The 72,089-nt window shown below is 36.6% G+C and overlaps 2 protein-coding genes across 4 annotated transcripts in view; both read left to right on the top strand.

The window, feature by feature from the left end:
- The window catches only part of LRRIQ1 (leucine rich repeats and IQ motif containing 1), a 218,929-nt gene extending 218,368 nt beyond the window's left edge, over positions 1 to 561 (top strand). For all 3 annotated transcript variants that reach the window (XM_040491296.1, XM_040491295.1, XM_040491294.1), the window contains one exon: positions 116 to 561. In XM_040491296.1, coding sequence (XP_040347230.1) covers positions 116 to 258 — 143 coding nt within the window. In that variant the 3' untranslated portion in view covers positions 259 to 561. The remainder of the gene's footprint in view (positions 1 to 115) is intronic.
- A 19,273-nt stretch (positions 562 to 19,834) lies between these two features.
- On the top strand, positions 19,835 to 40,664 carry ALX1 (ALX homeobox 1). Its single transcript, XM_040491293.1, has 4 exons — positions 19,835 to 20,316; positions 23,167 to 23,471; positions 26,465 to 26,593; positions 40,030 to 40,664. The coding sequence occupies exons 1-4, from the start codon at positions 20,091 to 20,093 to the stop codon at positions 40,348 to 40,350; spliced, it is 981 nt and encodes a 326-aa protein (XP_040347227.1). The 5' UTR covers positions 19,835 to 20,090; the 3' UTR covers positions 40,351 to 40,664.
- Positions 40,665 to 72,089: the final 31,425 nt, after the last annotated feature.

Raw genomic sequence — 72,089 nt, 5'->3', positions numbered from 1 at the left:
ACCCAAAGATCATAATTCTAAAATGCACATTGTTGACAAATATATTTCTTACCTTAAAATATAATTTTGCTTGGATCAAGTTAAGTGAAATTGTACATTTAATATCACTGTCTAGGTTTTTCAGTTAAGGGAATACTTGCACCAATGATAACAAATTCGAGACCTTCTAAGAAAGAACGTATGTCATTTCGTGACTATCCCGTACAACTCAGTGGTGGATGGGGAAGTGGCAAAAAGAAGGAGAAAACTTCAAACTAATTCTTCAAGCTTCAGCATTCAAAACATATGGCGCACGGTTTTCTCAAGAGATCTACGGATATCTGGTCATGTTACCAATTGAATACAAGGTTTTAGAGCACTGTCTTTAATTTGTGTTACTATACATATTCCACAGTTTTGTTTTCTGATGGAGTTATCTGATTTCCCATCTATAAAAAACAGGTTAGCTATTGTTCCTATGTTTATGAGGAATGGCCTCCAGAATTAATTCTTAAAATATTGTAATGGAATTTGCATATCCAATTTCTTCTTTTGTTTAAAGATTTTATGACGTATGTATTAAAGATGGTTTTTGTTACCAGTAAGAAGTTGTAATACCATACACATATTGTAAGAGAATATAACTATAATTTATTGACATTGTTTATAGTATTAATGAATAAGTTATATATTAATAAATTTTATTTGACTAGATTATTTGGATATTTCAAAGATAAATTGATGTGTAAAATATTTAGAATAGATAATGAAAATGGCCTTTAATTTTATTTTACTTTAAGTCATCTCAAATAGATAAGTTATGTTAAGAAAATATACTTTATGTTTAAACTGAAATGAAACATAAATTTAAATATATCAGTTTAATAAATTGGATATTTTATATGTAATGTTTCATTCAAATGTATATTAGCCTTATAATTTTTAAAAGGTTGATGCTAATTCTGATTCATTCACATGATTCTACTGACTCAAAAATATTCTTTCATTTTAATTTTAGCTAAGGCGCCTCAGAATGATTTTAAAAATCTTTTTAAAGCTCAATTTCAAAATTTTGTAATATTAATATATTTTCTAAAATCACAGGCCAGTTTTATTAAATTCTTACTATTTTGTGGTTAATATTCTGTGATGTTTTAGTGAATACAGTGTGCAAATACTGTATTTACCTTTCACGCTCCTTGGGGTCCTTTACTTTCCTGAGTCTGGAGCTTCTTTCCCCAAGCTAAGTTCTCTCGTTGACTTCCCAGTGTGTGGCTTTTAATAGGATCCAGTGAACTTTAGATTCTTCCTCTTTGTTTTTTCCTACTCTTTATTGAAGTATTTCATCTAAAAATGACTAAGCAGATTTAGAGATGCATTTATCTAGTTTGTGCCCCCTATCTACATTTGGAGCTCCATTGCATTTCAGATCTATAAATCTCTTTCAACTTGATTGAGATAGAAATGGTAATGAACCTTGAGCTGTCAATCAAAGAAAACAGAGATTCATGTGTTGTGGCCTCGAAATTGAGCTTTGGAACATAAGCTCCATGTGCAGTTGCTTTATGAACATGCTGTTAGGTCATCCTTTTACTAAGAGCATCCACAAACCAACATAATGTAATGATGGAAAATATTTTATCTCGACTTATTGTGAACCCTGCAAGAGAAAACCACATTAGAGATGAAATTGATGGGGTTTTATGGTTCATATGTTCAAATCAATGATATGAAAAAGTACGAGAAGTGAGATGTTTATGATTAAACTGTTTTAGTGCCTAAAAATAATTCAGTCTGTAGTTTCTGTAGTCAGTGACTTGTGTGTTCCATAATATTACTTTTGAGGAAGATAATGGGTGCTGATGCTTCTTAAATTTGTAGCCGATGGTTGATGAAGATGTCAATAAAATAGTTTCCTGACTATGGTGTTAAATTGGAAGATCTTTGTAGTGTTGTTTATTATGTCTGGCCTTAAAATGATCATTTACAAAATCAAAGTTCAAACATTATTTTTAACACTAGTTTATCTGTGTTTGTGAAAATAAAAAAGGTAAATTTTAAAATTGAATAAATTTTTAAAAATAGTTTATTTTTTTTAATTTTAAAAGTTAAATAAAACCTAAAAGAAATCAAAGAGATATTCTTTCTCCTGTTGCCTTGGGAAGATATTAAGGCAAATATTTGTCTTTGAGATTTGGATGAGCCTGTATTTTCACTTAGTTGACTGAATTTTGGATTGATAGCTATGGACCCAGGTAATGTTGCTATTCAAATGTACAACCCTAAATGACCTTTTGTCTTTCCTTAACCCTTCCCAACCCAATGCTCTCCTTCCTACCTGCCCTCCTCCCCAGTGCTATCACAATCACCAGTCATTTCCAGTGAGAATGGTAAAATGAATCCCCAATCACAAAAAGGCTGGTGGAAGGCAGTGTTTGGAGATTCCAGAATGTCTTAATATGAGAGTTAACTATATTGGTTTATGGGGGTATCACCTTCCCAAGGTTCAGTCTGCCAACATCTTTGTGCACATAGTGCTTTATAAGAGAGCTTATTAGGTATTTTGAGAAGCATTCCAAATCCTAATTTCTTATTGTGCTCATGAGTTAGTTGTAGGTACAGCTACCACATTAAAAAACAGAAAAGCCAGAATAATAGAACAAAAGCCAAAGAACTGTTAAAGGCAATGCTGTGCCTTAAAGGCAAAAGGGAGAATACACCAGGATTCCTGGAAATTAGTTTTGAGTTTTTCTTTTTTGGAGAAAACAAGGGATGCTACATTTTAATTAGGAAGAATAAGTTGGAAGGCATAGACAGGGTTTAAAAGTTTTTTTTAATAAAAATTGTGAATGAACAATAAATACCAGTGGTTTAAGAGATCTCTGTCTAATTTTAAATCCTCACATCATCAGTATTAGCAGCTTTAGATGCTACATGCTTTGAGTATGCTGTTATTGAATTGGCTGTTTCCATGATCTTAGTTGCTCTTAATTTACTCATACTTTCTCATTTTTCTCAAAATCCAGGTTAACACTGAGCCAAAATTGAGAATAATAAACATGTAGGATATATTTTGACAATATTTTACTGGTAGTATGCTATAATTGAAGTAACTATAAGTTTCTTAGAAAAGAGAAACATTTTTGCTTATTCTTTTGAAAAGAAAAATAAACTGGTAAGGTCAGCCCTTATTTCCTTTATTATCATATTCCCTACTAAATGCAGTTTCTATCATCTCTGGAGCTCAAAAAATAATTCACCATCTGAATTTATGGTTTTCATGATTATACTGGGAGAAAGTGAGAATAAAGAATATTCTTTAATGTAGGGGAAGAAGTTCCCTATGCATTCTATGGAATAATGGTTTTCAGGGTTAATTTCTAGCTAATTAATTAATTTAATTAATTTCTCACTAATAGGAGAGGTAATTCTGTCTATTTCAATACAGAATAATATCCGTTATCTACCAGGATATTTTTGTTTGCATAGATGCAGTTTTGTCAATGATGATTGTGAGATTCAGAGAAAGCCTCTTTTCAGAAGCTAAAGAACTATTATCTAGACTTATGCTGTCAAAACCATTGGTCACTAGCCACCTGTAGCTACCTGGTACTTTTAATACAGTTAGTCTGAATTGAGAGATGATGTAAGCATAAAATACACAGCAGAGTTCAAATATTTAGCATGAAAAAAGAATTCAAAATTGCCCAATAATTTTATGTTGATGTGTTAAAATAATAGTATTTTGGGTTAAATAAAATGTATTATTAAAATAATTTCTTTTTATTTTTTAAGATGTAAGCACTTGAAAATTTTAATTGTAAAGTAATTTAATGACATGTATATTTAGCATTGTATTTCTATTGGATAGTACTGATTCAGAGGCTATTGTGTGACATAACTTAGGTAGGGTGTATCATTGCAGAAAATAATTGGGAAGATAGTAGACAAAAGATAGTGACCAGAGAAAACAGGGCACAAAAATTCTAGTTTACAAAAAAAGGAAACTTTGATTCTGCTAAACATAGTGAATATTATGATATAAGAAGGAAAAATAACCTCAGTTTTGGTTCTAGACTTTAAGATGGTGTAATTACATTTAACTCTGCGTTAAAATTAACATACATATATATATATATATATATATATATATATATATATATATATATGTATATATAAAGTTTGTTTTGTATTTGTTTTTAATAAGAGACCATCTCATAAAGTCCGGTCAAAGTCTTTTATGTTACCGGTGGTAAGAAATAGAATTAGCACCCACCTTGTAGTCTTTATGTTATCTCAGGCTTTACATATGTATAGCTGTTAATTTTCAAATGGCATGACTTGAACTGTGACATAAATAAGGTCTTTTAATGGGAACCATATTATATTTGGCATCTTACTGTATTATAAATCCAGTTTTAATCTACTACATAAAACACAAAAGCCAATAACAGTTGTGTAAATGAATACATTTGGAAACAGTAAATATAATGTTTATAACTTCTAAAAAGCATGTAGTCAAAAAATGCTTTATTTTTATTTTAAATGTGTGTGGGGGTGTTGTTTGTGTTTTGGGGTGGGAGAGCACAAGCGGGGGAAGGGCAGAGACAGACAGGGAGACACAATCTGAAGCAGGCTCCAGGTTCTGAGCTGTCAGTGCAGAGCCCAATGTGGTACCTAAACCCATGAACCTGTGAACCACGAGATCATGACCTGAGCGGAAGTCAGACGCTTAATCAACTAAACCACCTGGGTGCCCCAATCAACATATGCTTTAGGTGGTACTACCTGACCACCATCTTTCCTTCCCCTCCAAATAGTATGCAGTTCTTCTGCTGTTCCTAGGAGCTAGAATTTTACCTAAGTCAGAAATTGATATGAAACCTTCCATATGACTTTTCATTTATGGCATATCCCTGCCAGCACTTTAGAGCAAGAGCCCCCTCTAGTAGATCTGGAATGGCCACCTGCAGAAGGGATCATGAAGACTCTAGAGCTCTGTGAAGAAGAACTCGTGGAGCAGCATAAAAGAGGGCCACTACTAGGAAGGTCTGCTTTAGCATTAGGAGTTTAGAGTAAAGGCTTCTCTGGTACTTGTTTGTCATCTTTGTTTTCAAACAGTAACTAGCCAAGGAGCTACAGAAGATCCTTTATAGGAAGCTTTCGAGAAAAGTGAGCTAATTAATATCACTACAGGTAAAGTTTTCCTTTTTTTTTCTTTCTTTTTTTTATTATTAATTTTGAGAGACAGAGCCTGAGTGGGGGAGGTGCAGAGAGAGAGGGAGACACAGAATCTGAAGCAGGCTCCAGGCTCTGAGCTGTCAGCACAGAGCCCCATGAGGGGCTCAAACTCACAGACCTTGAGATTATGACCTGAGCAGAAGTTGGACGCTTAACCAACTGAGCCAGCCAGGCGCCGCTAAAGTTTTCCTTTTTGTTTTTATTTGTATTTAAATTTTTTTTTAATTTTTTTTTTCAACGTTTATTTATTTTTGGGACAGAGAGAGACAGAGCATGAACAGGGGAGGGGCAGAGAGAGAGAGGGAGACACAGAATCGGAAACAGGCTCCAGGCTCTGAGCCATCAGCCCAGAGCCCGACGCGGGGCTCGAACTCACGGACCGCGAGATCGTGACCTGGCTGAAGTCGGACGCTTAACCGACTGTGCCACCCAGGCGCCCCTTAAAAATTTTTTAACGTTAATTTATTATTGAGAAACAGAGAGACAGAGCATAAGCATGGGAGGGGCAGAGAGAAGGGGAGACACAGAATCCAAAGCAGGCTCCAGGCTCCCAGCTGTCAGCACAGAGCCCCACGTGGGGCACAAGCTCACAAACTGAGATCATGACCTGAGCAGAAGTTGGACACTCAACCGACTGCGCCACCCAGGCGCCCCAAGTTTTCCTTTTTATTTCAAGGTTTATTTTTACCATGACTGAGAGTAATCTTCACAACATCCTTACATTTTAGGTATTGGTATAACCACTTTTTCAATGCAGAAGACAAGATGAGAAACTACTTCAAGTCTATGATTTCTTTATGGAGAACTGAATGCATCTACCAGAGGTAACCAGGTGAGTAAATGTAAAGCTGTTTTTTAAATAAATAGGTCATTAGAATTTCCTAAAAATAATTTTCTCTTGTGAAAGCTATAATAGAAAAGTCAAACTTATTTTTGTGATACATAGAGAATTGTTATAGAATTGTTTTAGATCAGCATTCTACAGTACAAATATAATATGAACTACTTATATAATTTTAAATTTTCTGATAACCACATTACAAATGTAAAAAAAATGAACTGATAAAAATTAATATATTTTACTTAGCCCAATATCTCCAATACATTTCTTTTATCAAATGGAATTATGAAGACATTATCTTCCAGCAATAAAAAAAAAAAAACTTCAGCCATACTAGACCCTAAAATTACAATGTTTGAGAAAAATAAGATGATTTATCACTGATATATATCAAACATAGAAGTAAAGGTAAATCTGTTTCTTATCTCTTCTTGAATCATTCAAATTTTGTCTAGCCACGGACCTTCTGTTAACTTCGGAATGAATCTGATACTTAGAATAACTCAATATAATACATAGAACAAAATAAGAAATCAGCACAGCAGTTTTGTTCTGCTCAGTACATGTTTCAGAATGAGGCCTGTGGAAGAAAGTAAAGAGATCATATTTTTTGTAATCTGCCTTGTGTTCTGATCCTTACTCTGTTATGTCATTTCAAACAAGTAGCAAACTATGAGCCTGCTTGCTTACCATTAAATTAGGATCATAACTCCTAGGGTGCTGTGAGGTCAAGTGACAAAGTATATGAGAAGCCCCTGGCTCAGAACCTTGGGTATCATGAGGACTCATTAAATGATAGACTTGGCAAAGAAAATCTTTCCAGATCCATCTTCCAAAATTAAACCAACAACTGGATCAATTCCGCATACCTTATTTAGCAAGTATTTCTATGAAATGATGGAAAATATTTTTCTTTTTCTTTTTTCCTTTTTTTCTATTTTTTAATTTATTTTTTTCCTTTTTCTGTTTTTTTTTTTTTTTTAATTTGAATTCAAGTTAGTTAACATGCAGTGTTGTCATGGTTTCAGGAGTAGAACCCAGTGATTTATCTCTTACATATGACACCCAGTGCTCATCACAAGTGCCCTCCTTAATATCCATCATCCATTTAACCCATCCCCCTCGCACCTCCCCTCCAGCAACCCTCAGTTTATTCTCTGTATTTAAGAGTCTCTTATGGTTTGCTTCCCTCTGTGTTTTTATCTTATTTTTCCTTCCCTTCCTCTGTGTTCATCTGTTGTGTTTCTCAAATTCCACAGATGAGTGAAATCATGTATCTTTCTTTCTCTGACTGACTTATTTCACTTAGCATAATACCCCCAGCAATTGCACTACTGGGTATTTGTCCAAAGGATACAAAAATGCTGACTGGAGGGGCACATATACCCCAATGTGTCTAGCTGCGCTATCAACAACAGCCAAATTATCGAAAGAACCCAAATGTCCACTGACTGATGAATGGATAAAGATGTGGTGCATATATATACATATGTATATATATATATATATATATATATATATATATATATACACACACACACACACACACACACACACATATATATATACATACACACACACACATATATGTATATATATATATACATGCATACATACACAATGGAGTACTGGTGATGAAAAAGAAGGAAAACATTTTTAAAAGATCTTTAAAACTTGCTTCTCTAAATTTGCCTTGAAATGGCAACAGAATTCAATGCTTCAAATACATATATGTTGAGCACTCTCCACTGAAAGGATGTAGAATACTTAGGAAATGTAAAAGACCTACATTTCTAATAGCATGGTCATTTATTTTTTCACATGGATAAGTAAAACATGCATTTCTAGAAAATAGGTTAAAACGCCACCACCACAACTCTGTAGGCAGTGTTCTTTGCTCCAAAATAGACCCACAAAATGTTTCCACTTCAAACCAGGTCCCAAAGGGGATGCCAGGTAATTGGCTAGACTGGTGCACTTTTCCACTTGTCATCCCTTCCCCTTCAAAGGGAGATAACTAGCTCATTGTCTCTCTGGGGAGACAAAGAAAAGCATACCCATCCCTTGGTTTTTGTTTTTGTTTTTTTTTTTGATTAATCAGAAACTTGTGTTTTGGGGGCACGTGGGTGGCTCAGTCAGTTAAGCATCCGACTCTTGATTTTGGCTCAGGTCATGATCTCAGGATTCCTGGGTTCAAGCCTTGAATCGGTCTCAGTGCTGGCAGTGCAGGCCCTGCTTGGGATTCTCTCTCTCCCCCTCTCTCTGCCCCTCTCCCGCTCTCTCTCCAAATAAATAAATAAACTTTTAAATAAAGAAACTTGTTTTCTTATCTTCATAAATATAAACTAACTTTAAATATAAAAAGAAATGTTTGGGGCATGGGGAGTATTAGTTTCAAATGAGAATGGACAAGAAAAAGGTGTTTTCATATTCTATTTAACTGCCCTTAAAGGATGAATTGATATCAAGGAAAGCATTTTAGGCAAAGGATACAGCCTGAATAAATACCTGGAGATAGCCAACAGTGACATGTCTAGGGAGCGGAAGATAGGACAGTCCAGAGACTGGATTATTGGACAGAACTGAGAGCCTGGTGAAAGAGACAGGGAATTAGTAGGAAATGTGATTGGGAAGTAAAATTGGATAAAGTACCCTGAGATCTGTCCTGCCTATAGATTTTAGATGGAAAACTGCTATGTGATGGTTTTCAAAAATAGTAAGACAATGTTATTATTACTAATAATTACAGAGATAATCTCAAAATAAAAATAGACATGATCAGGGGGAAATTTTAATCTGATTCAAATATGAAATGATCACAGTAAAGTTACCCCCTCAAAAGTCCCTGATTAATGGATGCACTATTTTTTTTTTTATTATTAAGTTAAGGGGGAGAACACTTGAATGACCTACAAAGGTGTTAGCCTGTGGAAGTCTGTTGAGAGTTGGTTTTACATATGCTGATGTTCTTAAATCTAATTGGAGCCACTTCCCAGTATAGACATGGGCTGAACTCTGTAAATGCTTTCCTCACAAGGATATTGATACAGAGAGTGATATCCTAAATAACCTGCTCTATGCCAGGGAATGGGTTCGTTCCATAAAGGCTTAAGGAACACTATGCTGAGTCTTCTAAATTTAATAATTCCTAGAAAAAGCTAGAATTTCTATTATTTACTTGGAATATATTAAGATCAAAGAATTGTAAGGCCTCTGTCTCAGTTGGCTTGGGTTGCTGTAATAGAATACCATTTATTTCTCACAGTTCTGAAATCTTCAGTTCTGAGATCAGGCTGCCAATGTGGTCAGGCTCTTGGTGAGGGGCCTCTTGCTGGTTTACAGATGGCCATCCTCTTGCCATATTCTCACATGGCAGAGGACAAGACCTCACCTCTCTTCATCCCTTTATAAGAGTATTAATCTCATCATTAGGGCTCCACTCTCATGATCAAAAAACATAACTCTAATCACCAACCAAAGGCCCCACTTCTAAATACTATCACATTGGGCATCAAGGTTTCAACATATGAATTTTGAGGGGACACAAACATTCAGTCCATAGCAGCCTCCTAAAAACCATATAATTTATTTAAATGATAAGAATTGTATTTATAATAAATAAGTTCAATGTACTATTTTTTTCTTTTTTTTTTTTTGAAGCTTATTGATTATTTTGAAAGAGAGAAAATGAGTGGGGGAGGAGCAGAGAGAGAGAGAGAGAGAGAGAGAGAGAGAGAGAGAATCCTAAGCAGGCTCCACACTGTCAGCGCACAGCACCAAGAGGGGCTCCATCTCAAGAATGGAACCCTGAGATCATGACCTAAGCTGGGACCAAGGTGCTTAACCCACTGAGCCACCCAGGCGCCCCCAGTGTAGTCTTGTTTTCAATACATGGCTCATAATGGAAATATTTTATCAGGAGATGCTGAGATTTTAATAGTTAACTGTATTTGTTTTCGGTTCTACGGACTGATGGTTAGTGATAGAGCTGGGAACAGGACCCCAGTCTCCGGAGTCACAAAAATCCTGGAAAATTTGTTAGAGATGATACTTATGTTTACAACGCGACCGACTTGTAGTTTGCAGCAAATGCACTTACCTCAAACCAGTACACATGTCAGGACATAAGGTCCTCAAGGAGCTTTGTTTCACATATGTGATCCTCTCTCCTTCTCTTTCTTAAATGATAATAATTAGATGTATCATTTTCTTCATTTAAATAGTCAAGTTTTCTTTTTTAATATCACTTTTGATCCCATAGCACAACTTGTTTATTTCTACTATGTCCATAATCCTTACCAAGTGCCTTCCCATTCTGAATTTTAAAAATCGTAACAGTAAAAACAGTGCTTACGATATGGCCAAGCACTGTCTCCAAATGTTTGAGATACAATAACTCTTTTTATATTCACTCTCATCCTTTGAGGTAGGTATTATTCCTGGCCCCCCTTTACAGAAGATGATACTGAATCATAAATGGTTACATACCTTTCTTAGCATCACGCAACCAGCAGGTGGTAGAGGTGGACCCAAACCTAGTGAGTCTGAATCTAGCCTGTATTTTACTACACTTTTGATGTTATAAACAAAATGGATATGCACATATACATTATCACCGACATTGCGGGTAACCAGTTAGCCAAACTTGCCATCAGTAGGTAAAAGTTACCTAAATAACAACAGTACAGGCAGGCCAGAATGATATTATGGTAATTTGACAGAGAACATGTGCTTTCGAAGTGTAGTCTTTAATTTCAGCTCATAATTAAGGCAAAATATGAAAAAAAGCATTTTCCCCTTCGAGAAAATTAATCTTAATTTTGAAATTAATAGCACAGTAATTTGTTGTGAAGGAATCTTCACAGATGTAATGCTATGTTAAGCGTGAAGGACACCATTCGGAAGCTTTGATTTGGAAGAGGCTCCTACAGCACAGATTTACCTCTGTCACCTCTCTTGCCCAAGAGCATACAACTTTGAGAATCAGCTCACTTGAATCACAGAGAACTTTCTTGTTAAAACGCTTGCTTTTTACATTAAAAAACCTGTTTTCTAACTGAAGCCAATCCATCTGGGCCCACCACTGGGGCTAAACTGAAAACATGTAATCATTCTTTTGAGTATGTTCTCTTCACTAAAGATCACTAAGTGCTCTAACCATTCTCTGCATGACATCTTTTCCAAATGCCCTTTGACTCCACCCACTGTACACTAGAGAAGCTCAAAATGCTCAATTTCTCTTGGTAAAAATAATGTTAGGGCGCTTCTTAGTTCTCTAGACTTCTGCATAGTAAAGTATGTAGTGAGGATTGATCTTTCTTGATAGGGGGTGCTTTCTTTCTGCTAATGTAAGTGAAGTTTCTTTTACCTGCCTTAGCAACTAAATCATGCTGTTAGACTCAAAATATCCTCAGATCTTTAATGTATGGACCCTTATAAGCCTTGCTTCCCCTCTTCTGCATTTACTTTCTTAACCTTAATTTTAAACTTTGTATTCGTCTCCGTTGACTTAATTCCACTATTCCACCTTCTCCAGAATATCTGCCTCCCAATTTTTCTTGTATTCTCAATCTTCATTCCTCTTAAGAATACCTACTTTATCAAACTTTGTAAGTGCAATATCTATATTTGAGCTTTTGGAGAAAATATTGAATAAAGGACCATGTTTAATAGAAAATACTTGAGGGAATTTTTAAAAAATGATTTAAAGGATTCTAGTGTTCACTGATGGAACTAAAAAGTTGCATGAGATACTTAGAGAAGCCCTTCATTCTATTCCATCAGCCTCCACTCTGACTCAGCAGTTAGAGACACCCACAGAAGCTTATGTAGCTTAAGTGAGACATTCATTGCTTATAGACCTATTTTATTTCATGAAAAATAAAATTACACTGATAAAGATTCTTTTATTCATTTTCCCAAGATTCATATTACTTTTTAAACTTGGAGACAGTATTCAAAGTTGTATTAACATTAGAAATGCAGTTGTATTAACATGCAGAATTAAAGGATATTCTTTAAACAGAATAATCCATTATTGAGATTTTGCTTAATTCAAGTGTTGAACAATTCTTAATGTAGCAAAAGAATGACTGTAAGTCCCTCTACCCAAAAGTAGCACATGTGAATCGAATACAGTGCCAAAGAAATAATTTCTTAAATGTTAATCAGAAATGAACTTTATTTGAAATATTTGAATTCCCTAAAAATAGCTGCATTAAAGAGATTCCCCCCCAAAACCAGTTCCTTTTAAAATTAAAATCTTCCTTAAGAACACAGCTCATCCTACACACATATATATATTACATATATATAATATATATATTATGTATGTTATATATATAATATATATATATAATATATATATTGCACAAGTGGTCGAAATCTCACAAAAAGTCTAATGTAAATGAATTGTTTACAGCCATTATTTTCTTTTCGGTAACTTGAAAAAGAAACGCTCCCTTAAGTATTTGAAAGAATAGCAGTAAATTTTCATTGCTTGTTATACTTGAACTTTATTGATAAATTGTGCATTCATGAGGTTTTGTTATCTCAGAGCGCAAACTGTGAAGGTAGCAAAGTGTTTAATTGCTCTGACTTCATAACAAAGGAACATGTGATGTGGGAGCTGGAAAAATGACGTAATCCGCTGATGTCCTGGGGATTCCTTTTTAGCACAAGCCTTTGAATGTGTTGGGCTATCCCCTGCTCTAGGGGTAGTGCGTCAGCTCTGTTTAACAAAAAGGATATCAAAATTACAGTAAAGGTTAAGAAACGCTTACTGTAAAACAGGATCTTAAAAGGGACTAGACTATTGCCTGCTGTTTAACGTATTCACCAGGAACCTCTTGCAGTCAGGCTGAAACCTGGCTTTCCCCAACCAGGAGAGGGGCTCACTCGCTGTGGAAGGCAGGTAGAAAGAAGAGTGATGTGTGCGTTACTTTCCATACATGCATACACGCTGTCCAAAAGGGTTAGTTACAAGTCTTCTGCTTTATCCCCTAAATCTGCAGCAATTTGCGATATGGATTAATTCTGATCGCCAACTTGTGAAACAAAAAGGGCACTGTCCTTAGCAGGGGACGGTTGGATGATCTATTTGCCAATATCAATATTTGGATGGAAAGCTTAAAATATGTTGTTTTTCCAAGAGTTAGACTTTAAAGGAGGGAAAGCACCACTGGTGAAATATTAGCAGCAAATCGGTTAACCACTAACTTCTTTCTGTAGTCGTGGAGGCGCTTTTAAGTTTGCAGGAGAAGCGAAACTTCATTCTCTTTGCTCAGAATAGAGACTCCCCCACACATGCGCTCCTAACCGCAGCGTCGTCCCGGCCGTAGGTGACTTCGCACGCAGCCTGGAGGAGGTCAAAGCAGGCGCCGTTTGGAGACTCTGACTTCACCCCGCGGGGCAGGCCAGGGCAGTCCCCTGCGGCTCCCCCGGGCCAGCAGCCCGGACGGTCATCCTACGCGGAGGTGCGCACCAGGTGGCGGCCCACCGGTGTAGGGGGTCGCCCCGACTTGCCCCCGGGGAGTTTGCTCCGCTCACAGCCTGTGCACAACTTCCCGACAGGAGAGCTTTGGCGTGAGGCCGAACTGCGACAGCCACCGGGCTAGGTAGGGCACGGGATCCGGGGTGCCGTCTGAGGGGCAGGGACGCCGCGAGCGGCCACTGGTCGCGCCTGCATCCCAAGGAGGGGCGGCCCGCGGGCTCGGCTTTCCTTCTGCGAGCCGCAGAGTGCATTTGGTTCCCCAAATCTGCGTACGACACTTCGCGAATTAAAGCACACTTATCAAAATTCACATCAGGAATCCACGTTTGCCAGGGGCGGACAGGACAGGTTGGGAGGAGAAGACAGTGAATCTTTACCTTTCCCTATAGTTCTTTAATGGTTTTTCGAATAAAAGAGTTGGCGCTCTCTCCCCTCTCTCTGAATAATCCTGGGTGTAACGAACACGTTTGTGTTTTTCTTCCTTCTGTCGAATCTGTAAAGCACAGCGGCAGAGAGGTTAATCCAGACTGCGCGTGGTTTTCAGCAGCTCCCGAAGAGGTGCGTTCTAAGCGCACCGCTTGGTCCTGCGAGCCCTGCGCTTTTCCGGTCCCGCGAGGTAAAGGGTACTCGTGGGCGGGGGACAGGTACAGTACGTGGGGGTCTATCTCACAGAGAGACAGCTGCTTTCTGTCTGGACCTGCGTCGATTTCGTCTCTTAATCGTAACCCCTGGTGGGGGTTGCTTAATGACCGTGGACTTTTACACTTAACGTTGTATACAATTCCAGGGCAAAGGGGAAACGTCCGTCGTGTTATTTTGCCTCTGTCTATATAGAGACGTGCTTTAAGTCGTTACCTGAAACGTGAAAACGTAATGCGTGGATGTGTATGCACAACATCTCAAAGAGAAGCAGCCCTTGTCTTTAAGACTTATCCACATAATCAGCAGGAAAAATGGACCTAAAATACATTGGATGGAACTTTAAACAACTCCTACCTCAGATGAAATGGTGGGCGGCGTGTTATAGGCGAATGATTAATTGCCAGTAAAATCTGAACAGAAATTCAATACAGCTTAGTGTAATTATAAACGATTTAAAAGCACGTATGTCCTAGAAGAGATCCTACTGGAAGGCTCTTTTATTTTATTGTATTCACAACTTCCTGGAGCGATGGTAACAGCTATAGTGAGAAATAAAGGTGACTCCATTATCGTGGCTGAATTATGACGTTTTTATGTTTGTAATAAAATACATTTCTCTAGCAAATGTAAACAACGTCATAGTAAATGTAAACCATGACATGTTGGATAAGTCAAAATATTTCCACGTGGGGAAAATAGTCTTAGATTTTTTAGATTTAATTTGGACCCTTTAAGAAACCAGAAGTCAAATCCATTTCTCTATTTAAGAAAAGGGCAACTATGTGAAAAACTATTACTGAAACAAGTTGAAACTCAAAAACAAGCACAGGTCTTTGAAAAACCACGTGAGTTTCTAAAATACCAAAATACTTAATATTACTATTGAAATCACAGGTAAATTTAATCCATTGTAGTTGAGAGCTTTGTAACAGGACACTTGACAGACTGACAGGATTGATTAAAATCCAAGTAATTTCCTTTCCAATTGAAAGACAGAAGCTTCGAAAACGTGGCGAAGTTACAAATTAGTCTGTGGGTATGGTTTCTGGAGTAGATGATGATAGATTGGGACATGCATTTAAAAGAAAAGCTTAAATAGTTCTTCGTGCATGTATGTATTTTTATTCTGATGGAGACCTCTTGAGCTGCTTCGTTGCAAAATATATTTCTGTATCTGTTATGTCTTCAGAGCTGTGGGGAGGCCGAACATGAAGCTAGGAAGGGAAACCAGCAGCAGAGCACACACAAACACGAAGCCACCTGGCTTCTTGCCATCATACATGACATTCAATTATTTTAGTACTTTTTCATGAAGTATTCCCTCCACCCATCTTTCCCTCCCCTCCCCAGACCCTTGCTTTTCTACATTTGGCATGGTTCATCTGATTCAGCACGCATTGTTCCTAGCTGTACTTAGCAATATGCCTCAAACTCTCGCCACGAAAAGAAAGTGCTAAGACTAAAGTTCTTGCAACGCTATCTTGACAGTCCCACTATTGCTATAGAAGTGTGACGTTTCTTTCCATACGTTGAGAAAGAAAGGAACTAGAGTGATCTACACATTGTTTCAACTGTAGCTTTGATGTATGTACTCAAAATATTTTTCATTTCCCACAATATATTCTCTTGGGGGAGGGGAGCATTAAAAGCAGCTTTTGGACCGTGAGAATTTTTTTTTTTTAATATAAAATAAGTCAAGCTGACAGAGAGCCAATCTCTTATCTGAACTTGACTTATCTGAATTTACATGTGTGTGTCCCTGTCTGAGGGAATCAAATAGTCATTTCAGCGGACCTCTCAACGAGTTTTAACTTATTCAATTACTTCAATTCTAGGATCCAAAGGGAGCTAAATAAAGAAAAAAAAAACCCACCCCAAATTGCTGTGTTTGGGGAGTGGGCATCTAACAACAACAGCAACAACCACAAACTGATTGCAGGAATGTTAGATGTAACTTCAAATCAGAGCGTCAGAGTCATTTCGCAAAATAACCTTTCCCCTGTTGGCATCTGATGGTGCCAGGGGAATGAGGAGAAAACAGTGTTTTGGAAGAGGGTGGCACTTGAATCTACAGTAGGTCTGAAGCCCATCCTTTGGCTTTCTGGACTGGACACATTACATATTGACGCCTTCCGCAGGCACTGCGCTTCATTCCCATCAAGGACATGTGATGGAACAAATGTCAATGTCTACCCAGCACTCAGAGGGCTGAAGGAGCTGGCATCCTAAGATGTTCTAAGTTTTGTGAGGCTTTAAAAGAAATTGCTGGCTCCCCATCTCCGTCCCTTTCCTACCCACATTTTCCACCATGCCCATTGAGAAAGTTCATATTTGAAGGAAGCAAAGGAGAAAAGGAGCTACAGAAGCTTTATTCCTTATTTCTAGTAGATTTCTTGACTGACATGAAAGATGGGGAGCAGAATCCTGAGTTTAGAACCAGGCGTAGAGTGCAGAGAGAAACAATACCCTCGAAGACAAAATAGAAAGGTGGGGCAAAGAAGGGAACAGTAGCCTGGGGGTGTTGGGCTGAGCCTGCTGAGATAAAATCCCTATTAGGACCTGGCTTAATAAACTGGGTCTTACTTGCCAGCTGATGGTTCCTCAGAACACTGACCCCTGGAGTCCTGGCCAAGCTGACTGGTTGGAATTCAGAGTTGGGATAAGGAATGAGGATTAGGAGGGGTTTTAAAAGCCCGCTGAGGAGAGAAGAGCTATGCCCGGTTTGGGGAGAAAGTATGTATGGAAGTGCTAAGGTCAGTTGCCAAGAAAGTTATCCTCAAAGCATCAAGCAGAAAAAGGCTAGGTAGATCTCACAGAAGGAGAGAGACCCTCCAATCTAATTTCAGCTCTCTTCATTTAATGAGTATTATTTTAATTAGCATTATTCTAAATGTATTATTAACGCTCCAATGGCTAGAGCTGTGTCATTACCATAAACTCCTTCTCAAACTCTCAAAATCTATTTAATGCAGCTTTTGGCAACCAGAGACCCAATTTCTTGCCAAAAGCTGCAGATTAAGCATTCGTTATGGGAGTCTGCCATTAGCTGTTCCTTCTGTTATGGGCACAAGTGGTTACATGTCTCAAAACACACAGCATTCCGTGTAACAGATTTGCATTTGCAGGAGGCTCCAGGGATATTAAGTGTGGTTGGTAACACCTTGCACCCATCGGTCCAACCACTACCATCAGAAATGCGCTTGAGGTATGGGATGGGAACGGTTTACTCAACAGCTATCCTCCTTGGCTCCCCTGTAGTTTCCTCTATGAGCTGGATCTTTATTGGTATACGAGTACTCCAGAGCTTGCATCATATGTCTTTCATTTAAACTACATCGAATGTTTTTCAGGAAATTTAGGGCTCTTAAGACGCATATTTATAAACAAGCTGACAGAGCTCTAGGACATAACTAAGTTTATAGCTAGGAGTTGTTTGTGTATTTCCTCAAGTCAGCAAGGCGTTATTCTTGCTGCTGTTAAAAATTTAAAAACTTATTAAATCACCGTTTCTTTTATCCTCTCCATGTTTATTATAGAAAGCCAGACTTTCAGAATATCTCTGCAGGTAAAGTACAGAGGGGATTAGGAGAGAATCAAAAATCATCAACCCACACAGAAATGAGTGGATAACTCGACACCCAACTTTCCGACTGGGGCAGGTAGAAAGTGCCCAGGAAACACATTGTTGCTAGTCAGTCTTAAACGCGGTCCAGACGCCTAGGGCACCCGCCTGAGTTTCCTTTTTTTTTTTTTTTTTTCCTTCTGCCGTCGATGCCAGGATTATTCCCGCGCCTCCTTGCAGTCTGGCTATCTCCTGGAGCGCAATCCCGGAAATTTTTTCTTTGACCGTTCCCACTTGAGATTTAACATTTCGCTGTAGGTGCCGGTTGCAAGTCTCAGGAGATAGCGGTAACAATACAGAAAGAGCCATATAATTCCAGGAGTAGCGTCAACTCTCCAGAACCCGACAGCTCGCTCAAGGCCATGCTGAGCGCGGCGCCACGTGAACTGAGCTGGTGCCCCCACCCCTCCTCGAAAGAAGCGTCCTGGAAAAACAGAGGCTGCTGCTCCGGGCCACCCGCTCCCGCTCCGTTCGTCCCGATCTGGGTGTTCAGGGCCGGCACGCTTCTAGGGCAGTGCTAAGGGGCAGCTCAGAGGTGCGCAGCGTTCCATGGTCGTTCCTCCGAGATTGCGGCCTGCCCTGGCCTCGAAGAGGGTCTACCAGGGAGTCTTGGGCCAGCCAATGCCCCAAAGAGGCTGGAAATTCTCGAACCCATCCGACGCCTGCCAGAGTTGGACCTGGCCTCACCACTCGCAGAATCGGGGCTGCCCAGTTTGCCCAAGGCCGCGGCGTCGGTGCCAGGCTGGCCTGGGGAAACGCTACGGGCGCTGCGGAGGCCTGTGCGATAAAGGCTGTCAGGACCCTCGAAAAGAGTCCTCCTTGGGAAGGTGCAGTCCACAGACCCCAACTTGTGGGACCTTTTCACCAAATTTGCCAGTTCAAGAGCCTGTTGCAAATGGCTGCCTCTTCGTGCCCAAGGCGCTGAACACATTTCCCTCAGACGCCGCGGGCTTCTCGGAAGCCAGGGTCAATCGCAAAGCCACACGTAGGAGGTTTCAATCCAGCAGTGCCTTCCTGCCCTCAGGGAGCTGCCTGCTCCCCACCCACCCTAGCATCACCCCGGGGCCGAGCGAGGCCCCGGCCCGGCCGGCGCCCGGAACGCCGCGGCGCTTGTGCGCGCAGCTCTTGCGCGCCTCTCGCTCCCCACACGCGCGGTTCACAGGGACTCCGCCGCCACTCTTTAAAACATAATTGTTTTAAAAACCAGGCGGAAGGCCTTCCTCTTTCATAAGCCCCTTTGTGTAAAGAGCCTCCCCCCCCCCCCTCCGCCCCCGGCCTACACTAAAGGGCCCTTTGGAGGAGGCACTTTTCCTAGTAGGTTTTCTTAATCTGGATCTAATGATAAAACCGTGGACCAAGGGGAGCGGTGGGGAGGAGAGTGAGGAAAGGGATTGGTATTGGCATAATGCTTTCAATGCCCCTTGCTCAGCTCCCCTCTCCCACCCGTCGCCAGCACGTCCACACGCCGCGGCATTCCAGAAAGAAAGGAAAGGCCATGGGCTCCTAAGCGCCAAGAGCACCGGGACGCCGAGCTCCTCCGGGTTAGAAGCAGAGCGGCCCCTCCACCACCGCCAACCCAGTTAAGAGCTGCCAATGTTTCTGGCTTCTAGGGATTCCGATTTATGTGGATCTTCCACATAAACGATTTACGGATGAAATGAAAGCCCTTTAAAGCAATACTTCCTTTCAAGTTCTTAAGACGCCTCTAAATCTTTCTGGTAGTGAGTGGCCGGCGTGGGGGCGGGGTGGGGACCGGGTGTCGGGCGGGCTGCCCGGAAGGGCGCAGAGAGTGGGGAGTGGAGGGTTAACTGCTTTGCGATCTCACCAAGCTTTTCCGAAATGCCATTCCACTGTCGCGGCGACAATGTTTCTGGGTGTCGGGGCCTCGTCCCTCCTGGCATTTGTCTGAAATGGAGCTGTCTGTCTAACCTAGGCCTGGACGCGCCCTGCCCGGGGAAGTGAGGGAAGGTGGGGGCAGGGTGGGGGCGGAGGGGGGGAGGCCGGGGTGGAGTTAGTCGCCTGCCTATTTTCATATTCATTAGAACTGGGAGGTTGCCCGAAGAGCCCAGCTGAGTTTCAAGATATAAAAGCGACTTCGGGTGCCCCCTTTCCAGCCGGGACGTATTAAAGGGCTCGGAGCCGGGCAGCTCCCGGCGCCGAAGCGCTCGCTTCCCCTTCCCACCTCTGCCCTCCCTTCTCCCGCCCACTTGCTCCCTCCCCCAGCGCTCTCCAGCCTCCGCGCCCCTGGAGCTCCGCAACAACCTTCCAGGATTATGGAGTTTCTGAGCGAGAAGTTTGCCCTCAAGAGCCCGCCGAGTAAAAACAGTGACTTCTACATGGGCGCAGGAGGCGCATTGGAGCACGTTATGGAGACGCTGGACAATGAGTCCTTTTACAGCAAAGCGTCGGCGGGCAAATGCGTGCAGGCCTTCGGGCCCCTGCCCCGCGCCGAGCATCACGTGCGCCTGGAGAGAGCCTCGCCCTGTCAGGACAGCGGCGGTGAGTCGCCAGCCCGAGCCACGGCCGCCCTTCCGCACACCCAAGTGCGGGGACCGGTGGGGAGCGGCTGGCAGGGAGGAAGGGAGGAAGGAAACGGGGAGCGAGAGAGCTGGAGGGCGGAGGCGGGCGGTGGAACTGCGAGCGTTTTAAGGAGTAGCGTTTTGGCTGCAGCCGACTTTAAGGGGCAACGGAAGGATTAGGCACCGGATCGCGTCTGCGCGGTTCTCCTTTGGCTGTCGAGTGTTGTCCCTTGTGAGTCCCGGAGACCCTCTATCTGGGACCCAGGCGTAAACTGATAGGGCGGTAAATAGAGTGTAATTGAGTCAAGACAGGGCGCTTCCTCTGTGAGCCGGCCGCGCTGCCCCCGCAGGAGCTGAAATCGATCACCGCTCCTTGGAGGACGTCAGTGTCGTCTGGAGTAAGACGTCTTTGAGCTCCTTTAGATGAAAAACCTTAAAAAAAAGTTTTCCCAAGACATATCGGTATTTTTCTTTGTGAAGCTGGAAAGTTGCTATGCTAGGTTGGCTTGTGGGAAGTTGTGATTTCTGATTGTTTGGGTTTACAACACAACGCACATAACATTTTTGTTAAACACCAAATCGCTTTCAGTAGCTTTGGGTAAAGAATCTCCAGTATAATCCCTCACTCCCCAATACCGTATTGTCTATTTTTCTGACTCCACATTCAAAGTCACCTAAGAACCCTTTCGGAATGCTTCTGGGTGAAATCTTCAACTTTGAACGGCCAAGTATCTCAAAGTCAAAATGTTATCAAAACAAACCATCTATCTTTTCTATCTTGTAACCCAATACAAACCTATTTTTTTTCAGATCGCGACAGCTAAAGCAAGTTTACAATTCCAAGAGGACTTTTCCTTATCATTGTGTATATTCCACAGTTAAGCTGTAAGGAGCGGGTTGCTTTAAAATAACAAACGAATTAAGTGTGAAATATTTACAACAAGCCTCCCGCCCCCTGTTTTAATGGAGGGTCAAAATCTGGCAAGGTACTGGCTCATAGGGGCTGATTTTCGAAAACTTGTACACAGTAAGTTTAAAAAAGAAAAAAAAGAAAAGAACTCCTATATTTTACTTATTCAGCGTTGCGAATTACTTTTGACTTGCAAAGTTAAACCAAAAATATAAGCGGGAACGATAGAGAAAATCAGCTAAATCGTTTCCAGTCTAGTATATAGAGAGACAGATGCAGTTTTTATTTTTAATATGCTAAACTTTGCCTTTCTGGTTGTATTTCAGACTGCAGTATCTTTATTTTTGGAATTCTTTTATGTATACGTAAAGTTATTTAAATGGACAGGATTTAAAAAAAAAAACCACATGACTCTCTTGTCCTCTGTTAACTGCTGGGTAGGACTTCATCCTATTTTAAATTGTCGGGGATCCAAAATAAGAAGAGAATAGGTGATTGTTGATACGTTGACAACTTTTCAACGAACATCACACTTTTAGGATGAATTTCAATAGGACAGGATTAAGTAAGTTGGATGTGTGCAGCAGTTAGCTAAATTCAGGAAAGTTCCTGTCTTTCTCCTGAGATGCCCTTAGCCTCACGACTGCTTCCCCTCCCCCTCCCTAATTACCGAAGTTCCCTATTTCATTCTGCTCCAGAAGACAAAACCGTATTGTTAATCAGTCATGGTTCTTCTTTATATCTACTTTTACATCACATCTTTTACATAAAGGGTATTAGGCATTTAAGTTATATAGTGATTAAAGTTCAAGACATTTGTGTAATGATTAGAGCAGTTGCTAAGATACATTATGAGAAAATTTAAAAACAGACAAAAACGAAAAAAAGTGTGACAATTCATTGGAAATTATTGTTCTGGCTGGGTTCACTTTTTTTTTTTTTTTTTTTTTTTTTTTTAGTTTTTCCAGTTTCATTATATGCACCCATTGGATTTGGGTGTGTGTGTGTCACCATATGATGTATTTTTGTTTTATATCGTACAGCAAGCATGCAACCAAAGCTGGAGGGAAATCACTGAAGTTAAAACACCTCTAAACAGAATGGGAGACGACATCTTTTGTAATCTTTTCATAGATGTTTTAATTTCTCTGCTTTAGGGGAAAAATAAAGCTTTCTGTCTTATAACATATTTCATGCACGAAACATAAATATCACATATTTGGAAAGAACCCCCAAATGAGCTTTTAGACTAAAGTCTACTTAAATCTTAGGCTGTTCTATAGGAAGCACTTCCAGAAACTGATATGAAATTCATTTTTTAATTTAGTAGGTCACTTTTTGAAAAAAAAAGATTAAAAAGCAGAAGTGAGTATGTCAAAATATTCAAAGCATAGTAGAGACAATACCATATCTTAAATCTATAGTGTGTATTTTGTGTGGAGCAGAAAGATAAGTTGGGAAGAGTCTGGATTTGAGTTTACAGATATTCCTTAAAATTGAAATATCTTTCTTGAGCCATGTAAGTAGCTTGATTTTGTCTGCTGTGAATAAATTCACACATGATTTACATTAAATTTGGTTCACTTTTAAAAAATTGTGCTCATTATTTTTTTAATCTAGAGCATCTTTTAATTTGATCACCTTAATGTGATTATAAATTATGTGCATAAACATTACATTATTCCTGTAAAATAGAACTGTAAATCTGGCGAATAATGAGTCCCATGTACACATTTTTAAATGGCCTTAACCCTGCCCAAAGTGGATTAATAATTGTGCACAGTGGGATGACTGAATTAATACTGGCACAAGAAATCATTAACAGACTGCTTTCCTGATGCTCTAAATTCTTTCAACGTAATTTCTTCACCGAAATGTTCCACAAGCCTGAGAATTGTTGTTTTCCCCCTCTGGGTACAGTGAACTATGGCATCACTAAAGGCGAAGGACAGCCTCTTCATCCTGAGCTAAACAGAGCTATGGACAACTGTAACAGTCTCCGAATGTCTCCCGTGAAGGGGATGCCAGAAAAGGGAGAACTAGATGAACTTGGGGATAAATGTGACAGCAACGTATCCAGCAGCAAGAAGCGGAGACACAGAACCACCTTCACCAGCCTGCAGCTCGAGGAGCTGGAGAAGGTCTTTCAGAAAACCCATTACCCGGATGTATACGTCAGAGAACAGCTTGCTCTGAGGACTGAGCTCACGGAGGCCAGAGTCCAGGTAGGAGCCAAATGAAGGACGTGGGTGGGCGTGTTGGGGGCCGGTGTGTGGAGATACTGTTAGAATAATTCAGTGGTTGCATTTTGCCAAAAGGAAGAAACTGATCCTCTCACTAAAGACTAGAACCATGTACTATAGGCATGTAGGTCTACTAAAATGTCTTTTTCCTTGCAAAGGATTTAATCATTCGCACAAATACATAAAAGAACATTAGACTGATTACATAGATATACAAATTAACGATTATTTAAAAAGAAGGGAATTTCACAAATAAATCTGATTAAAAAATTTTTTTTTAAAGTGCAAAAAACCCAGAAGCATAGCTATCTATTTACTAATACATTTATTTTATTTTATTTTATTTTATTTTTCTATTTTATCAGTCATTAAGGTTCTTTTTAGGTTATGTACCAGGTGTTGGTAAGTTATTTGTGCAGTGGCCCATTAATCTGTAATGTTATTGAGGTTGGAGTTATAATAAATCAAAGAAAAAAATGAAGCAATCTCACTCTTATATATACCGTAACTTATTTTCACTATGCATAAAGATCATATAGCTCTCTTATAATTTTTCTAGCTCCTGTAGTTACCAATAGTGCCGTTCCATTTGAATTTTTGAATGTAGATAGCTTACATCCCTCTTGCAGAGGCAATAGGAATAAGGATCTTGAAATGATATTAAAATATATACTCAATTACATTTATAAGTTACATTCAAATTATCAAATTGGATGGTCCAATGTACTAAACTTTTAAAATCATTTGAAAAAGGAAAGTTATACTAGGTAAAGTTCTATTTCTTAGACATTTTTATTTTTACTAGAGTTGGTATGTTTAAACTATATTTTATTACGTCTCAAGTAACATCAATTGCAGGGAATGGCCTGTTTCTTTGTTTTTACTACGCTAAATGGGAAAATACTGAATTTTGCAGTTCCCCTAATATATAAGAATAGACTAATGAATAAAATAGTGAGAAATTTTGTTCTGGAAGAAAGAAGAGTAAGATTTCTTCTGAAGATTAAGCCATTGTAAGGCCTTACATCATTAAGATCACCATCTGGGGGTGCGGTATACCAAGCAGCAGGATTTTTCTTTAGTTTGTGGAGACAAATAGCTACTTTATCGTAGTTCAGGAAGTAAAGATACAGAAAGGTGATGCTAATGAAGAATTTTAGAATTGTCAAGTATTAACACTAGTCCCACATGTGTGGGTTTTTTTTTTTTTTTAGTTTGTCTTGTATTTATATATTTAAATTAGTTCTACTTGTAACCATAAAAAAAATATGTTTATGGACACAATGGATGTTTTCTCCTTAACGTTTTCTCAACTCCTGATTAATTTTTGTCTAGAAACATGCACAGAGAGCCAACCTGGACCTAATTTACTCAGGTTTTCTCTTTCCTGCTTTTCATATCAGAGTGGTAATTCACACCTATTTTAAGGAGATTATAAAGACCTTTTTCTCAGTGAAAAACCGAAAAACAAAACAAACAAACAAACAAAAACCATTCAATACTAAATTCCTTTAGTTTGCTCCTGGTGCCTCTGGAGACAGCAAGAAAATGTTTTGTTTTGTTGTTGATGTGGTTTTGAGCCCTGGGCACTGTGTGTAATACATCTTTCCCATCAATGTCCTAAGAAACCACACTGAACAGATAGCTCTCAATGCTTTCTGTTAATTGCTGGAAACTATAAAGTCCCACCTTAAATTCTCAATACGTGCTTACACATATTAAATTGAAGGTTAATATGTTTCTATAAATGTGATGGTAAAGATATAGAAGATCACAACTGAATATGAAAAAAGCAAAAATTTCAAGTAAATTTTAACAATTTGCATTTTCACATTTGACTTCCAGCTTCCTTTCTGTTTTTCGTATTCTGGATACAGTTTTGAAAAGACTGAAGAGCTTCTTGACAGCTGCTCGTGAAATGTCTACTCAGAAATATCAAATGATGCATACTGAATATAATTTTCTGTCTTTCTTTAATTCATTAAAATATTAAAGTGAAGATTCTGGAGAGCTACAAGTGTGAATTAGTGATTATTTAACCCTCTGAAGGAGGTGGTTGTTATGATAAATATCATTAATACATAATTAGAGAAATTTGGATGACAGCTTCATGACCTTGTAGAGGCTGTACTAACTCATAGGCTTTCTTAATACTTGGTTATAACTTCCGTTGTTCTTTTATTGTCTATATTACCTGTAAGTCTTTTAAATTAGGGAAATGATTTTGAAGATTTCTGAGCATTTTCTGTAAGGGAAGATGAGTATTGTAAGTGGTATAATTTATGTAATAAGCACCCTTGTATATTTTAGGACCAGAGTTCAATTTCAGATGGTTCCGTTTACCTGTAGTCTTTTTTATGCTCAATATAGTATGTAATCTTAATATTTTCTGTTACTGAATAATCATGATATTTCTGCCATTGCCGTGTATTTTGGATGTAATCTTTGTGTTTAAATTTTTCTAAGATTATCTAAGTATGGGTACAACCCAGAAAAGGCTTCACTTTGTGACATGTTTTAAACATAATTGTTTTGACAGAGCCAGATATTAATTTGGTTATAGTTTGGCTGGGTTAATGTTATGTGCATAACCCCAAACTAGAAAGTTATGAATGTCTTCCATATTTGCAGCATTCTCTAAGAGGAGCATTATCTATAATAATTTGGAGACATAAAGAGTCTTCAAAATCGTATAATCGAATTCCTTTTTATTTTCCAAAATGAAAAAAAAAAAAAAGCCCAGAGGCTGAGACGTATTAAATAATTTTTTAAAGTATTTCATCCCTTTCTATTAATTTATATCGCCTCTTATCAGGTTAAAATAAAAAGTAAAATTTGTGGATACTTTTCTGACATAAATTTCTTTATTAGTGATTTTGTTGACCTGGTTTGTGTCTTTCCAACTTATGTCTTTTAATGTCACCATTGCATTATCAAATATTTCTCAGCTGACATTCTACTTTTTAAAAAATTAGGTTTGGTTTCAAAATCGAAGGGCCAAGTGGAGAAAAAGAGAACGTTATGGCCAAATACAACAAGCTAAAAGCCATTTTGCTGCCACCTATGATATATCAGTTTTGCCAAGGACTGACAGCTATCCACAGGTATGGTAAACTTCACAGAATACTGATCGAGAGAAACAGATGTGGTTTGTACATTCTTAAAAGGGCTATTATGATTGGCTTTATTATAGCTAATAGTCAAGAATGAAAATTTTTAACCCCCAGAAGAGTTTTTGCATGTTTTTTAGATTTTTATTAGACTGAAATATTTATTTTGTTATTTTCTTTCTGAGCCATTCATTCAAAACTATTTTAGGGTCTCTTCCTTATTGTACATTGCAACCACTGAAGTAGCCTCATTCATGGTCTAAGTCTTTTAATTACTCTACATTTTTAACTATTCACACTCACTTCCTTTTAAAAATAAATAAAGCGTTGCTTGGCATGCTGTCTCTGTGGCTAACGTTTTATGAACTATCCCATAACCTAGTGTCAAGTGTGGTCTATGAAACATTCCGTCCCATTTTAAAAAGATCTCTTTTCCTATGTTGTCTTTTCAGCTTTGAAGTTACTCATTGTCTCAAGGAAACATTTAGCCCTTTGTTACTTAAAGCATACATAGAATTAGTACTGGACATAATTTTAAAAATTTATCACATTAAAAAACACATCCATCCTTTTATAATGGGAGCTCTCATCTCATTTTAAAGAGTATTTAGACATTCATTTTCTTCTAATTTTTTCCATTTAACTTAGAGGGTTTTTTTCCATTTCTTTTCACACATATAATTAAGACAGTTTTTCCTAGTACTGAGTAATAGTATTCAGAACTGTATTTGATACATGATAAGGAACACTTGTATTCTAAGGAACAAGACATTTGTTATTTCATTCCTTACTGGTGAAGGATATGCATTGTTAGAGACCATTTTGGTTTTTTTTTAAGTTTTTTTTTTTTAAACGTTTATTTTTGAGAGACTGAGAGAGAGTGTGAGTGGGGGAGGGGCAGAGAAAGAGGGAGACACAGAATCTGAAGCAGGCTCCAGGCTCCCAGCTGTCAGCACAGAGCCTGATGCAGGGCTCCAACCCACAAACCGTGAGATCATGACCTGAGCTGAAGTCAGATACTTAACTGACTGAGCCACCCAGATGGCAGGAGAGCATTTTAAACACAAATACATGACATATATGCCGGTGGAATACTGTGATAGTTCAGTAACCGGTTCTTCGCAATCCCAAACTTACGGGTATTCATTCTCTTCATCTATAAATTCATACCTTGTGAGCATGAATTCATCCTTAAGTTTTGTGGGTCCTTGTATTCTGATGCCTTTTATGATTCTTGAAAACTTATTCGGAGACCTTCACTCTTCCGCATAAATTCACCCAATTTATTAATGTAATATTATATGTGAGTAACAGTCTTAGAGATCACCTAGTTCAATCTTTCTAAAAGTCCGAGACCCATGGGAGTTAAGGAATCCTTCCATGATTCTGTTCCTTCTAGGACAGTCTATAAAGGGCTGTTACTGTCAAGCCTTTCCACTGCAGTTTACTAGAAGACCAGCAATACCTTTTGAATAAATGTCCGTACCTGCCTTTAGAAGAACCTTGTTTTTCTTACTCTTCAAAATTTATCTGAAAGTAGTTCCTTTATTTTTTTTTCTCCAGTTTAAAGCATGTGCATACTCCTACTTACCATCATAGGGCTAATGAACTTGTATTCACCAAATACTGCTGAGTATCCTAGTTGAGTTCTGAACAAAGTGCCATGAGGAAGTTTCCTTGGTTGGCTACAAACTCCATGAGAGCAGGCAGTACAGTGGTATCCCAGTTATTAACACACCATAGTCCTGACTCTACCAGGCATTGTTCTAAGCAGGTTGTATATATTAACTCATTTAATCCTTACAACAACTTTATGCAATAGGTTTTATTAATTATCCTCATTTATCATATGAAGAAACAGAGGCACAGAGAGGTGAGGTTTTTACTCACTTTCACTAGTGGAGAAGCCCAGACTTGATCAGAGGCAATCTGGCTCCCAAGTGCAAGATCTTAACCCTCACAATAGACTGTTTCTCCCAACGACTATGTTTAAATGGTTGAATAATTAATAAATGAATACCAAAGGAGCATAAGGCTTAAGTTGCATTATTCAGGTCTGAAGTTTAGTTCATGTGAGCAGACACTTTACTCCGAATAAGTGAAATAATGAAAATAATAGAGATAGCACATAGTTTATAAAATTTTGAACTTTCACTATGACGAATTTAGAAATAATAAAGTTACAAACTAGTGAACTCCTTTCAAATGGACTTTAGTCTTACTAAATCTGTTCGACAACACCTATGATATATATATGTATGTATATGTATACATATTTTTTTGCAGCTTATTATTTTCATCTTCATTCCTTTCCTTGCAAACCCCATTTCAGTTTATGTGTTGTTGTTGTTGTTTTTCCCCCCACTTCTCTGTGCTTTGCTGGTGGTTGCCTTATCCTTAACTTCCCTTTCTTCTTCTGCACAACATAGAACATTTAGAACAGTGCCTGGCACAAACTAAGCTCTTTGTAAGAGCTTAATATTATTTAATACACTTCGTCATGCTTTTTTTCTAGGATTGTCTTGCCATCATGTTATTGTGCCTCACAACTTTAGATGTTGTCAGTTAACAGAATGAGGTAAGTAGATCGAGTAGGAAGGGAGATGGTAAAATCACATTATACATTTGATAGTCTTTTTCACTCCCACAAAGGATCAATTAAAAATATCTCCTCACACATCATGGGAATTTTGCATGAATTATCCCTGTGGGTTTTCTGTAATTTATGTCCATTGGTTATACCACCTCATAACTTAAGTATGGCAGCAAAGATATCACATGTTGAGGTTGTTTTGACAGTATAATTCATCAACAGTAAAATCCATGTAATTTTTTATATTGAGAAGTCATTAAATGGTTGCCAAAAATACTGAAATCAAGTGTCTCTCACTCCCCATTGTGGGTATTGGATAAAGTCAGGAAAAGTCCATTTTAACTTAAATATGTGGTTGGCTTTCTTATTTTGCAAAAAATAATTATGCTAAGATCTTGTCTCTCAAGCTTTAGCCTGAAGGAATTTTTTTTGTTAAGTCATGTGTCTTAAAAATAGAAATTATAATTAGAAAAATAGGGACCAAAGTAGAACTCAACAGTTCAATGCCATAAGGCACTGATCTTGGTTACTGTTTCGAACTATGGAAAAACATTATTAATTACCAAAAAGTTGGAAACAAGAAAACTGTTTTAGAAACAGGACAGAAATAAAAAATTAACAATTTGGCAGGAAAGCAAAAGCACACACAGAAATACATGAGAAAACAGAATTGGGTGAGAAAATTGTATCAGGTCTGCTCTGTGTGGATAATAATCTTGTCAACTATGGAGGTATCTATATGTATAACATATAATAGGTTTAGTTATGAATGCTAATTAACATTTTCTAAAGTGTTCTAAATACTTTGTTTCCATTCCTCCCATTACAAAATAGTAACAACCGCCCTGATAGTAAAAATAATACCTACCAATTGAGGGCTTATTTTAGGTCAGGCTTCTTTCTTGCAGCTATTAGTTCATTAAATTGAAGTCCACAGGTTCAGAGCTCTTTATGCAGCATTAGCTCTGTGACCCATCACTCAGCAATGAAATAGTTCAATTTTGACCCTAAAACACCAAATCACTTCAGAAAGCAAAAATGCTTTCATTTTTTTTAAATGTGTAAAGTAATGATATAAAGCAGTTTAAAACCGTAGACACTTTTCAGACTGTTTTCAGGTATTTTTCTTAATCTTGTCCATATTTGATAGCAAACAGAAGTGTGATACCAGTAGTATACTTTAAGGATACTAGTATGTTTTGATGTACTTGTTTTTTTTTTTTTAAAGCCCTTTATTTGGGCTCACAATATCAGTTGTCATTTGGCAACACTATGAGTTAGTTAAATGAAAGTGCTTGACTACTTGATGTTCTCCAATATTTTAAATAGCAACCATATGCTGAACCTATTCCTTGTGCTATGCTGAATCTGTTCCCTCTGTGTTGAATTCCCTTCCCCTCACCTAGACTGTATTTCCTCCAGGAAACCTTCTCTCAATTCTCCTTCAATCAGCACATGACTTTCTCACTGGCAAAGTGGTAGACTGTATACGGTCCACCCCATTTATGATATAAAGTATTTATATTTTAAAAAGATTATTCGGTACTTAACTTTGTATTACAACAGTATTAAGCAAATTATGTATACACTTAATAGATGTGAAAAAAAGTAGTTTCACTTCAATATTCTGGGGTACATTATGAACCCAAAATTAATCAATTCCCAGGAAAACAGCTGATTTCTGAATCTCTGCCATTAACCACCTCTGTGGTGTTAAGCAGTTAACTTCTCTCTGAGTCTCAATTTCTTCCTCTGTTGAACAGAATAGATTAGGAAGATTTTGCAGAATTCTTTCGGCTTAATTCTTTTTCTCCCAGAGTTACTTGTATTTAGGCAACAAATATATGCTAGGTACTGTTTTAGGCATGGAGATTATATAAATTATCTAGACAAAATCTCTTGCTCTTTGGACAGATTACAAACTAGGTCATACCAAATTCTGCAGACACTTCCTGATGCAAACTATACCCAGCAGATCAAAAAGGCATTTGTGTCTTTGAATGAAAAAAGCAAGCATCTATCAACGGTAGATTCTAATTTGCTTCTAATTCATTAATGCCAAAGCATTTCTTCAAATAATTATTTTGTTGAGTAAAATATTTTGTCAGGGTATAAACATTTCTAGAGGATGATAGCCAGCCTTCATTCTTATAAGAAACCCTAGTTTCATGCCCTCAGGTTTGGCTCAGATCACATGTGCATTAACTTGATCATTTTCTTGCTGGAAACTTTGGATACATTTCCTGACTTCCTTATCTTCAGATTTCTTTATTGGTGAAATGGAGGTATTGTTGGTGCTACAGCTGGTGGTGTGGATGATGATAAGGACCATTATCCTAATACTTTTTCTGTTAGTGAGAGGATTATATTAATTTCCTGTCTGTGTAACTAAATCATGGGACTTGAAAAGGGCTAAGGTGTTAATGTTTGACTATGAGCTTCACAGTCAGGTACTTGTGGGTCCAAATCCTGCCTCTGCTACTTAACAGCTTTTAGACCTTTGGCAAATGAATTAACCTCTAGGAATGTTTCTCCTCATTTATAAAATGGGTATAAAAGTTCATATGAAGTTTGTGAGGATTAAACATAATAGTTTCTGCAAAGTACTTAGGACATTGCCTAGTAAATAACAAGTGCTCTATAAATAGAAATAATTCTATAATAGCCATTAGTCATTATGAATTCTACAGTAGAGAGATAGCTAAGTGGTGTGAATGTTCTGTTATTGTAGCATTTAAACTAATCCAATTTTTTAGTAACTTTACTATTTAAGGATCTAGGGAAAGACCAAATTCAGTTATATGTACTTTCCTCTTTAAATTGGGACAACCAAATATGGTAACTTAAGGAATGTTTGAGTATATTCTTAATCCACCAAAATTATTTTCTCATGAACAAAATATTTTCATCAAAAATTTTAAAAGGTTTGAAATTTTTTCCCACCAAAATTTTCGATGTGGTTTTACTTAGTGGATAGTGAGAATCACAACTAATTCAATGTTTACCTAATATACAAGGGGACCCGTGCAGTATCTTGCTTTCTGTTGTTTCATTGATGACTTTATAAATATATGCCACTTGGAGTTAGAATATACCAGAAGTGGGATTCAAGTTATAAATAACTGGTAGTCATTGGAGTAATTTAAAACACCGATTAAAGCTGTACAACATTTCTAGTTTAACAAAGTCTGTTTCAAATGTTGTAATCATGCAGTTTTTTTATTTTTAAATTTTTTTTTTTCAACGTTTATTTATTTTTGGGACAGAGAGAGACAGAGCATGAACGTGGGAGGGGCAGAGAGAGAGGGAGACACAGAATGTGAAGCAGGCTCCAGGCTCCGAGCTGTCAGCACAGAGCCGGACATGGGGCTCGAACTCACAAACTGTGAGATCATGACCTGAGCCGAAGTCGGGCGCTTAACCGACTGAGCCACCCAGGCGCCCCTCATGCAGTTTTTTTAAAGGAAATGTTAAAGTTTCTATAAGCTAGTGATTGCGAAAATACTGTTCACTCCCCCCTTCTTCCATCATCAGTGCTTTCTGTTTTTTCCCCAAAGATTTGAAAAAAGTAAGTAGCCAAAAATCTTTTTTAAATGTTCAAAATATAGCTATGCTTGATGCATTGTATAATAAATATTCTCATATCTATGTAACAACCAGTGAAATGGTCCCATAGTGATACAGTGAGGCTTCCCTTATGAGGGATGGAGGGGTAAAATATTAACATCATTAGGTTAGCAAGTCATATTGATATAAAATTGATGATTTAATTAAATGTATAAAAATATGTACATGTTGTATATATATTTGTATGAAGAATATTTCATATATATGTATAAGTGTATATTTAACATAAGTTCTATGTAGCATAAAGGCAGGTCTTCTCAGCATCATTTAAGTGAATATGCAGCTGGACACAAATGGAATAGTTTTTATTTTGTTGAAAACACAAACACTTTTTTCTTCAGAGATGAAAAAATTAACCCTGCAAAAGAAGCAAAGAGCATTCAAGTCTTAGATTATGACGATAGACATATTTTTTGAAAAATGTGATATTCAATTTAATATGACTTAATGACTTTAAACACTAAGAATTACTTAGCTGATTGTTTTTTTGTGGTTTTTTGTTTGTTTGCTTTTAATAGGCAATTGGTGTTAAAACATTGAATTTATCTGAATTGGTCATAAGTATTTTATATTTTGAGAGGAAAGAACAAATTAATAAGTTGAATAGATTTCCAAAATAAATAATTAGAAAAAATGTAAAAATAAATTATTGAAGAGTGCCATTGCTGTTTATACATACAAAAACTACTTTGCAGGTGATAGAGAAGGACCACGGGGAAAATTAAACCTGGGAAATCTGTGGGTTAAAACCTGTAGTAGACATTGTTATTGTTAGTGTGAACCTACGCTATATAGTTTAATACAGAATTTTATGCTTGCCGTATTTATTAAGCCTCATGTTTGTGTGTTTTTTTTTAATTCTAAATCAAGGAGCATTAAATAAAAAAAATTACACAAACTCACAGTTGATTTAAAACCACAAAAATAAAATTCCAACTTTGTGGTTAACACATATACAAGATGAAAATAATGGATACATTTACTCAGGATTTTAACAATAAATTCAAAGCTCGTATGTGACACCAAGTGGTAATCTCTAAGTTTCAAAATATTTTGCGCAAATTAAAACATTTGCATATTTGATTCATGTTTTAAGTTATTAATTCACAAGGAAAATTTGATTTATATTTTAATATTTGTTTCTTATAATTGTGGATTTTGCTTCAATTGGGAAATTGTGTCATTAAAAATGAATCAAGCACCATCAACAATGGCTGTCATGCATGTATTAAAATACATGAAAAATAGTGTTACAAACAATGGAAATGTGACTTTAATGGAAAGTCACTCGTACTTGTCCTAAATCCCTATACACATTTCTAAGATGGAATTTTATTTAAAAAATCAAAGTAGTAGTCAATACTTAATGTATGACCCTTTCCTGATAAATAATTACTAATCACTTTAGCATAATGATGCTATATGTTGAAAAGATGGATTTTTGAAATTTTTGAAATGTAAATTGATTTTTTTAAAAATTAATCATTATATATTATCTGAAATTTTGTATGTGAAAATTACACCTAATAAGTAGGCACTGATGAAAATGTACCCTTATTTCTATCTTAGGTAGTATCTAACCATGCTCAGATTAATGCTTTTCCCTTCATAATTAATTTCAGTTGCGATTTCCGCTCCCTCCCTCCCCCAGATGGACAAAGTATCAGTGTTTGAGACTTATTCACTTTTTCTCTGATAGCAAGTGAGGCTTACTCACTGGCAGTAAATTCACTATTTATAAAGACGTTTATACTCTTTCTCCCTGCCAGGAACTTACTGATGTGGTGACTATTGATGTAGTTACTATAAAAGTTAATGGGACCCTGAAATTAGTCAACAGCTAAAGTACCCACAAGTTGCTAAGCAAGTTATTAATATTATATCACCTTAATTTTAAAGGAAGTGATATACTACTAGTAAGGAATATAATGGCCTCTTAAAAAATTAAACTGCTTTTGCAAAATGTGATGTTGGCATTTTTTAAGAGACCATATTAAAAATCGGGTAAATTAAATTATATAAGTGCTAATGTGGTAATAAATATATATAGTAGTATCGAATAATATATAAAGTGGTCAGTAAATGTAAACATTCTGTCAAAAAGGAACAACCAAAATCACTTTTGGATTTTAATGCAAAAAGTTATTGTTTAAACATTATTACAAACATAACTTTGTGAATCCCTGATTTATATCTTTTTAAAGCAACCTTTAACTCCCACAGGGAAGTGTGTAGGCATATGATGGGAGGGCATGAGGGTAGCATGGTGTGTGTGTGTGTGTACATATGGACATCAGGGCCAGGTAAGAACAGTCTATATATAGAGGAAGAGTAAGGTTAAATAAACTTGCTTTGGTAGAAAAATATTAGTTTTAGAGTGCTTTAAAATTAAGGAACGGTTGTTACTCATTTGTTTTCACGTTATATACTAAATTCTGTAGGGTAGTGTCTTCTAAATAGCACAAACACTAGGATATAGAATATATAATGCTGTCATGAAACTATTTGATGTTTTTTATACATCGTGATACTTTGCAACTAACAGAAAGACTAACAGACTTGCATTGTTTAACATTCTTTAAAAGTACATAGTGTTGCTTACTGCAGTAAAGATCAGCAAATATATTAAAAATATACACCAGGTTTAGTTATACTAAAATTTTCTTAGTAGTTTTGATTTTACAAAGAATATATTTGTATCAAGTTTTTAAGGTAAAGGTAAATGAGATTTATAATTTTTATCCATTGTTTACCATATTACTTCAAGTCATGATGAATATATATCCACAGTGAAGAATCGTGTGTGTGTGTGTGTGTGTGTGTGTGTAAAATACACATATATATATTAACTCTTTCATTCCTATGTGTTACTTTTAGTTCCTCAGAAGGAAAATGAGTGTTAAATGAATTTGATTTCTGTTTGGAAAGAATCAGACAAAAAAACCAGCTTTCCTCCAAAACTCAAAGTCATGGAATAATTGTTAATTTTTTATTTGATTAGAAAAACATTAAGGAGCAAATGTTCAAAGTAGAGTATAGTTAAGTCAGCTGAACTTCCATTCATGCTAATGGGAGGCTGTTGGCTACGTTCCCTGGACAATATTTTGAACGTACCCCTAGAACTTTTTAAAATGTTGTGAAGCACATTAAAGCATGGAATGTTTTTTAGATTTTCTACTCCTTTTAAACAGAATAAAGAAGAAAAAATGTAAAGGCAGGCAGACTTTTTTTTCTTTTTTTTGGCACTTGGGAAAGAAGGATGTGGACATTATTTAATAATGGTGTTCCTGGTTGTGAGTCTCTTGAGTGTTATACAGTTAGAAGACCATAAAAATACCCCCAAATTTATCTGATACTGGACATTGCCATTGTAGATGTCTTAGAAATAGTTCAAAAACGAAAAGTAGTGATCCTATTCAGAAAAACATTCTTTCATTTCAAAATTTAACAACAAATACAATATTTCTTTTAATGAGTCAGCAAGGTTTTTTGTAGCTTCTCTGTTGACAACAGTTTTAGACAAAATGACTTGTACATTCCAGCACATAGTTCTAAAATGACCACTTATATAGGGTGGCAGAGGGATGGAGGGACCATAGACTGAGCCCGCCTTTAGAGCGGTTGATTTCTTAAACTGTAAGCTCTAACAGCTTCGTTCTTTGATCAAATACGGCCTTTGGGGAAGCTTAAGAAAAGAGATTTGTGTCATAATTGCCTAAGATATTTGAAGATTTTCACGTGTAAGAAGGATGCTGCTTATTCTGTATCATTTTAAAGAACAGAAATAGAATCAATAGAGGAAGATAACAGCTCACTTTTTTACAGACTCTCCAAAAGAGAATGAAACATTTTTAAACAGGTGAGCTTCTTATCACAGGAACCAAACATAGTTGAAAATTTACAAGGGCTTCAGTAATGTCTCCTAATCCCAGGTGATTTTCAGAATTCACGTATTGTTGTCATTATTTTAATACAGATCCCATAAACCACACCCCACGCTTGATGAATTAGAATCCTCAAGATATATCTGTAATGAAGAATAAGTATTTAGTAGGAAAATAAAACAACCTAGGGAAATACAGTCAACAGGGTCTGGGGATGAAATTTTCACAATAATTGTGAAGATTATACAGAATGGTGATTATAGAGCTCAAATCATGAAACAAATTTAGATATACAGTATTAGCATAAATTGTCCATAAAATTTCCATTACAGATGGATCAGTTGGATCAGTTCAAATTTCATATTCTTAAAAATTTTAAAGTCCTCTAAAAAATTGTATTAAGTGCTTATCATATATTGTGTTAGGCTGAAGGATGAGAAAAGGGTTACGAGCAAACATCGGGGATTTTGCTTTCAGAGAATAGAACCTATGAATCCCCCAAAAGTTGGGATTATGAATGTGTAAATAAGCAACTTCAACCTATACGACTGGCTTTTATATCATTGTAGCATTTCTTAAGATTTCCTGGGTTCAGATTTTACCTCCACAATTGGAGTTACATGTCTTGGGTAAGGTTATTAAACTCTCTGTTTTGTTTTACCTTTTACAAAATGGGATACTAAAAACAAGGAAACATCTTTTAGTGTATTGAAATGATTAGAAGTCTTCACAGTGCATTTAATACCATGTCCGACATGGTAATTAATTAATAACCATTAGCTATCATGAGCATGATTTTGATTGTCGTCATCAGATGTTTAATCATCCAGAGGGAATGCTTCAGAGGAAGCAAAATCTCAATTCACTGGGGATATTGTCTTTTATGCTTTGCATCGAACTTTTGATATCAAAACCAACGAAAACCCTAAAGTCAAATGAAGACATTCCAGAAATTTTTAAATGAAACAAAGATATGGGAGTGGAGGAGATACAGATCACGGAAGTAGGACACATCATTAAAAATGTGCGACAGTATTACTACCCATGGGAATACCTGGGTATCTTTTCAAATCCAACTAAAATATTGCTGTAGTAACTTGCTTCACCAATCTGTTCTGTTCAGAAAACATTTCTTTCTATATGCTAGAAATTCTTTCACCAAAAGTAACACATTTAACTTGCTAGATCACGTCTAGGTAAGAAGTTTTGATCAAAATAAAAATATTTGTCCAGGTCATCAAAAGTGGAAAATTTATTTTCAATTTACAGGTAGATTAATGTGAATTATTTTAGGCATAGAAAACTTCTTAAATTTACATTCATAGATTACTTTCCTTGCCTTTACTGTCCTAACTTTCCTTTTTTTTTATACCTACTTAGTAAATATGTTTCTATGCATTTGGAATATGAGTAGATGGTTTTAATAGTAAATTTCAGCAATACTATGTGTAAATTGAGGAATCTTTTAACAAACTTAAAATGTAAAGTGTTTCTCTACCACTATTTTGCCTTTCATTTATTTTTTTCAAAAATAAGCAAGCAAGTTCACTTTCATTTCCTGAAAGCCCTTTTGTCAGACATGTGACTGTGGTTTTTGCAGTGTAGCACAATGTTTGATTGAATGTCAGAGGAAAATCACCCAGATCAAGTTAGAAGAGCTAGGTTGACAGAGTAATGACATTAACAGTCCTTCTTGTTGGTCTGAGATACATAACTCAGCAATCAGTGGCACCAATCATTATATTTTGGCTAAAGTGGGATTCATTTAGTAGAATCAGCCAAAATTAAAACAACATAGCCCACGACGACTTAAAGATTAATAGAATGTGCAAATCATTGTATATATATTTAGACATGTCTCACAGATTTAATATATTTATATAAATACACATATACATATTTATATAAATATAAATATAAATATACATACACATATTTATATGTATATATCTTGAGTAACAGAACATCTCTACCAGTTTAATCTAGAAGATTCATTTACATTTTATGCTATTAATTGAAAATAAGTTGTCTTAAAAAGTACGATTTAAGCATGGGTGTGTGAGACTACATCAGGGGCTATATGTAGTAGACTGGAATTTTTATGTAAAAGTAAATATAATAAAACATAATTTGTGTATATGTTAAAGAGAATTGATGATTCTATTCTGATTGTCATGATTTTAAAAAAGGAAACCAGATGTGAGAAATATGGTATCTATTGTAATAATATAGCAAAAGGCATACAGGTTTTAAATTTCATCTTCTAAGGCTCAAACTCTGTCCCATGTTCTACCATTCAACATTTTCCCCCAGCTCCTGCTGTTTGTCAGGATTTTTCTCTGTGCTTCTCAGTAATGCATGTGATCACTGTTTTTTCCCTGCCTTGTTTAAATAGCTGGTCTAAGACACCTCCTAATACAAATTTTACTTAGTGTTTCCTTTACATGCTAGTAGCTTTAGATAAATTTGTATTTGTTGTTTCCTATATAGATTTAATAAGAAATGTGAATTTCCTGGGTTCAAATGACAACCTAGTTTTCAATCTTATGTAAAATGTTATATATAGTACTTTAATTATACTCATAGGATATTTTTGCTAATACTAGCACACTTTTCTTAGTTTTGCTTTTATGATTTGGTAATGGTCATGTGTTTGAATTTTAAATTATTTTACATGTCATAATTCCATTGCAACCTGACCATATCACCTGTAAATCATAGAACAAATGTTTAAAATAGGTATAGATTGCTCAGATTCACAGAGCTAGTATTTGAGGCTCTAGGAAATAAAAATCAATGAACGGGTAAACATTTCTGATAATGAATTTGATTAAAAGTCTCTACAGAGTAAATAGCCTAATATCAGGAATGGTTTCCAACAAAAACTGTCACACTGAGTCTAACTATGGAACGTTAAAAACTGCGATTGTGTCATTTTGCTTAGATGAAGACTATATTTAAACTTAAAGCCGTATTTTAAACTGCTTTTCCAAACACATGAATTTGTCATGAATCATGACTAACTCGTCTAGATTTCATATTCAAATCATGACTATAAAAAGAATACTCAAGAGATTGACATGTTTTGAGAGTATTTTATGTGGTCAAGTACGTGGGTTTTGGTGATCTATTACAGTATAACAAACTGGAAGAATCAAGTAATTATTTTTTAGTAATCCCTTTAAGTACTCAGAATATGACGACAGACCACCCAATGGGAGCAAACAATGAATTGTTGACAAAATTTAGTAAACACTGTTTAACAAATGTAAGGGGACGAAAGTGAGAATGCGTAAATGTAATATTTGTTGTTTTATATATTCCAGATTCAGAACAATTTGTGGGCAGGAAATGCGAGTGGCGGTTCTGTGGTTACTTCAGGCATGTTACCACGTGACACTTCCTCGTGTATGACACCTTATTCTCACTCGCCCCGGACAGATTCCAGTTACACAGGGTTTTCACACCACCAGAACCAGTTCAGCCACGTGCCCCTCAACAATTTTTTCACTGACTCTCTTCTGACTGGGGCTACCAATGGACATGCATTTGAAACAAAGCCAGAATTCGAAAGGAGGTCTTCCAGTATTGCAGTCCTTCGAATGAAAGCCAAGGAGCACACTGCCAATATTTCATGGGCCATGTAACATACAGTACTCTTTTATTTTTCTTTTAATGGCAAAGTAAAACATTCTATTTCTCATATTTAAAGGATACCACAATAAGCTGCTGTGTGTGGAATTGCTAAAGGTCAAGATATACAGTGAGACCAGCTTAAATGAATAGTCGTTATTATTTAACATTAAAATCTAAGAATGAACCTCTGGAAAGACTAAATAGATTTACCATCCATCAGTCTCCACAAACGCTGTTTTAGTAGTAACATTTTTTTTTCTATTGTACAAGTCGATGAAATACGATCATGCAACTTCTTAAAAGAATAAATGTATTAAACAAATTCCTATGTTATAGATTGATTTATGTCAGTTCTGAATAACAAGAAATCCCTTGTAAAATAATACCTGATAAAGGAGGAAATGCACTGGGGAACAGGTCCAGATACCAAAGCTGTCAGGTAGATATTGAAGCAGCATGTTTCGGGGAGTTCACTGTTACTTCTCCCTCTCTGGCTGTAAGACACAATGGCATAGCCCCTGTTGCTGAGAATTTATCTTCGGGTCTCAAAGGTTTTTTACCTATGGATGTTTTAGTGAATTTCCATTCCGTGAAATAGCACTCTCCTACAATGACCAGCATTTGCATGAAATATTTGGGCATAGTTTCCTGAAACCATGTGGCTAAAGGTGATAACTGAAATATTCCAGTGTGATTTAAAATCTAGTCAGGAGAGTAGTTTCTATAAATGCCATCTTTTACATGAAAAAGCACCGACTCAGCAGAAAAGCCAACACTGACTCAACTCACCGATTTAGTATTAACACACTAGAAAAAAAAGTAAGTTACAAAACCTCCTGCTTTTAAGCTAAAATTGTGTCGATTACACTGTACACACAAACATCTAATAAATACACGAAAAGAAGCATTTTTGACGTGTAACATTATGCTTTATTATATTATGAAACATTTTCAGTTAAAAGAGCAGCAAATCTGAATTTATATTTATTTCATAGGCTTATGCCAGTGCACATGTGTGCGTGTTTGTTTTTTGATATATAAGCTGTAAGCATTTTTTGCTACTGTGGTTTTGCATAGGGAATTAAAATGTCAGAAGGCTCTCTAAAATTTCTGGTGGAAAAGAAAAGAAAAATACTTTGCATCTGGAGAATTGCTAACCCCTTTGATTTACTTCTCCTCCCTTTCCCCTGTCACATTCCAAGCTTTTTCAGATGAGTGAAATGTCAACCTCCTTAAAATACTCTTAATTCATAAAGGCAAAGTAAATTAATTGAAATGAAGATGGCTCCCATGGCTTGGATCACAGCAAGGTCTGCTCTTTGTATGCTCTTAGAATCTTCCTTGTGGCTCCTCCAGCCTTTAGGAGTATGCTTGGAAGCCGTAAAGGCTAAAGGACAGGAATAAGTGAATTTTAAAAATTAAATTTCAGAAAAAAGTACTTAAATCCAGTGTCTACTTCTCAGTAGGAAAATATTTACAGCAGTTAGACATCTTTTGTAATAAAAGTTTAAAATCAAGCAGATGATGAGTGATGTCCTAAACAAACATTCCTTGACTTCATAATAACTCTCTTTTTTATTTTGTGTTCTCTCTTTTTAGTGTTCTTCCCAGGACAAACTTGTTCAACTTTGGCCCTGAGAATTATGCTTACATGCAGGAGCTCTTGTTAAGGGATTGTTTAGGCAGCTGTTAAATATCCTTCATGTTTTAAAAGAGAATGACTTGTTTTAATATATTCATATGACTGGTCAATAGGAATTTGTGAACTAAAACAGAAAAGGAAAATGTAAGATTTTCTTTTTAAAAATTCCCAAATTGGGGGGCATGGGGGCTCAGTTGGTTAAGCAGCCAACTCTTGATTTTGGCTAAGGTCATGATCTCACAGTTCGTGAGATCAAGCCCCACGTCAAGCTCTGTGCTGGCAGCACGGAGACTGCTTGGGATTCTTTCCCCCCTCCCTTCTGCCTCTCCCCCACTCGTGTGCACACACACACACTCTCTCTCAAAATAAATAAATTTTAACTTGTTTTGATGTTTACTTATTTTTGAGAGAAAGAGAGCAAGCAGGGGAGGGGCAGAGAGAGAGGGAGACACAGAATCTCAAGCAGGCTCCAGGCTCCTAGCTCACAGCACAGAACCCCAGGCAGTGCTCAAACCCATGAATCATGAGATCACGATCTGAGCCGAAATCAGATGCTTAACTGACTGAACCACCCAGGCACCCCATAAGTAAATAAACTTTAAAAACAAATAAATACTCCCAAATTAGTAGAGTTTATGTTCATTTTCTTCTGCTTTCTTAATTGAAATTTTAATGTCCCTTGGCTAATACATTATATTTTTAAAATAAGGGACAAAACTCATTTTTGAATCCAGTTTGAATTTCACTTCATCCTTAAGTTTTCCTACTGGAGAACCTACCAGAAGGGAACCTAAGGGAAGAAGTGAAATTCAAACTTGATCATCTCCTAGTTTTCTCATTATATTGTAATAATTCATTGGAGCTTCTGTAACTCAGCTTCTTTCAATTTTAACAACCTCTTTTTAATTGAAGTTCTATATCTGCAATGCTTTGTATAAATTTAATTTAATCAGCACATTCTTTTTTTTTTTTTTTTAAATGCCTACAGTGTGTGAAGTACTTTCTGGGATAATAAAATAAATAATAGAACCATGGTTTTTGTTCTTGATGAGTTCACAATCTTCCTGGACAGACACACCCATAAAGTTTGTATCCTCAACCATGCCTCACAATTTATGATGGCAATAAGAATTGAATGCATTTTTTTGTGTTAACATTCTGACCTTTCCTTTTCATTGGCTGAAGTTTATTACATATTTAAATTACCAAAATATAATAAAATGAACTTCTGATGTAATAGGATAAGATAAAGCTAAAACAAAGAATGCATAAAATGCACTTCCTGAATTTTCTCTTGCTGTTTCTGAACTTAGCTTAAACTAAGTTTCATATACTAGAATTCATATCACTTACAAAAATGTTGAACTTACTTGGGCGCCTGGGTGGCTCAGTCGGTTGAGTGTCCGACTTCAGCTCAAGTCATGATCTCACGGTCTGCAAGTTTGAGCCCTGCATTGGGCTCTGTGCTGACAGCTCAGAGCCTGGAGCCTGTTTCGGATTCTGTGTCTCCCCCTCTCTCTGCCCCTACCCTGCTCATGCTCTGTCTCTCTCTGTCTCAAAAATAAATAAAAACATTAAACATTTTTTTTTTAATGTTGAACTTACTTAAGAGAGGAAAAACTAAGGAGTTTATAATTTACTTTTTGGGGGGCTCAAATTATTGACAGTATAGAACACTGGGATTTTTGGTCCATTAAGTAGTCGATCCTCTTGGATGTTTGTTCCCATGACATTCCCATCCCCTATTTGCACCTTCTACACATTGTTCTTGCACAGATGGTTTGCGGGATGATTCTTGTACTCTTTCTCCTGAGCAGTTTGGTTTTCATGAGAAGGAGATAAATTTAATGGACAATTAGGTAGGATTTGCTGTTTCTTTCATAAACATAAAATGAAATTTCAGGAAACAGTTTGTGGATTTTTGAAGATATGTAATTTACTTAAGAATATTAAATAGTGATTCTTTCTTTCTTATACAACTTCTTATGAAATCAGAAAAAGAAAGCCACTGTAATCTTTGCCCCCAGTCTTGACAATGTATCTCAAAAGAATCACAGAGTTACTTAACCTATATAACCTTGAGGAAACTCATGAAATTGAGTATACAAATTACTGGAGTGTAGTAGTTTCATCATTTCAATAGGCTGTTGATTTTTTTACCTCCAAGGAAAGGGAGGGAGGGGCATACCTATGCAGTTAATACAGTTCTTACAAAGATGATATGTTGTTTCCTTTTAGTGTCTTTACTTTCTTGTCTCAAATGCTAGCTGCTTATTTGCATAGCACCTCCCTGTGTTTTATATAATGCGTTTTCTATATAAGGTTGTAGTTTTAGTCTATCAGCAGCTAAACAATGCCTTGGCTAAAAGAGAAGTGGAAGGATCAACTATAATGTTTGTGTAAGCTCTTTGACAAAGTTAAATAATTTTCTAAACTTACCAGTGACCTTGCGTTTGTTTTTCAATATTTAATTGAAATAGAATTATAAATGATGAGTAATGGTTAGATATAATTTTTAATAATTAATTTGGTAATTTTTTATTTGCTGCCAAATATTTTAGGAGAAATATAGAAATGATCGTATTTTTAAAATCTGAGTTGGGCTAACTTCTTTTTTTCTCTGATTGGAATATGCAGATATATTTTTATTATTTAAAACATAATTGCTAATTTTCAGCCACCTCTGCTTTAAGAAATTAGGCATCTAAAATTTCAGCAGACATTATTTCCTTATAGCTATTCATATTTTGCATTGAAGAAGCTTTTTGTAAGGAAATCTATTTAATAAAATGCTACATTAAATAGTACTTTTGTTCTTAGCCTCAGAGTCTCCTTGCATATATTTTATACAAGCCAGGCAGTAATGTCACTAACAATCCAAATGAAAACAAATCCAGAAATAAAATGCCTAGCAGTAGAGTCCTCACTGGCGGCAGGAATCCTCAAAAACAGATTAAATGTGATTCTGGTTTTCAGGGTATAGAAAATGCTAAAACAGGATTTTGTTTTGTTTTGTTTTAATAACTCTCCTTTGTAAACGAACATATTGCCATTATTTATCCTAGAAATATATTACAAAAATGGTGAACAAGTCTTCAAGACATGGGCTAGCTAATTCTTCATTTTTACTGCATAAAATAAGACAGGATTGAAAGAAGCTTTTTCTTTCCTTCCTAGCCTTAGAATTGTATATCACTATGCATTCTTTAAGTTCCAGGGGCAAATAAATGACTTCACTTGAGTATTTCATCATGACACTATCTTATAGCATGTCTGGCTTTAGAGACACTACTTACTGAAGTTTTTCATGCATCTTCACAAAATATACACTTGTAATATTTTCTTTACTTATTTACTTTAACATACACTTTAAAGACTTAAGAGAATAACTCAGAATAATCACCAGCATTGTCAAAACATGATAAGTTTAGTAGAAGGCAAAAGGAGCCCCCTACAGGCTGTTTATGCTGTCCAAAGGGTGGACGTGATTCAAACTCCCCAAATCACTAGAACAGGTTCATAACTTATGTGGGAGTGGAGTTAAAGGATAGAAGTCAGAGAGAGTCCATATACTGAGATGGAAAAATAGATCCTTAGTTTCACTAACCCTAGAACGAAACTTGGCATTTTCTTATATTTATGAATATGGACAACAAATCTCAGTAGTATGGCAGTGCTTGTGATTTTTGTCACCAATAAAAAGAAGAGATATTTATAGATATCTTGAAATAATTATAATTTAAGTTTATCACTTGATCAGGATAGTTTTCAAACTTTTTTAGCAATTGTCAAACTACATCAAAATTAGGGTAATTTCTAGCTCTCTTGTTGGGTCTTGTTGTTTAATCTATCTGTAAAGATGCACAGACACTACATCCTGGAATTAGTTTTATAAATATTTGGACACCCGTATTTCAATATAAGTGGTTTCCCTTTTAAGCCTATTCATTTGATGTACTGAAATACATTAAGAAGGGGTTCTCACAAGACCACTAAACTGCCAGAGGGCCCCATGGAGCAAAAGAGATTTGAAAAGAGACAAGATTTGAAAAGAGATAAGAAAACATTTTATGCACCAGTGTCATTTCCCATATCAAATCATTTTTTTCATCCCAGAGGATGACCGTGTGTTATGGAAGGGGTACATAAAATAGGGTACATACTAACTCATCAGATTATCTCTTACTAGCAGAGGGTAGGATTGAAAGAGAATGGGGCTTTTTATTCATTGTTGAATGACTGAGGCAATTTAATAAGGATCCCTGATAAGCTAGGATGCATCGGACAGAAACTAGGTATTTGGGAAGAGGGCGAAATGTTTGGGTAGTATCATGGAAAGACTATGGCCTTAGAAGTTTTAGTTCTTTCATTTTTTAACTTTAAAGCTTTAGGCAGATCATTCAATTCCTCTGAATCCTAGTTTTCTCAGTGGTAAGTGAAAAAGTTAAAGCTTTAAGTCAACAAGCCACCTTCACATTTATATCCTCCTCTGACTTCACAGTTTTCTGACAATGGACATTATTATCATCTGCATCTCACAGATAAGCTAACTTACGGTCAGAGAGTATAAGAAACTTCTAAATCCAAAGCCTCTCCTTCTGCCCTCTTATCCCATAGGCTTTCCTTAAACTATGAAGAAAAAATAACTGAAATATACATTTAAAAATAATTTATTGTGGTCTGGGAAGTGCTTAAATGACATCCTTTTTTTTTTTTTTTTTTACAGACTCTAATTTTTTCCTCCTATTGAGTCAATGTTAATTTTTTCTTCATTTTTTAATCTTTAAATTCAGTTTTCGATTAACAAGCAAAATTATTGAGAACCTCCTTTGTGCCAAAACCTTAGAGAAACTAACATTCTGGCTGGAGAGGTGAAAAAGTATAATAAAAAATAGCCGCAAAATGACATGGAAATGGCTCATGCAAGTTACTGTTGGAAATTCAACCCTTTGTAAGTCATGGAAAGCTGAAAAGAAGAGGTGTTTTGAGTCAGACATTGAAAGATGAATGGGGTGGGGGGGGTGCCTGGATGGCTCAGTCAGTAGAACATGCAACTCTTGATCTCAGGGTTGTGAGTTCAAGCCCCACCTTGGGTGTAGAGATTACTTAGAAATAAAATCTCAAAAAAATAAAAGGAAAGAAGAAAAAAAAGAAAGATGGATAGAAACTTACAAGAGTACAACATTTTACCTCTTTTTCTCTGAAGGAGAATCCAAATCCATTTTGAAAAGCTATGTTCATGCTAGTTGGCCTGGTCTGAGCCTACCTGGGATTCTGTCACTCTCGCTCTCTGCCCCTCCCTGCTGGGGTGCGAGTGTGGGTGCACTTTCTCTCTCTCTCTCAAAATAAGTAAATAAACTTAAAAAAAATGAGACAGGTGTGCTTGTTAAAAAAAATATTTGCAAATTTTTGCTTATATCATGCCACAATTTTTCTCTAATTTTAACTATTTATTTTCCTTATTTTAATTTTATTATTTTATTAATTGGACCAAAGTTCTCAGACTCAGCAGATAAATAATTTGTTTTATTCAATAACGTTTTACAAGTTTCTACTCTCAAATAATTCAACGAATATGTGCCAACCTCATAATATTACAACGTGGAAGTTGTGAATAAATGCAAGCCCTGACCTTTGTGCTCAGGGGATATTCACTTTAGTTAGATGGGGGACATTTGCTGAAAGTTGCCTAATATGAAAAGAGAGCATACATATTTTAATAAGTTCTCTCTATAAATATATAACAGAAAAAAAAAGGAAAAATTCTAAGTACCGCTTCAAAATACACATCTGCAAAAAGTTGATAGAAAAGCTCAATAAGAAGATTTCAGCCTGATATACCCCTGATCTCTGACCAAGAAAAAGAGAAGATTCTGAGGTCATTGCAGGAAAAATACTCCCCACTCTATGAAAGGGAAAAGAAAAAGAAGCTGCAGCTGGGTGTTGCTTTTGTGTCTTTAACCCTTTGTCTGCCTCAGTATGGCCAAAGCTTGTCTCACTCTATACAAAACTCTGGCCTAAATTCTATAAACAGAGGTTTAACGGAGGAATTGCTCTCTTATCTTGATGCCTCTTTTCCCAGCTGTGAAATTGATCGATGTTTTTAGAGCCCCAAGAAGCTTCCCCTTGCTGATATGTTTTCTGGTTCAAAGGGGAGAAAAGGCAGGAGAAAATTATTCTGAGAAATACCTTAGAAGAAAATTTTAATGACCTAGGAAGAGAGCTATATAGCTAGACATTAGTCAGAGGGTAAACCCTTAATTCAGTTCATGTAGTAAGAATGAAAATAAGAGGCAAGAGAGAATTTACTAGGCTCTTGGAGTTGTGTGACTTAGATTAACTTTTTGTAGCTTGGTGAAAATTTCCTAGATTTAAAATTGTGTAATATTTCGATTGACTTTGGCTGTGATCACTAACAATTTAGCAGAACAGAATCAAGATTCTGATCCCAGATGTGTCACTGATAATCAGTGCCACCTCACCTCCTGGTTCTCAGAGTTCAATTCAATTCAGCAAATATTTATTGAGTGCTTATGGCTGCCGACTTTTGTAAGTCAGACAAAAATAATGAGATGTTAGTAAAATGTGACAAGTCTCGAGTAAGACAGCACTACTTACAGAAAGCCATTATCATCGTTGGCATTTTAAACAGAAGTTCCACTTAATTGCATTAATAACACCAATAGGGTACCTTGCTTTGAGGTACAATAACTTCCACACTGGATTTTGATTTCTATCTGCTGGCTGGATACAAATCACAGTCCCCAAGGTCTGACTTATGAGTAAAATAACACCACCCCCCCCCCCCTTTCTAGCATCAGTTATGCACATCCTTAATAGCTCGCCTGAAGGACAGCATTAGCCATTATATAAACTAATTGGGTTAATTCTGCTCTGGAATTTAGGCAAATAATGTAACTGAGATAAACAGAGGGTCACTTATATGTCTACTTGTACACATTTATCTACACTTCTTATTTATACTACTAAATGCTTAAAACAACACTAGGCTATAAATTTGCCTTTTCTTTCTTATTCTCTTGGCAGGGTTTCTTACATGCTTAACTTTTAAAGAGTGGAGTTCGGTCTCCTCTCAAATAAATAAGAGAGCAGTGGAAGGAAAAAACTGCAGCTACAAAGTAGTTCTAACCCATTAAACGCAGATGGCTCACAGGGGGTTTAATCATCAGGAGCGAACACACATCACGCTGAAATATAGAGCTGTTTTCTATCACTTGTTACCATTTGAATGTCTGTCTCAGGAAAGTGAATTCCATATATCTTCCTGGCCATCAGTTGCCCTTTGAATACTCCTCTCTCTGATGTAGCTAGATTTCTCTTCAGAACTTACTGAGATGAATGAGCTCTTGCCACACGTAGAAGTGAAAGAAAACATTTCTTTCTCTGCCAGAACAGATGAGATTCGTCATTAGGAGAATGGATTTGACCTTGTAAAGTGGACCAAAGCAATTAACAAACAAACCCCTTTGGGGCAGATCGCCTTTATCCTAGTCCTCCAGCAGAATTTTTTTTTTTTTTTAATGCACTCACAGTTACATTGCACAGACTGTGGAATCTGCTCACCTGAAAAGAATCCAAACTGTGGGGTAAGAAATCATCTCTAAGAGATAAGAAAAAATCTCTTTCATGCAAAGAGTATTTCATGGATGGACACTTAAAAACATCATATAGATTTAACCCATAGCTATCATACATCAATTATCAATGATCAGAAATCATTAAAGAGATCCATAAAGCCAATTTGATGGCAATGTATAAACCAAAACTAGAGATAAGCATTAGAACCTATTATAAAACAGTGGGAAACTCCATTTGAGGATGATTTATAATATCTAAGGAAAAGATCGACTGCATTTTGCATCTCTCCGCAGCTCATTAATTATCTATCAATTTCCTAATTCATGATCTCTTTTCTATAGTTTCTTGACCTGACTCCTTATCTTTCCCTTATTCTTCTTTTATCTATTTTCCTCTTTCCCAGAACTGATACCTAGCTAAAACCCATTCTTGACGTTTAAAGTCTGAGTGACATTCAGGAAAAGAGCAGCTACCAATTGCTTCAAAGCAGCTTCCTTGCTTTGCCTGGAGTGCACATTCAGCCGATGCTATTAAAGTGATTGACGTAATCTGGAGTAAACCCAGCTGATAAACCACAGAAATGCTGCTCATCTGTGGACCTGCAATACTTTGGTCTTTTGCTATTTCTTTTGTCTTCCTGACTTTGTAAACCATTTAGCAATTTGGACACTTAGATACAGATTAAAAGTTATTGTTTTATCCCACAAATAAGAAAGTCAGTTCAAGGCATTTGTAGAAAGGAATTCCTTCTAAAAATTTTGTGTGTGTATTTTGCTTATTTTATGTTTTACTTGGCAAAATCTACCTTTGAAAAGCAAAGTCTAGGTAATGGTGAAGGATATCAGACTAGTAAAAGATCTGAGATCTCAATGCATTTTTAAAAATTCAGAAACTTTACAAAATGTGTTATGAAGAGAAATATTAAATTCACTTATTTTATTATTATTATTATTAATTATTATTATTTACCAGTAGATGGCACTGCACAGGTGTGAACAAGCGGTCTACACCCATGTGATTTGGGGGAAGAGAGGATCATCAATCATGCTCACTGGTGTGCAATGCCTTCCACTAGCCTTTCTTTCATAGGGAAAGTGTTGTATCCAAGAGTCCCAACAGGTGTGTGTGAGGGAGGAACATAAATTCATGAACACTAATTTTATTTATCAAAACAGGGCTTACTATGTGACAAATGAGTAGGTCCTCTTATTTCCTTTTTCAGATAAGAAAACTGAAGCAGAGAGAGGTTAAGATTTCCTAACGTGAGGCAGAAGGTAAAATGGTAGGACAAGGATTGGCTCAGGTATCTGATATCGTTGTGCTATCTCTGGTTTGCTCTCTCTTGATTTACTAACATGGATTATTTCTTCATCTATTCAACACACTTGAAAACCCAAGGTATAGAAGCTGATAGATTCCCATCAGAAGACTAGAGAATCTTAAGGGCAAAGAGGTAATATTGAGGGAAAACAAAGAGGAAAGGGATATGGGGGCACCTGGGTGACTCATTTGGTTAAGTGTCTGAACGGCTCAGGTCATGATCTCACTGTTCATGGGTTCAAGCCCTGCACTGGGCTTCCTGCTGTCAGCATAGAGCCTGCTTCAGATCCTCTGTCCTCCTCTCTCTCTGTCCCCAACCTTCTATGCTCTCTCTCTCGCAAAAATAAATAAACATTCAAATCTTAAAAAAAAAAAAAAAGAGGGAAGGGACTTATTGGTCTATTAAGAAGAGACACCACTAAAGAAGAGGAGAGGATGCCATACGTAAAATTCACCGCTTCACAACCTTACTGAGATGCTGCATATTTTTCAAACATATATTCCTTAAAATTTTTTTAGGTTTATTTATTTATTTTGAGAGAGAGAGAGAGAACAAGCAGGGGAGGGTCAGAGAGGAGAGACGAATTCCAAGAAGGTTCTGCAACATGAGTGCAGAGCCTGATGCGAGGCTTGAACTCACGAACTGTGAGATTATGACCGGAGCCGAGATCAAGAGTTGGATGCTTAATTAACTGTGCCACCCTAAAACAAATATTCTTAATATGGTTCAATTATATTTTATTTGTAGCCAGTGTAGAAAATACTTTAAATACTTTCAAAACTTAATGTGCAGATTATAACTTGGTCAGTGTCAGACATCATCCACTGCAGTAACTCTTGCCTCCCCTTTACTTCGGGCATCTACATTCCTCGTGACGGCTCAGAGCCTCAGCCTATCCAGAATTCTGCCATCATGAAATCGGGAATCCCAGCTTCTCATTCTCTGGCAGTACCCTACATCATTCAAAAACCTTAACTTAGTTTCTTCCATGTGCCTATTATCTACCTTCACCGAGTCCTCCAGTCCCTGGAGGGTTCTTTTCTGACACTCTCTTCCATATCTACTTTCTTTCCTATCCCTCTTCCACCTCACAGCCCATCCTGTCAACTACTCTTTGGCCAATACCGTCAGAGGCCTGCTGTTTTCCTGTTATCACACCTGCCTCCACCTGGGCTAATGAACTCGCTAAAAAGGAATGTGTGCAGATTAGCTCCATTAAAAGAATGTATACTATCTCCACTAACGTGTGTCTTTAGTCCCAAGGGGAGCTTTGCATGGCTAAGTACAGTCATTCCTGCTTCCTATTTTTGGCCATAAACATTATGAAGCTGTTTACCCTCTGAATCTTTCACCTTTATGCTCTCCCACTTCACTGCACCTTCTTCACAAGAAAAAAAAGGAAAAAGAAAGCCTTCCTAAGGCAACTCTCAATTTCTTACCACTACCGCTACAAATATACTATATTCATAAGTGGTTTTTCCTTCTGATTTATTTTAGGGAAAGAGATATTCCCTTTTTTAAAATAAATGTTTATTTATTTATTTTGAGAGACAGATATATGTGTCTATATATATATAGAGAGAGAGAGAGTAGGGGAGGGGCAGAGAGAGAGAGAGGAAGAGAGAGAATCCCAAGCAGACTCCATGCTGTCAGCACAGAGCTCTATGCAGGTCTCAATCCCATGAACCATGAGATCATGACCTGAGCCAAAATCAAGAGTCAGACACTTAACCAAATGAGCCATCCAGGCGTCCCGAGATATTTCCTTTTTAATTCTTATCCTCATTTTGCATTGTATCCCTTCCCATCTTGTCATTCTCCTGTATGTTTAACTTCCCCTTTCAGCCATTTACCCAATTCAATTTGTTAAAAAATAGTAATAATAAAATTTGGTAAAACAATCTTCATGCCTCTTCACTGCTTCCAGATTTGCCCCAAAATGTGCTATGAATGTATATCTGCATTCTACATCCTTACTTTTTCACTTACTCATTATTCAAACCTCTGCAGTAGGTTTTTGAGTTCTACCAATCCATGAAAGTTACTTTTTTCAAGATCAACAACCTAAATCCAATGGTCACTTCTCAATTCTTCTGATCAATTCTGTTTTGGATTGAATTGTGTCTTCCTAAAAGTCCTAACCCTCAGTGCCCATGAATGTGGCCTTATTTAGAAATAGGGTCTTCATTGACTTAATCAAATTAAGATAAGGTCATACTGAATTAGGATGGTTCTTAATGCTAATGCCTGCTGTCAAAGAGAGAAATCTGGGTATAGACAGATAAGGAGAGAATATCATCTAATGATGCAGGCAAAATTTGGAGTGGTGTGTCTGCAAGTGAAGAAACCCCAAGGATTGCCAACAACCACTGAAAACTAGGAGAGAGGTGAGGGGCAGATTCTCCCTTGGAGCCGCCAGAACCGCAATGTCTATCAACACCTTGATTTCAGACTCAATATATTCTAGCTGTTTTAAATTACTAAGTGTGCAGTGCATCGTTACAGCAGCTTGCAGAAACTGATACAAACTCTCAGATCCATTTGGCACTTCTGATTGTGACTACTCCTTCCTGCTCAGGGGAGCCTTCCATGTGGGCTTCTATGGTACCACACTCGACCAGTCATCCTATTCCTTCTCCCTCTTCACCCCAGCCCACTCTTCTTCTATGCCTAAATGTTGGTGATCCTGGGTGCTCTACTCCATCCTCTTCTTTTCTCACTATCAATATTCTTTGCAGATGTTTTTACTGCAGGAAAACCAGGTCTATGCCCTTGACCACATTCTAGTTCTCCCTTCTGAGGAGTAGAGCTATGTATCTGATCACCTACTGGCATGCTCCAGTAGAGACACAGAAAGCTCAAACCGAACATAAAACTGCAACCCACTTCTGCTTTAAAATAGTATATGAAAATATTAAAAATATGATATTTAATATATAATCATATATAATTAACAGAATTTATTTATTTATTTATTTGTTTGTTTATTTATTTTTATTTTTAAGAAATCTCTACACCCAACATGAGGCTCAAACTTACAACCTCAAGATCAAGAGTCATACGCTTCACCTACGGAGCCAGCCAGGTGCCCCAGTAGAATTTATTCTTAAAGCACTTTTATGTTCTCACAAAAATTGAGAGGAAAGCACAGAATTCCTATGTACTCCTTCCTACTACTAACATCATCTGGCATTAGTGTGGTACATGGGTTACAATTGATGAGTCAATTTAGATATATTATTATTCACTAAAGTCCATAGTTTACATTAGGGTTCACTCTTGGTGTTGTTCATTCTATGAATTTTGACAAATATATCTACCATTACAGTAGTATACAGACTAGTTCTGCTGCCTGAAGATGTCCTTTGTGCTCTGCCTATTTATCCATCCCTCCATCTTAACCACTGGCAATCACTGATCTTTTTACTGTTTCCATAGTTTTGCCTTTTCTAGAATGTCATATAGATAATTATCCAGTATGTTGCCTTTTCAGATTGGTTTCTTAGCAATGTGTATCTGAGTTTCCCCTGGGTTTGTGTGTGTGTGTGTGTGTGTGTGTTTGTGTGGTTTGATGGCTCATCTTTTTGTTAATAAACAATATTGGGTGGATGTCATACTGTTTATCCATTCACTCAGCAAAGGACATCTTGATTGCCTCCAAGTTTTGGCAATTATGAATAAAGGTGCTGTAAGTATGCATGTGAGGACTTTTGTGTGGACATAAGTATTCAAATCATTTGGGTAAATACCAAGGAGCACAGTTGCTGGATTGTATGGTAAGAATTTGTTTAGTTTTGTAAGAAGTTGCCAAACTGTTTTCCAAAATGGCTACCAAAATGGCTACTACGTTGCTTTCCCACCAGCCATGAGCAAGAAGAGTTCCTATTTCTCCCCATTCTCACAGCATTTGGTATTGTCAGTGTTTAGGATTTTGGCCATTCTAATAGGCATGTAGCGGTATCTTATTGTTGTTTTAATTTGTAATTCACTAATGACATTTGATGTTGAGTATCTTCTCATATGCTTCACTGGTAGAACTTTGGTGAGATGTCTATTCAGATCTTTTCCCCATTTTTGAAATTGGGTTTTTTGAATTGTTGAATTTTAGGAGTTCTTTGTATATTTTAGATACAGATCCTTTGTCATACATGCGTTTTGTAAAGATCCTGTTCTCCTTTTCTATAGTCTGTCTTTTTATTCTCTTGACAGCATCTTTCACAGAGAGAAATTTTTAAGTTCAATGAAGTCCATATTATCAGTTTTTTTTTCTTCTGAATCATGCTTTTGGTATATCTAAAATGTCATTGCCAAACCCAAGGCTACCTAGATTTTCTCCTATATTATCTCTGAGGAGTTTTATAGGTTTGTTTTTTACCTTTAGATCTTTGGTCCATTTTGAGTTGATTTTTGTACAAAGTGTAAGGTCTAGGTCTAGATTCGTTTTTTTTTTTTTTTTTTTTTTTTTTTTTGCGTGTTGATGTCCACTTGTTCCAGCACCATTTGTTACAAAGACTATCTTTTCTCCCTTGAATCACCCTTTCTCCTTTGTCAAAGGTCAGTTGACTACATTTGGCTATGTCTATTTCTGGGCCACCTCTGATTTTCATCTTCTATTATTCTAACTTCCCCACTAGAAGCCTGAGGGATTCTTTACTCCAGTCTCTTCTCTCACATAGTCCTGTGCTAAGCACTTCCCATGTATTACTTCATGTAATACTACAGTAATCTTGTGCTATTGTTAGGATCAAATGATAGCGAGAACCTGAGTTTAGAGACAACTCTATGTATATAAATAGACTGAAGCATCTTTTTTCCTAACCCCTCTGGTATATTACCATACACAGCTCACAAGCAGCAGGGCAATTGGACTCTGGATACGAACCTCCAACCATTACACTAATTTCTAAATATATTTTGAAATCATTAGTATCTCTTCATCCTTATTGCCATCATCTTAATTCAAGCAACATCACTTTTCAGTAAGTTTACTGACAGTAATTTCTTAATGGGTTACCTGCATCCAGTCTGGCTCTGTTCCAGATTGTCATTTTTCAAGCACAAATCTGATAACATTAATCATAAAATCATCTCATAGTTCCCCATCACCCCTAAAGAAATCAGACATTCCAAGATATGTTTACTACCCACCCCCCATCCAAATATCAAATTCTGCCATAATGACCTGTTTGTACTTCTCCATGGCACTGCCTGTGCTTAAATCTGCATCTTTCTGCATATGGGTCCATTTGCCTCTGTTGGTGGTTTCTGTGTCTTCATCTGCCCCCTTTCCTTCAGACTGCACCTAAAACGTCATGATCTAGTAGAGTTTCTAGTAGAGTTTTAGTTAGCAAATAAAAATACAGGACACCTAGTTATAAATATTGAATGATCATACTTACATAAGGAATTATTCATTGTTTACCAAAAATTCAAACATAACTGGTCATCTTCTATTTTATCTGGCAACCCTATGTCCTAGGGAGGCCTTATTTGTCACCCCATCACCTAAGATTGGGTTAAGTGCCCCTCTGATCTGTTTCCATAGCTTCTTAGGTGTACCCCATCACAGTATTCACCACTTTTTTAAAAGCTTTTTTTATTTTGAGAGAGAGAGAGAGAGAGAGAGAGAGAGAGAGAGAACTTGGGCAGGGCAGGGACAGAGAGGGAGAGAGAATGGCAATCAGGCTCTGTGCACTGCTAGTGTGGAGCCTGATGCTGGGCTTGAACTTGTGAACCATAAGATCATGACCTGAGCAGAAATCAAGCGTCATGCTTAATGAACTGAGCCACCCAGTCACCCCAAAGTATTCACTTGCCTATTGTTCATGTAATACATCCATCTCTGCCTTCATCCAGAAATTATATCTTTTCCGGCAGCATGTTTCCAGTATCTAGGCATCCAATGCTTGGTGCTCAACAAACGTTTATTAAATGTTTTTAAATAAGTGGATTCTACACATTTAAATCTAACTCTTTGTCATTGTACTTGCTATTAGCTCTAGGTACTATTAAGATACATCTCACACCTGATTTTGATATACTTAGTAGAAATTGCTTCTTGTATTTAACTTTGAAATTCTTGGCTTAGAATTTGTGAAATTATATAAATTATCTTTAAGTAATTCCTAGCCAGCCTCAGGACCCCTTACCATAAAGACAATGCACAGTGCAATGATAGGCTGTCAAGTATGTGACTCATCTAGACAGCAGCAAGACAGTGGGCTCCTCTCCTTCCCAGAAGCTGGAAGTGATAGCTGAGATGCCAAATATTGCCCATTCACCCAATCTAAAGTGTAAGAAAAAAAATCATAATTTTGGCATTAGTCATCCACATTAATATTTGTTGTCTACAGTGTTTCAAGGAACACGAATTCCTCATGTTGGCAGCTGGTGTTCTTCAAATGCAGACATATGGTGGGTTTGTTTTTCAGCTGGGTAGAACAATTTTGAATAGATTTCTGTCTTCTAGGGATTTTCAGAACTTCTAACATGTAAAGACGAATCTTCAGGAGGTGATATAAATACAGGGGATTTTACTAGTCTAGCTAATCAGAGTCTTTTCGTTAGTTATCACCTAATTTGGGAATACTAATGTAGATTTTAATGCTCTCCTCAGGGTAAATGAGTATATCGACCAGATTTTATTGTTAAAAACAGGCTCTTTGGAATGCCTGACTCAGAGATGTGATTACATAATTTATCTGCTAGACCCAGCTTTATTAGGTCATGTTCATCTGTTTTGAACTAGAGTGCCAAAACGTTTCCAAAATAAATGTCTTCAGGATTTAGCGTATGTGAAATAAAGTTTGTATTTGACACAGAAATTGGTAAGCCCATAAACAGCTATAGAAAATCCTAGAGCAGTTATATGTAATTCAGATTGCCGAATATTTAGTATTATTGGATTTTAAAACAAGAACTTCAAAGGTAAGATACAATTCTTACTAATGAAAAACACATGTGATATGGCTGAAGCCTCCCCAACCCACCCACCCCCACCCTGCCCCATAGGCAACAGTTAGGGCAAGACCTGGTGTGTGATCAGAGCTCCCCACCACCTGTGGGCTGCAGTGTGAGGGCCCTGCCTTCCACATCGTACTTACCTCCATTATGTGAATGAGGTTGAGCGTTACCAGAGGGTTAATATAGATCGTGTTGCATCTGAAAGGTGGCACATCTGCTATTAACCTAGAAGTGAGTATGAGTTTCTTCCTATTATTATTAAATATCATACCACTGATATTTAAAAATAATATTTCCATTTGTTCAACCACATATATGTCACATATGCCACTCTGCTGGTGGCTTTACGTGACGATAGTGACAGCAGATGATTTTTTTGTTGTTGAACATTTAGTGTGCTATACACAATGGTGTTTTCTCTGCGTTATTTCACTTAATTGCTGCAATAACTCTTTGAAGTCAATCTCACTATCTACATCCGCTTCACAGATGGTGACAACTCAAGTGACCTACTCGGAAGGTATAGTAAGCAGCTGAGATGGGCTTTGCAATGATGTCTGTCTGACCCTGCTTACAATCTTAAGCAGCACTATGTCCCGTTTGGATAGATCTCAGAAGATAATGCAAGTATTCTTATCACTTTTTCTAGCGGAAGAAACCGAGGCTGAGAAAATGTATCTATTTTGCCCAGGGTGTTGAGGGAATAGGTACTGGGACAATAAAGGAATAAATTATGTGAAACCGTTAAAGTAAGAAGAAGCAGGGAAGGTAAGGTCTAGGACAGTAACCTGTAGTTTTGGCCACGTTGAGAGGTGAGAAGTAGAACCAAAAACGGAGTAGGATGAATCTCAAAGGACAAAGAGATCTTCCTAACAATTCCGTTTTGGACTTTAAGGAAGAACTCCAGCGATTTAAACTCGATGATATTTTCTATTTAATATACAAACTCTATAAATAATAAAATAGGTTTAATGTAATAGGATGGTTTTTTGCTGCTAAAAGCATTAGGAAATAGACCACTTGAGGTCAGGGTAACACCAAGAAGAATTTCCCAGCACTAAAATGAACCACATTGCAAACTCTTCCTAAGTGCTTAGCAACGTCCTGAAATGGCTCCATTTATGTGAGACTTGAAAAACCAAAGGGGCCTCTTGTGAACTTTTCAACCACAGAGAGGAGTGTGCTTTAAGAAAATATATTCAAAGTGATATAGCAAGTGCTGGATATAAGCTGGTAAGTCTCCTTACTTATAAACAAGTGTCAATAAAAGGTATTCTTCCTGTTGAAAACCAAAATGGTTCAATCTTCGGACATTAAATTTCTGAAAGCCATAATAATGAGATATTGTATGTTTAATGTTCTTTGTATTTCGTAATTGGTTTTTAATTTCTTCCATTATTTTTTTCATATATGTAGTACGTCATTAAAGATCTTGTGATTCATTATGCGACATCCTATTGAATGACTGGGTAATATAGATTGATATTAATAAAAATGGACATTTAGTGATATCAGACACTCGGCTAAGAGGCTTTGGAATATAGAAACTAAAAATTTGTCATGGTTATTGCTTGACTTCAAACAACCTCCGTTTCAAGCAAACTTCCTTGGAGAAAATGTTGGTTCCAGCTCCCACAGCCCAGATGCAGGTGAGATTATTAATAGCCGTTGGTATATCACAAAGGTACATATAGCAAATTATTATTATGCTAAGCACTTCATCAACGACACTCAAAATCACTCCCATAAGGCAGCCATTATTATTATACCTAGTTTATAGATGGGAAAACTGAGATTTAGAGAGGTTAAGTCATCTGTCCAGAGTAGGACAGCTAGTCAGTGGTAGAGCCAGGATTCAAACTCTGGCAACCTGACTCTGCAAAGCAACACATGTAAACATTACGGTATTTATGTCTCCCATGGAAAGAGCATTGCTGCGAAACCAGTGCTGACATGATTCTGACCTTAATTCCTGCGTCTTGGATGCGTCAGGTATAAAATGAGGGGACGATCGAGCTGACTCCTGAGATCCATTGGAAGTCTAAGGTTCTATGATTGTCTCTAATTGTTTTAGCAAAACCTTAGAGAAATGGCTACTTGTGCAACATCCAAAATGGATTATATTATAAATGGAAAAAAATATAGAGAATGAATGGAGATTTATGAAAGGGGAAGTTAAAATCATACATATTAATAATGTATGAAGTACAGTGAACTCATTTAATGTTCCCTCTACATATGAAAAAATTGCTTTTACAGATGCCTTTGGCAACTGCATACCTAGACTGTGGAACTTAAACCTGGAAAACATTTACTTTTTTTGGTTTTGTTTTATGTATTTGAATTCAGACAGCTAATATGGAGTGCCCTTTTTCTCAGTTATATTCATAACTAATGGTAAATTCTTTAGAAACATTTTGCCAAAGAGACTTTAACCCCCTGATTTTAGAATGTGCTTGTCTGACTTTCTTGGGTGTGACCGAAGGACTTTAGTCTTTGTTTGGACTTTCAAGTGAACTTTTCCTCTTTGTAACTTCATCTTCCATTTTTATGAACCAGTCAAGCATGTTTTACTTTACACTGTGATAAGGGGATCAGAAACAGCTTCCCCACATCTAAGACGATCTTAATCAATTGCAAGGAATACATGAGTGGCATAGTGTGGAAGCTTCCTGCCTTGAAGAGGAAGAGATCTCCTCTGGATTATTACTTTTGATTTCATTGATAGAGGGAGAAAATTAGGTAACCTTGAAAACAAGGTACTTTTGATTGTGATCCATTTTGAGAGAACATGAGGTAAATTGTCACCCCCCTCCCTTGACCTTTAACTAACCTTTCACTTTTAACATATGTTTTGAAGTGCCAGCCATGTTGATTTCCATGGCTGTTTGGGTACAAGTTTCAGAGAAACTTACTGCCTCCACGTCTTTAATCACTTTTTTGAACTTTGAATATAAGAATTTAAGATGCTTGTAGGACTCACAGAAGACTGGCCAAGTGGCATTGACTACAAAAACTTCCCCTAAGGTGTGTTAAGTAGCCCCTCATTCAGCAACCGAACTATGAGGTATTATTACTCAGGATACAAAATGAGTAGTGTAAGCTCACTGTGCATGCATGGTGATGTGTTGATTGAATCACAGAATCTACTGGATATCCTGAATTCTTCTTTGTGGCACAGCCACGGGAAGGCCCAATTGTTTTGGGGGCATTCTATAGGTCATTTCTGTGTGAATCAAGCTATTATGTGCTGATATTTCTGCCTTTCAATGCCATGAGGAATGAGAGATGAAAAAAACAAACGTATAGCTAATGTGATAGGAAACTGACAGGGCAAAAATGAAAGCAGAGTATGAAGCCTACAGTTTTTGCTCTTTCACCGTGGAGTAATCTAAAAGTGCAAATGTGCAATTAATCATAAGCACAGATAACATGGCCCTCAAAAGAGGAGACTAGCAAGGGTTAAACACATTGAATTCTCTCACTTTCTCCTTTGGCTCCTGTTAAGTCACTTTAATTCTTTTTTTTTCTATTGTCTTTGCTACCAATGCCCCCACCTCTGAAAATCCTACCACATTATTATTATTTTTTTTTTTTAAAAGAAGATGGAAGGTCACAGGAATGGAATGAAAATCAAGTCTCACTAAGGTCCAGGCGCTGGCAGCCTTCCAGGAATGCTTTTCCAAAATACCGGTCTCAAGTTTTCATTGTCGAGGGGGAAGGGAGAGAGGGGATTTGGGAACACTGAGAACCTCTGGGGATTATCGCTTGCTCAGACACCTCATTACAGAGCCCTAGTGGCAGCTCTAGCCACAGGAGAGCCCAGGAGGCCAGGGAGATGACGAAGAGGACTTCATGAAAGCAGGGGTGTAAAAATAAAGGGAAAAAAAAGAAGAAAGAAAGAACAAAAGAAAGACAAAGGAATGTTTTTCATTTGTGATAGCCATGGTGTTAGTTTTCCATCTATGTGCCACCAAAAAATCACCTACTGTGCATTGGCATCTAAATACTAATTTCTCATGAAATAATCAGTATAATTATGTTGATAAAATATGGTGATAAGATTAGCAAACTCAGTGCATTAAAAAAAAGTGTCATTCTTTGCTCTTCTGTGGCTTTCTAATAGGCAGTAATACATTACACAATGAATGGCGTATAGGAAGTGCTCAATAAAATTGTTGAATTAATTTAAATTAAATGTCATGCATGGGCCATATAGCTTTTCATCAAATCTGAACATACTTTCTGTCAATCAGCATGCTAAGTCTCATGGAGAATATACAGGAATACATTCTTCGACAGAGATTCTGCCCTCAAGGGGCTTATGGTTTAACTACGATCATGATACAAGTTTAAAAGAAAGGTTTATGTAACGTTAATTACATTAAATGGATCTTGAGTGAATGAGAAAAGAATCATGCTACCTTAAAAGCATTTGAATCAGATTTTTAGTTGGAGGGATAGATAACTTTAGCTTTTTAAAAAACTCAAGTATCTATGAAGAAACTAAAGTTTCATTATTAAGTAAATATACGTGTGTCACTACCTTGCAGAAGCATTCTCTCGAATAAAGACCCCAATCCCTTTACTATAACAGCACAGGTTTAAAAGCAGCTCTCAATGTGACACATGTGTGTTGTGTGTGCGAATGTGTATGTGTGTGGTTGTATGTGTGCACGTACATGGGAGAGAAGGAGAGTAAAAGAGAAAAGGATGTTCTTTTTTTTTTTCTTTTTTTAAGTTTACTTTTTGCTTTGAGAGAGAGAGCGTGTGAGCGCCATGGGTGAAGGGGCAGAGATACGGAGAGATGAATCTCTCCCCAGCAGGCTCCATGTTGTCAGCGTGGAGCCCGAGGCAGAGCTAGGACTCACAACCTGTTAGATCATGACCTGAGCCAAGATCAAGACTTTGATGCTTCACCAATTGAGCCATCCAGGCGTCCCAAAGAAGGGGATGTTCTAAAGCCTTGCCAAACATATCTTTCATGAGTTAATGACTAACATTAGTGTCAAGAAAAAGCTGTTCCTAAATACTCCAAGTAAAGCAAGATAGAAAGGGAAATTTCTCCACCTTGGAATAAAAATGTTATCTCTTCACCATGTCTACCTGGTTTACTGCATCTCTGCATCTGGTCTTACCCGTAAAGACCTATTGTTCATCTCTATACTGCAAGAGACTGTACAACTCCCATGTGATCAAGTCATTTCTCCGAAACTTATCAGTGTCTTCAAGTGCCTCAGATTACAGTCACAATCCTGTAACATGGCTGGCAAGGCCTTCTGGGACCTCATATCTGCTAACATCTCTAGCCTCTCTCACTCGATGTTCCAGCCAATGGTCGATTGTTGCAGTTCTTGGATGCACTGTAAGCTCTTTTTGGTTTTCAGGGTTTCCCATAAACTACCTTTGCCCAGAAAAAAAAAAAAAAATGTTTTCTTTCTCTCCTCTGTGTCTATCTTCCTAAGTTCTAACTTAAAATTTACGCATGAGGATGTTTCTGCTGACCCCTTGCTGACCCTTCCTTAATGTGATTCTGTTAGAATCTCTCTAGCACCTTCTACTTTCCTAGTTAGAACAATTGTCATACTTTGTTAAAGCTATTCCTGTAAGTGTCTATCTGCTCCCTACGCTATATCTTTCTGTAAACATAGGGATAATGTCCATTTGTTCACAGTATTTGGAACATCATAGAAATACAATATTTATAGAACTCATTCATCCAACAAGTATTTGTTCATTGATGCTAAGCAGTGTTCTAGGTGCTTGGTATACAGCAATGAACAGGATGGACAAAATCCTCTGTTCTCATGGAGATTCCATTGTAAAGGAATAAATAAAAACAAAGTAGATTAGAAATGAAGAGTGTTAAGTTCACAAGCAAAGAGGAAAAGGGGGATGAAAGAATGTTGCTAGGATGGAAGAGAATTATAACTGAGATGTTTAAAAAAGGCCTCACGGAGGGGCACCTAGCTGGCATAGTCAGCGGAGCCTGTGACTCTTGTTCTCGGGGCTGTAAGTTCCAGCTCCACATTTGGTGCGTAAATTGCGTAAGAAAAAAAATCCTAAAAAAAAAAAAAAAAAAAGAAAAAGAAAAAGAAAGCCTTATGGAAAAGATTACTTGGAGCCACAGAAGAGGTCAAGGGGATATTGGGAGGCAGGATGTCGCCACACAACAGGTACCTGCCATGTCCTGACTGTCCCTGTTGTGAAGAACATCATGAGACAGGAGATTAGACAGCGAACGGGACCAGGTCGCTAAGGTACTTACCAGCTATTGAAGAACTCTGACCTTTTGTTTGCTTTTTTTTGGAAAAAATGTAAGATTGGTAGGAGAGTTGCCAAGATAGTAACCGAATTCCCTCATACCCTTAACCTAACTTCCTCTGTCCTTAACACCTTTCATAACCATAGTGCTTTTACCCAAATCTATTAACATTAGTACAATGCTATTAACTAAAGTACACGCTTTATTCAGATTTCATCAGCTTCTCCATCGATGCCCTTAGTTTTCTGCTCCAGTTCCCATCCAGGCTGTTGCACTGCACTTTGTCATGTCCCTTAGTCTTCTCTTATCCATCTCTTCATCTTCTATGCATCTCTTCCCTTAACCATCTCTTTATTCAAAGACATTTTCTTAGTCTTCCTTTGTTTTTTACTTTGAAGTTTTTAAAGAGTACTAGTCAACTACTTTGTGGAATATCTCTATATTTGGGTTTGCCTGTTTTTTTTTTCTTCTTCTTATGAGAGTGGGATTATGGGTTTCTGGGAAGAATACTTGAAGAGGTGAACGCCATTCTCATTATATCACATATATATCAGGTGGTACATCATATCAACATGGGTCACCACTGCTGACGTTAGCCTCGATCACTTGCTTAAGATGCTACCTAACTTTTCTTTCCACGGTAAAGTTACTATTTTTTCCCATTCTATACTTTATTTGGAAAGAGACTTCAGCCCCACTTCCTGGAGGGAAGTCTATCAAATAATTTGTGGAATATGTCGAAACTGCCACAGAAATTAGTAGGTATTTGGTGGCGATACTTTGAAGCCATGCAAATATCCTGTTTTTCCTTGAAGTCTTACCTACTAATTATAGTATTCAGTAATGGACCTTGCCTGCAGTAATTATTACTGTAATGTTCTAATGGTAATTTTCTATTTCCCTCACTTCTTCTGTATTTATTTTTTTGAAATTCTTTCAAAAAGAAATTGAACTACACATAGAGTACATATATTATATAAATGTTATATATGTCCATTTAACTATATATATATATATATTTAAACTGTGTAACTTTTCACAATAATTCCATTTCTACTTTTTAAGAGAAATGGGTTTTGCGCATTTTAAAGAGAACCTAATTGTAAAAAAGTAGTTAGTATTCCACATGTGAACTCCAGTGGGGAGTTCTCTGTCGACTTGAATCTGACCAGGTCCAAGCAAGAGGTGACCTAGACTGCTACCTGTGGTTAATGTGTCTCCTAAATACCACCCCAGGGGACATAAATATTGTTCTTTGAAGAGTGCTTCAAAAGGTGTAAAGCTTAATATTTTACCTGATTATGGAGTAGAATAGCTCATAAAATAAAAAAAAAATAGTCCTTGGAAATCATGACATGTATTACAGTTCAGTGACGATTATATCAGATGTATCTTTACACCAAATAATAAAAATATCGACACTTTCTGAAGCCCAGTCATGGACATAGGCACAATACTTGAGGATACCATGCTGAGCAAATAACATTAATAAAGAAGTTCCATGGGACTGAAATAGGCTTGGTAAAAACTATTCACTACCTTGTTAAAATTACAATTGTCTTTCATTGTTTATCATCATAAGCCAAAAGGAAACACACTTAAAATAAAGTAACTTCCTTCAAATTATCTTAATAAATATCTTTGTATAGTTCATTTTTATTCAAGATACACATGCGTATATTCAGTGGACAATTGCTACAGGAATTTTAGGATGGTTAAAACATAAAACCTGTGTCACCTAAAACTTACTAGACACACATAAAAAAAATGAAATTTTCCTGGATGCATACAATCGAAGAAAGCTTTTTAGTGTGAGTCACATTGTCCTGGTGCCTAAGCCCAACTGTCCTCTTACCCTCCCCACAGACAGGACCTACAGATGTTTCCTCTTGATGTTTCTTGGAAAGTTCTTTTCTTCCCTCCAGTGATCCATACACATGCTTTTCCCTCCCTTTTCTTCCTTCTTTCTTCCATTTTGTCAAAACTTGCGTTCCTTTCACCTTTTGACTCTCTCACTGACTCCATATAATTCCTCCCTGTGTTTCCTTAGCCCTAATAATTCTATTTCTCCATTTACTTTCTTCTTTTCTTCAGTCATTGCAGGGGAAAGAGAACCACCCGATCATAAAATACATTTAACACGCTCGCTTCGATCACCTACATGTCTTTCTTTTCTTGTACAGTGTGTACACATATGCACACTGGTTCTTTACAGACGCAAACAAGTGTGATTGTTTTTTCTGTACCAGTCACATCAATCACAGACTACCCCCTTCTTTTTTTTCTCCTGACCTGACTGATTAAGTCAGTCAAAACATCAAACTGGTTTATATGACTAGACAGCATCACTCTGTGTCTTGTTTGTTATGACATGCCACGGTTCCCTGACATTTTTGTAAATTTTGAGTTATGACATTTTCTTTGAAATCCACTGCTACTATTTCTTAAGAAAGATATCTGTGAAGTGTCTGGCTTTCAACTGCCCAGTTGGAAATCATCACTCTCTCCCGAATACTTCTGCTACACTTTGATCAGACCTCCATTACTTCATGTGTATAGTCAGCTGAACATGCAAATGTTTCCTCTGCTAGGTTATACATTCTTCAGGGAGTAATTTGAAGCAATAATTTTAGTATTTCAGAATATTTTTTATTTAGTAGGTGCCCAGGTACATATTCTATAAATGGGTGAATGTTTACATTCTAATTTTCAAAATTAAAATTCTGAGTTAATAAAACCAAAATAAAAACAGATTGTAAACAAATGGCAACAGGAAATAGCATACATAATTTCAAAGAAAAATAGTCACTATGTAACTGTCAGGTCTCATATAAGATCATATGTAGCAAAAACTGGGAACAGTTCATTTTTGCCTATTCCTCTCCCTGACTACATGGATCCATAGGAAAAGATTAAATATAGGAAAATTCTGCTTATTTATGGAAAGAATTTTAAATTTTTTTTATTGAATTAAAGGCAGTGCAAGTTTTTCATAGGCCAACATGCTTTGAAGCTTTTACTTAGATTTAAGTTTATGTAACTCTTAATTGGTAACATGTGTTCTGTGCGTGTCTATGTATAAAAATGTATATACAGTGTACCTATAGATATAGATATAAAAATGATACAAATCCTCCTCATATGTTTATATGCTTCCACTTTACAGCTTCTAAAATTTACTATATCCATCCCAAGTACTATAGTATGTTGACAAAAATCATTGAAAAATGTATTTATGCTTTGTCTCTCTATATCACATAAGCACATTTGCAGGCAGAGGAAAGAATAGAACAAGAAGAAAGAAGAGGAAAAGAGGAAATAAATATGCATGTGAGTGAATGCATTTGAGGGGAAGCACATTATGTTTGTGCCTCTGGTAGGGGCCACGAACATTGGAATATATGAACAATTACATCTATATGTTTGTATCTCATTCTCTATGTATCCATATCTAGGCCATCTGGTAATTTAAAATATCTTTTTGCTTATGCATATGTTCTAATTTTGTACATGGGCACATTTTATGTTGCCAAAAGTGACAATTATTAAAAAATTAAGATGTTAATATTCATGCTACCAATGAGACAGATAATGCGAAGTTTAAGTCTCAGTATTACACTGGAGCTAACTAACCAAAATGTAACTAGAAGCTTTTTGTACTGGGAGTGAATTTTAAAGTTATAGTGCTTTTGCTTTCTCAAACACAAAATAAGATATCAAATTGGAATAATTGGAATAATTATGTAATTCATCTGACCAAGCCAGGTTTTTATTCTTAGGACAGATTGTGCAATGTACCCTTGTAACTTAAAGTGTATAAACACCCCAAAACTTAAAACTTTTTATTACATAAAACATTTGTTCAGTGTAATTATTATTTTTTCAATAATCTGATTTTATGTTACATACCAAAGGAACAACCATGTATATGATTTGCAGAGCATAAAAACCAAATGTTTTTCTCCAAGCAGGATACCTGAAAGTCAAAAATACCACAGATTATTTAGTAAAATAGCATATCCAAGCAGCAGTCTCCATCTTTCTTTTTAATTCTGAATTCTAAGTAAGTCTTTCCTTTTATCAGTGGTTCCATGTTGTATATCATCATAAGCAACATCTCTTAAATCCCTAGTATAACCTGACCAAATTGAAAAGTTTGAATCCTAAACATATATAATCAAACAGCAAAATATTTGTTTCTGCACTAATGGAAGTATAAATGATTTATTCCTAATATAAATATGAACATTTCAGTTTCAATAAATTAACTAGAAGTTGTCAGCCTTGAGTATAGTATAAGGAAAGCTTTTATTGTAAAGCACATAGAAGAAAGAATATCTATTTAAAGTAGAATATTGAGCCATTAGTCTGAAACAGATTCATTGCTATAATTTTATTCTGCTGGCATTTAAAGGATGTGAAATAGTAGATGTCACAAAAATAAATAATGGTATATCTGTTTTCTGGGATTTTATTTTAAGACCTGAAAAGAAAATCTTAATTAGTCATAGCTTCATACTGATGAATCTAATTCTTTTAGCATTTTTCAATACAGAAACTAATTTTTTAAAGTTTAGACAAATAAATGTCTTTGATAATCAGGCTATAAACAAGATTATTAACCATTTTTTTTACTGAATTCAATAATTTTCAAAACTTGTGTGTCAGAATAGGGCTGAATTTAATTATAGAAATAGTCCATAAACCATGTCCTATAACATTTATGGATTAACCATACATTAGCTTTAGTGAGTATAATTTTTTTCAGTCTAATTGTTCACTGTAACCTCATTGTTTCTTCCTCACGATGTACACACACATACACACACGCTCATTTTATTATAGGGACAAAAGACAGGGAAAAACTCAAAACCTTATTTCAGTCCTATCAGTTTTTCTTCTGGGAAAAGTGTACTGAAGAAAAGAATGAACCTATGCATTCACTAAAAATAGGACTTGGAGATTTTTGAACAATGATCTTCTTTGAAAATTGACCTGATAACAACACTTCCCAATTTAGTATTAAGGCCATAATGAACACACAGATCTACACAGTTGTCTGCACGAATGACACCTGTGTGTCCTTCTAATGCTTACTCTCATCTTTAGAACTGCCTTTTCTCATTGCCCTGTGGCCTTCATTGAGTTTCTCCCTTCTGTACTCTCTCTCTCTCCATCTACCATCATCCTCTTCATCCTCTTTCTGCTCCTTCAGGAAGCGAGATTGGAAAATGATGTTTTGGATCAAATGGGGGAGATGCAGAATTTAAAGGGAAAAAGAAGAAGGGACAAGAGGGGAGAAAGTTGCCTTAGGATAGATACTGAATGACAAGGGTGTGCAAAGCAGGATGTGGTACACATTCTTCTTTCATTTCCTCTGTTATTTCTTCCCGTCTTTAAGATCACTTGAGTGCATGTAGATAATGAAGTATAGGAAGAAACACAGATTGTTTCAAAACAAACATCTAGTTCAGAAATGTATCCATGAGAAGAGAATTCGGTATCTGAGGGATTCTTAAAAAAAGAAATCTACACTTAAGAAGAATGTGACACTCTGAGCTTTGTATTTCCCTAAAATAAAGCTGTGAATTCTTTTAAAAAAAGAATGTGACACTATATGTTCATCTAATCAGTTATCATTTTCAAATGATTAATCTATTTTGTTCCAATTTTAAATATCTCCCTTGTGAATATAGTGTGATCTGTTTCAATTGTTGTGATTGGTACATTGATAGTATTTAGTCCAAGGCTTTCTACTTTATAAGTGCATTACAACTTCCAAAGGCATTGTGTCTTAAAAATACCTTCATAATTGGGTAGACTGGAACTTAATAGACCTTTTATTTTCTCCAACAGTAAAGAGTGTTAAAAATGGTGGTTAAGATCTCAGGATAATTCACAAGGACACATTCAGTCTGACAGTGAAGCTTGGATTTTTCCTAAACGCATAAGAGAAACATTTCCTAAGAAAGAAAGATGTGCCTAACTTTACAATCAACCCAGCAGACGTGAGGCAGTTAGATTTTACTGGCCTCTGTAAGGTATCTTCCTTTTGTTTTTCCCTTTCTTTTCTCCTCGCATCACCTTTATTCCTTCTCTTTCTCCCAAACTCACGGTTGTGGGACAGAAACCAGCACATGAAGACCTTTTCATCCATAGAGTGAAGTCAATTTATATCTGCCCGATTTCATTAAGCAGAGACTACCTGTGTAAAGTAACAGGATGGAAAAGAACCAAACAGTTACCTTGTTCTACCAATGACAGATTTATTTAATGATGAGGATTTTATTTTTCCTTGGATTTTCTCAGGCAGCCAGTTGCTATTGTGTGTGTTATGCCAACTGGAAAGGATTTTGATTATATCTGGCTACGCAGGCTGGGACATTTATTACACATCATAACACAGTGCAACATGGTGCTGAACTTCTGAGGAATATGCATACTGCATGTGCTTAGGGTTTTGTACATTCATGGAGGACTGGATTACAAACAACCGTTTTTAGATTTCCTTAAAAAAGGCAAATTCTAAAACCAGAAACATTTCATCCTCTCCTGATGTACTTTATAATTCTTTTATGAGAATGATGCTCTGTTTCATGTCTATAAATTTTACTCGATTGCATCCTCAATTTCACTTTAGATGCAGTCTGTATGCATTTAATATCACATCTCTAGATCTGGTCAAGGCTTTCCCTGAAACTTAAAGGAAATAGTTGAAAGGAAAAACCCAGAATATAATATCTTAGGAAGACTCAGACTTGGTCTGGCTGTGTTTAGATTTCTTCCCAATTTTGGCTCGGGTTTAAGCTTTATTGGCAGACTCATTCAGAACTGTGGCTTTATCCTCTCTTTTTTTTTTTTTTTTCATTTGCCTAATATGATTTGTTAAAACATTCTCTGTTTATTTCTTCTTGCTTAACATTTTTCCACACAGCAGGCATAATGAATTTTTGTTTATGATGGGCCGTGCTGCCTGAATTATGGTATGGAATCTGGATTTAGTTTCCTTGGAAAGGTATTTGATTGCTCTTTTAGCGGATTTTTGCTGCTTCCGGTGTTCTCTTAGATGTGAGTGTTTCGGAGGTTGGTTGCTTAAGAGGAGTTATTTTTAAGAAAAACTAGGCGGTATCTGGAAATAAATAACTACCATAATTTATTAGAAATAGATTTCTGGGTATAGGTGTAATCATATTCCCTACAAAACTATCTTTGCATGTGGATTGTGAAAGATATGATTTAAAAAAAATATGCATTCTTTTAACTGGTGTTCATCAAAACTCTTTAAACTGCCATGTGCACTGGGCCTGGTGGATGCTGATCCACTACAGAGAACACATACTGAAATATACCCTCCCTAAAAAATAGCTAAGGAGATCATATTTCTCTGTACAAGGAATACTGATATGGGCTACATGTTGAAAAGAAAAGTTCTTAGTTCGTAGCCGAAGAAATAATTACACCTCTTTGCGGTACCTCACTGTAAATTGAAATTATATAAAATAAGCTTCTAAAGAGATCAAACTACAGTTTCCCGGTTTCTGTGTCACCAGACCACATAAATGGACTTCACTTGTTAGAGCTTTCCATAAGAAGAATATTCGCTAATTTGTTCATTTTTGAAATACATACTGGAATGGGATGCATTTTCTTTATCAATTATTATGTTATTTTTCTTGAGACACAAAAATAAATAAATAAATAAATAGATAGATAGATAAATAAATAAATAAAGCCCAAACCCTCCAAACCCATTGTGGAAGTATTTTTAGTTTATTTACTTGAGAAATGACCACACAAATATCTGATGACTTACAGAGTTCAGAGCATAGATTTTGAAGGTCGGCTGATCTCATTTGGAATGCCGGTTCTACCTCTGAGTAAATTACTAAATCTCTGCCTTGTATCAATTTTTCATCTATAAAATAAAATTAGAAATGCAAAACTTGAAAGATTGTTGTCT

Source organism: Herpailurus yagouaroundi, unplaced genomic scaffold (assembly GCF_014898765.1).
Source record: "Herpailurus yagouaroundi ecotype Mexico unplaced genomic scaffold, PumYag 182, whole genome shotgun sequence".
Taxonomy (NCBI): domain Eukaryota; kingdom Metazoa; phylum Chordata; class Mammalia; order Carnivora; family Felidae; genus Herpailurus; species Herpailurus yagouaroundi.
This window is presented reverse-complemented; position numbering and strand designations above follow the sequence as displayed.

Coding starts and splice junctions, on each gene's coding strand:
- ALX1 (XM_040491293.1), top strand. CDS start 20,091: ATGGAGTTTCTGAGCGAGAAGTTTGCCCTCAAGAGCCCGCCGAGTAAA. Junction 20,317..23,166: donor GCCCTGTCAGGACAGCGGCG/GTGAGTCGCCAG, acceptor CTCTGGGTACAG/TGAACTATGGCATCACTAAA. Junction 26,594..40,029: donor GGACTGACAGCTATCCACAG/GTATGGTAAACT, acceptor TATATATTCCAG/ATTCAGAACAATTTGTGGGC.